General features: G+C 35.8%; 5 protein-coding genes across 8 annotated transcripts; 2 read left to right on the top strand and 3 right to left on the bottom strand.

Annotated features, from left to right (window-relative positions):
• The first annotated feature begins 23,155 nt into the window (after positions 1-23,155).
• Positions 23,156-27,180, top strand: LOC104234115 (cold-regulated 413 inner membrane protein 1, chloroplastic-like). The gene is made up of 6 exons (XM_009787615.2): positions 23,156-23,561; positions 23,669-23,782; positions 25,842-25,937; positions 26,033-26,097; positions 26,594-26,663; positions 26,743-27,180. The coding sequence occupies exons 1-6, from the start codon at positions 23,398-23,400 to the stop codon at positions 26,906-26,908; spliced, it is 675 nt and encodes a 224-aa protein (XP_009785917.1). The 5' UTR covers positions 23,156-23,397; the 3' UTR covers positions 26,909-27,180.
• Positions 27,181-27,848: 668 nt separating this feature from the next.
• Positions 27,849-30,648, bottom strand: LOC104234100 (PLASMODESMATA CALLOSE-BINDING PROTEIN 1). Of its 2 annotated transcripts, XM_009787607.2 has the most exons (4): positions 30,480-30,648; positions 28,578-29,189; positions 28,376-28,466; positions 27,849-28,287 (listed from the first exon to the last, which is right to left on the bottom strand). In XM_009787607.2, exons 1-4 carry the CDS (start codon positions 30,523-30,525, stop codon positions 28,107-28,109), a joined length of 930 nt encoding a protein of 309 aa, XP_009785909.1. In that variant the 5' UTR covers positions 30,526-30,648; the 3' UTR covers positions 27,849-28,106. The 2 variants fall into 2 exon arrangements, with proteins under 2 accessions (XP_009785909.1, XP_009785902.1); XM_009787600.2 differs by lacking the exon at positions 30,480-30,648 and having other exon boundaries at positions 28,578-29,345.
• Positions 30,649-32,525: 1,877 nt separating this feature from the next.
• On the bottom strand, positions 32,526-40,183 carry LOC104234123 (carboxyl-terminal-processing peptidase 1, chloroplastic). Of its 2 annotated transcripts, XM_009787624.2 has the most exons (13): positions 39,755-40,181; positions 39,544-39,663; positions 38,751-38,888; positions 37,340-37,444; positions 37,088-37,256; positions 36,289-36,365; positions 36,170-36,214; positions 35,956-36,039; positions 35,112-35,150; positions 34,969-35,031; positions 33,186-33,315; positions 33,063-33,119; positions 32,526-32,981 (listed from the first exon to the last, which is right to left on the bottom strand). In XM_009787624.2, the coding sequence occupies exons 1-12, from the start codon at positions 40,130-40,132 to the stop codon at positions 33,064-33,066; spliced, it is 1,404 nt and encodes a 467-aa protein (XP_009785926.1). In that variant the 5' UTR covers positions 40,133-40,181; the 3' UTR covers positions 32,526-32,981; position 33,063. The 2 variants fall into 2 exon arrangements, with proteins under 2 accessions (XP_009785926.1, XP_009785931.1); XM_009787629.2 differs by lacking the exons at positions 32,526-32,981; positions 33,063-33,119; positions 33,186-33,315 and adding an exon at positions 35,722-35,847 and having other exon boundaries at positions 34,963-35,031; positions 39,755-40,183.
• A 4,374-nt stretch (positions 40,184-44,557) lies between these two features.
• Positions 44,558-53,419, top strand: LOC104234138 (uncharacterized). The gene is made up of 10 exons (XM_009787655.2): positions 44,558-44,953; positions 45,885-45,928; positions 46,274-46,373; positions 46,486-46,600; positions 46,929-47,551; positions 48,535-48,817; positions 49,463-49,736; positions 51,065-51,226; positions 52,177-52,638; positions 52,845-53,419. The coding sequence occupies exons 1-10, from the start codon at positions 44,779-44,781 to the stop codon at positions 53,130-53,132; spliced, it is 2,526 nt and encodes an 841-aa protein (XP_009785957.1). The 5' UTR covers positions 44,558-44,778; the 3' UTR covers positions 53,133-53,419.
• Positions 53,420-54,623: 1,204 nt separating this feature from the next.
• Positions 54,624-58,098, bottom strand: LOC104234157 (coatomer subunit zeta-2-like). Of its 2 annotated transcripts, XM_070167883.1 has the most exons (7): positions 57,918-58,040; positions 56,632-57,076; positions 56,382-56,541; positions 55,669-55,816; positions 55,496-55,573; positions 55,056-55,140; positions 54,624-54,936 (listed from the first exon to the last, which is right to left on the bottom strand). In XM_070167883.1, exons 2-7 carry the CDS (start codon positions 56,725-56,727, stop codon positions 54,877-54,879), a joined length of 627 nt encoding a protein of 208 aa, XP_070023984.1. In that variant the 5' UTR covers positions 56,728-57,076; positions 57,918-58,040; the 3' UTR covers positions 54,624-54,876. The 2 variants fall into 2 exon arrangements, with proteins under 2 accessions (XP_070023984.1, XP_009785984.1); XM_009787682.2 differs by lacking the exon at positions 56,632-57,076 and having other exon boundaries at positions 57,918-58,098.
• Between the last annotated feature and the right edge of the window lie 12,722 nt (positions 58,099-70,820).

The raw sequence follows: 70,820 nt of genomic DNA on the forward strand, positions 1-70,820 counted from the left end.
AGACTTTACCTCCCCAACAGTTTGTTCTTGAAAAGGATTTTCAGAGCTTACTACCAGTTGCCAAAATGGTGCAAAGCAAAATGCGAATAGGACAGGCCAAAGATAAGGCGATAAAGCGAAAAGAAGTTGGTCGCAAGACCAAATGATGAATGGGTCTAGATCCCAAGAGGACCAAATTTCCAGGAGAAGTTGGAGAAAAACAGAAAAGCAACAGTTAAAAGGTTATGGGGATCCCTAGCAGATTTGCGAGATACAGGAACAACTCCGACAGATTCTCGACCAAGTTCCGCATTGGTAGGACAACACAGAGCGGGGAAGGAAGAGAAAAGAAAAACCATCCCTAGCAGAAGTATCATCCTCAGCAAATAATATCATCCCCATCAAGTTTTATAGCAAAGCAGGGAAAGGAAAAAGGGAAAAACCATCCCCAGCAGAAGTGGCACGACTACTCACCACGTTTTAAACTAACAAATTTCTCTTTGATTTGAAACAGGGAAAGCAGATATTATTGACAGCGGGAAGACATGGACACAAAGAAGATTATCAAACTGGGGCAGAAAATTTTCTCTCATTGCGAAAATTTTCTTGAAGTCAGATACCCACTTGGGGAAGATGGAAGATAACACAAGTTTTGAAGGAAGTGGAATCCCCCGCAGTTTACGGGAAAAAGAGTACAAGTTTTAAAGAAAGCAATCTTGGAAGAAGCAAGATAACCCAAGTTTTAAGGGTAGTGGTCTTTGAGTCAGTATCATCCCCATCATTGCTAAAGGGAGGAAAGTAACTAGTCTTAAAGAAGGAAGATAATTCCCCAGCAGTGTTATTCCCGGCAGGTTTCAGAGAAATGAAAACACCAGTCGGAGGGAAGTAATTCCAGTGGAAGGAAAGCACCAGCTTTAAAGGAAGTAGTCTTTGAAGAAGGAAAATAACACAGTTGTGAATAAAATACCGGAGTTGTCCCCAACAGTTTTCGGAGGAATAAGACACCAATTTTGAGGGAAGCAGTTGAAAAAAGATGATTCAAGTTAAAGGAGTCAGGAGCCCGCCTGCAGAATGGAAGTTGTTATATTTCAAGTTTTGAAGTTGGGAGCCCGCCCATATAACAGAGGAATACATTTCAGTCTTTACATTTCAAGTTTTGAAGTTGGGAGCCCGCCCATATAACAGAGGAATACATTTCAGTCTTTACATTTCAAGTTTTGAAGTTGGGAGCCCGCCCATATAACAGAGGAATACATTTCAGTCTTTACATTTCAAGTTTTGAAGTTGGGAGCCCGCCCATATAACAGAGGAATACATTTCAGTCTTTACATTTCAAGTTTTGAAGTTGGGAGCCCGCCCATATAACAGAGGAATACATTTCAGTCTTTACATTTCAAGTTTTGAAGTTGGGAGCCCGCCCATATAACAGAAGAATACATTTCAGTTGTTATATTTCAAGTTTGGAAGTTGGGAGCCCGCCCATATAACAGAGGAATACATTTCAGTCTTTACATGTCAAGTTTTGAAGTTGGGAGCCCGCCCATATAACAGAGGAATACATTTCAGTCTTTACATTTCAAGTTTTGAAGTTGGGAGCCCGCCCATATAACAGAGGAATACATTTCAGTTGTTATATTTCAAGTCTGGAAGTTGGGAGCCCGCCCATATAACAGAGGAATACATTTCAGTCTTTACATTTCAAGTTTTGAAGTTGGGAGCCCGCCCATATAACAGAGGAATACATTTCAGTTGTTATATTCCAAGTCTTGAAGTTGGGAGCCCGCCCATACAACAGAGGAATACATTTCAGTCTTTACATTTCAAGTTTTGAAGTTAGGAGCCCACCCATATAACAGAGGAATACATTTCAGTCTTTACATTTCAAGTTTTGAAGTTGGGAGCCCGCCCATATAACAGAGGAATACATTTCAGTCTTTATATTTCAAGTTTTGAAGTTGAGAGCCCGCCCATATAATAGAGGAATACATTTTAGTCTTTACCTTTCAAGTTTTGAAGTTGGGAGCCCGCCCATATAACAGAGGAATACATTTCAGTTGTTATATTTCAAGTCTGGAAGTTGGGAGCCCGCCCATATAACAGAGGAATACATTTCAGTCTTTACATTTCAAGTTTTGAAGTTGGGAGCCCGCCCATATAACAGAGGAATACATTTCAGTCTTTACATTTCAAGTTTTGAAGTTGGGAGCCCGCCCATATAACAGAGGAATACATTTCAGTCTTTACATTTCAAGTTTTGAAGTTGGGAGCCCGCCCATATAACAGAGGAATACATTTCAGTCTTTACATTTCAAGTTTTGAAGTTGGGAGCCCGCCCATATAACAGAGGAATACATTTCAGTCTTTACATTTCAAGTTTTGAAGTTGGGAGCCCGCCCATATAACAGAGGAATACATTTCAGTCTTTACATTTCAAGTTTTGAAGTTGGGAGCCCACCCATATAACAGAGGAATACATTTCAGTCTTTACATTTCAAGTCCGGAGGTCGGGAGCCCGCCCATATAATAGAGGAATACATTTGAGTCTTTACATTTCAAGTTTTGAAGTTAGGAGCCCGCCCATATAACAGAGGAATACATTTCAGTCTTTATATTTCAAGTTTTGAAGTTGGGAGCCCGCCCATATAACAGAGGAATACATTTCAGTCTTTACATTTCAAGTTTTGAAGTTGGGAGCCCGCCCATATAACAGAGGAATACATTTCAGTCTTTACATTTCAAGTTTTGAAGTTGGGAGCCCGCCCATATAACAGAGGAATACATTTCAGTTGTTATATTTCAAGTCTGGAAGTTGGGAGCCCGCCCATATAACAGAGGAATACATTTCAGTCTTTACATTTCAAGTTTTGAAGTTGGGAGTCCGCCCATATAACAGAGGAATACATTTCAGTTGTTATATTCCAAGTCTGGAAGTTGGGAGCCCGCCCATATAACAGAGGAATACATTTCAGTCTTTACATTTCAAGTTTTGAAGTTGGGAGCCCGCCCATATAATAGAGGAATACATTTCAGTCTTTACATTTCAAGTTTTGAAGTTGAGAGCCCGCCCATATAATAGAGGAATACATTTTAGTCTTTACATTTCAAGTTTTGAAGTTGGGAGCCCGCCCATATAACAGAGGAATACATTTCAGTCTTTACATTTCAAGTTTTGAAGTTGGGAGCCCGCCCATATAACAGAGGAATACATTTCAGTCTTTACATTTCAAGTTTTGAAGTTGGGAGCCCGCCCATATAACAGAGGAATACATTTCAGTCTTTACATTTCAAGTTTTGAAGTTGGGAGCCCGCCCATATAACAGAGGAATACATTTCAGTCTTTACATTTCAAGTTTTGAAGTTGGGAGCCCGCCCATATAACAGAGGAATACATTTCAGTCTTTACATTTCAAGTTTTGAAGTTGGGAGCCCGCCCATATAACAGAGGAATACATTTCAGTCTTTACATTTCAAGTTTTGAAGTTGGGAGCCCGCCCATATAACAGAGGAATACATTTCAGTCTTTACATTTCAAGTTTTGAAGTTGGGAGCCCGCCCATATAACAGAGGAATACATTTCAGTCTTTACATTTCAAGTTTTGAAGTTGGGAGCCCGCCCATATAACAGAGGAATACATTTCAGTCTTTACATTTCAAGTTTTGAAGTTGGGAGCCCGCCCATATAACAGAGGAATACATTTCAGTCTTTACATTTCAAGTTTTGAAGTTGGGAGCCCGCCCATATAACAGAGGAATACATTTCAGTCTTTACATTTCAAGTTTTGAAGTTGGGAGCCCGCCCATATAACAGAGGAATACATTTCAGTCTTTACATTTCAAGTTTTGAAGTTGGGAGCCCGCCCATATAACAGAGGAATACATTTCAGTCTTTACATTTCAAGTTTTGAAGTTGGGAGCCCGCCCATATAACAGAGGAATACATTTCAGTCTTTACATTTCAAGTTTTGAAGTTGGGAGCCCGCCCATATAACAGAGGAATACATTTCAGTCTTTACATTTCAAGTTTTGAAGTTGGGAGCCCGCCCATATAACAGAGGAATACATTTCAGTCTTTACATTTCAAGTTTTGAAGTTGGGAGCCCGCCCATATAACAGAGGAATACATTTCAGCTTCATGGTAGTCCCAGCTACCAAAACTTTATGAACTACACGCGACCTGATTCCCTTATAACCAGGGATATGTAGGTTGTCCAAAACCAGGACTCGGTTGCGCCTTTCCTTTTTACTTTCTTCCTCTTTTGAATAATGATATGATCAAAAATTAGTCGCATTGTTCACTTTATCTTTGCCCGAAAGCTCTTCGTGTTTTCGAGCAAAGAGGGGCAGCTGTGAACACCTAATTTTTGACAACATTTAACTTTTTATCACTTCTTTTATGTAAATATTTTAGGGGGTTTTAACCTACTATTATTTTAGCTTTATTACACTTTTAATTATAGGATAAAAATACAAAAAAATAAAAATAAAGGTGAATTATCACTATTAATATTTTTATTATTATTATTTTTTGTTTTTTTATATAAAAAAAATCCGAAAATATAATTTTATTTTTTTTACAAAAAAATTCGTGAATGATTTAAAAAATAAGAAAAAGGGAAGTATTGAATAAAAAAAATATAAAAGTAAAAATAGGTGGAATTCTCTTTTAAAAAAAGTAAAAGAATGTAGAAAATTAAAAAAAAACGTTTTGTGGAAATTTTAAAAAATTAAAAAGTAAAAGAAGGTTGGAATTAAAAAATAAATATAAAGGTATCTGAAAATTTAAAAAATTTAAAGTAAATGAAAGTAGCATTTTTAAAAGAAAAAGGAAAAGAAAGTGGTTTGTTTTTTTGAAGAAAAGTTAAATAAAGTGAGATTCTCTTTTAAAAAAATAAAAAGTGGGATTTGAAATAAGATAAAAGTAATTAAAGTTGGAATTTTAAAAATAAAAGTAAATAAAGGTGAGATTTCTTTTTCTAAAAAATAAAAGCAATTTGTAAGTGGGATTTCTTTAGGAAGAAAATTTAGGAAGAATTAAGTTCAAAAAAGAGAAAAAAATAGATAGAGATAAGAAAAAAAGAGGGGGCGGAAAGAGCGGTATACACTTGATATACACACTGGATATACTGGATATACAGGGACAAAATTCTTTTTGGAGAGAGTAAAAAAAAAATAGAACCAAATTTTCTGAAATACTGAGAGCGGAAGAATACCAGAGAGAGTTCAAAGCTAGAAAAAGAAAACAAAGAGAGATTTCCGGACTATTTTTTCTTCTCCATTTTTACTAGTTTTCTTCGTGTTGCTGGGATTTCTGGATTGAGGTGTTGAAGCTACTGTGTTGGGCTTTCTGCTGCTATATTTTGCTGTGTTACTATTGTTGCTGACTGCTCCTTCATCTTCTTGTATTTCAATTATCCAGGTACATGTTCTACATCTCTCAAATTTAAAGGAAAGGAAGTAAAGATTTGTTGGAATGGATTTCTGAAAATAACTATTTCTTTGTGTTTAATTTGATGTATAAGCAGTAGTTCACTTGATATTTCATAGTATGTATTGGAATGATTTTGAAATGCATAAACTGGACTGATTGAATCTATTTCTACAAACATGGAACATCAATTGTAATTAATCTGAGTTGGTGATTACTAGTTATGAAATATACCGTATTATATTCTTTTGTTCAGTAGTCGTGAAACAGTTTCAAAAAGTTTATGTCACAAAACAGGTTCAAATAGTTTATGGAAATCAGCATGTTGGTTAAATAGGTCTAATTCTGAAATCGAGAGTTCACTTGAGTAAATAACATCATTTTAAGTAGCAATGTAAATAATGTTAGTAACTAATGTTAGTTCTCGAATGTTAGCGATTAATGTTAGCTTGATGTCAGTTTTAAGCATTGATGCATTTTTCAACAAAACCGTAAAAGAAAAAAAATGGTTTTGTATTCCACATAGATTAACTCCAATAATCCAATTCATATAATAAAGCTAAAGTTGAACTGGATCGAAATGGTAGCTGGTTTGTTAATATTTACAACGGTAGGCGGCGGATCTTAAGTTAGGTAGCGGGTTCAAACTAGAAGGTGTTTCCTTTTTGTTTGGACCCGGATTTGAATTTGAAGCCCGAACTATTAATGCTAATTGATTAGAATTTTTCTTTATTCTTAGAGACCAATAAATAGTAAATCATAGTCGCTTTAGGATATCCTTGAATAAAAAATGAGATGAGCCTCGCCGAATAAAAAATACAAAATTGCGGGGCCCTCAATAAATATTTGTTTTAAAATACTTAGACTTAGGGACGGGCCGTTTAGCCAATTTCACGGCCTTCCCCAAAAGATAACAACGCGCAAATCACTTCCGGCGCGCTTTAAATAATTTACTCTCTTAAACTCGGGTGCACATTTATGTGACCCAAATCCAAATCTCAACGAAGTCGAAATGTGTCGCTAATCACGGGTACATTGATTGTGACGTGGTTCAAGATGCATTTCCACGACGTTGCAAATTCCTTTTAAAAAATAATGAATGAGACGAGCCTCGACAAACAAAAATACACAAGCTGCGGGGCCCTCTATACGTGTTGGTAAAATTACTTAGACTTCGGGATGGACCGTTTAGCAAAATTTCACGGCCCTACCCAAAATAATGATACGCTAGTCGCTTTAGGCACGTATTTAATAATGTTATCTTCTTAAACTCGGGTGCATATTTATGTGACCCAAATTCAAATCTCAACAGAGTTGAAATGTGTCAATAGCCACGGGTGCATTGATGTGACGTGATGCGAGATGTATTTTCACGATGTTGCAATTCTCGGTAAAAATAATAATAATAATAAAAGTGGTACACAGTTAAAATTTGCACATAGATTCAACATGTATTAAAAATCAGATAAATAAGCCAAATATGATAGTTGAGCGACCGTGCTAGAACCACGGAACTCGGGAATGCCTAACACCTTCTCCCGGGTTAACAGAATTCCTTATCCAGATTTCTGATGCGCAGACTGTTAAATAGAGTCATTCTTTTCCTCGATTCGGGATTCAACCGGTGAGTTGGGACACCACAAATCTCCTAAGTGGCAACTCTGAATCTTTAAATAAAATCCCGTTTCGATTGTCCTTTAATTGGAAAAACTCCCTTTACGTCCCTTTCCTTTGCGGGCGCAAGCGAAAAAGGAGGTGTGACAGGTAGAATGACCAAGAGTCCCTCTCCACTCTAAACGACGCAAACCTGACAAGGCTAAGGTCACAATCTTGGCATGACAGTTCAAGATAGCGTGGTAAGGTGATAACTAGTCCATCCCTAATATGACATCGAAATCACCATGTCCAGAAGAAGCAAATCTACACGAGTCTCAAGACCCTCAATCACAACTATACACGGACGATGGATACGATCTACCACAACAGAATCACCCACCGATGTAGACACATATACAGGAGCACCCAAAGAACCACTAGACGTGACCAGATGCGGCGCAAAATAAAACTGAAGCTTCTCTACTAAAAACCAGAACAATACCTACACCTCCGCCTCTAATACATTTACCTCCACCTCTAGCATCTCTACCTCCACCTCTAGCATCTGAGTGGGCTGAACGAGTCCCTCAATGAACCTCCTCACTCTCTCTCACAATGGGAAGTATGATAAGAGCATGACGAGCCAAGTCGGTGAATCTGATCTCGTACTGAGTAACAGTTATAGAACCATGGTGGAGACGCTCGAACTGCCTCCGATAGGCCTCTCTCTGAGTGATGGGGAGAAACTCCTCCAGAAATAGCTGAGTAAACTGCTCCCAAGTCAAAGTTGGCGATCCGACTGGTCTAGCCAAATAGTAATCTCTCCACCAAGTCTTGGTGGATCTAGACAAGCGAAAAATAGCAAAATTGACCCCATTAGAATCAACTATCCCCATGTTCCTGAGAACCTCGTGACGGCTATCCAGAAAATCTTGGGGATCCTCAGAAGATGTACCGCTGAGAGTAGTAGTAAAGAGCTTGGTGAAACCTATCCAACCTCCACAAAGCCTCTGAAGACGTAGCTGATCTATCACCGGTCTGCTGTTGTTCGGCTGAAGAAGCGGTACATGACCTCTCTATTCGCGAAAGAACAAGAGTAGAGGTTTCAACTTAGCATTGAGAGATCAAAATCGGACGACATGAAAGAATAGATGTGAGGTTTTTTTCCTAACTCTGTATCCTCTAGGGATAAATACAGACGTCTCTGTACCGATCCCTCAGACTCTACTAAGCTTGTTTATGAACTGTGAGACCCATGTAACCTAGAGCTCTGATACCAACTTGTCACGACCCGGATTTCCCACCCTCGGGAGTCGTGATGACACCTACTAATGTGAGTTAGGCAAGCCAATTATTGAACCATCTACCTTTTTACCAATTTTATTCTCTTTAACCATTACGAAGAAATAATATTTAAACAACGGAATTTAACATAAGCGGAAGAAAACAATAAGCCATCTGAACATGAATATCTATTACAACTATTTGATGTCTCGACTACCCAAAACTAGTGTCACAGTTTCGCAGACGGTCTAAGAATACTACAAGTAAAGGTCTGAAAGAATTTAATATAACATTGTCTCTGGAAATACATGTAAGAAACAGGAAGGTAGATAGAAAGGAGACGCCAAGGCCTACGGACGCCTGCAGGGCTACCTCGGGTCGTTTGATGAACAAGAGTCAGCAATCTCACTGCGGTCCGAAGTCTACAACATTGGAGTCTGCACAAAAGAGTGCAAAATGTAGTATCAGCACAACCGACCCCATGTGCTGGTAAGTGCCTAGACTAACCTCGGCGAAGTGGTGACGAGGCTAGGACCAGACTACCAAATAAACCTGTGCAGTTATATAATATACAGTGGAAAGTAAAACAGGAATAAGCAAGTAAAGATAGGAGGGGAAAACATGTTGCGGGGGCATACCAGTATTAACAGTAAATCCAGAGTAACAGTCTAAGGGCATCTTAGAGCCCACAACAAAACAAAAGAAACTAATATCCAAACTAAGCACACTTATATCAATAATTGTTGCGGCGCGCAACCCGACCCCAATATATAACAACACTGTTGCGGCGTGCAACCCGATCCATATCATTTGTCATTGTTGCGGCGTGCAACCCGATCATTGTTGCGGCGTGCAACCCGATCCACCCATAACATTGTTGCGGCGTGCAACCCGATCCAATATAACATTGTTGCGGCGTGCAACCCGATCCAATATAACATTGTTGCGGCGTGCGACCCGATCCAATATAACGTTGTTGCGGCGTGCGACCCGATCCAATATAACATTATTGCGGCGTGCAACCCGATCCACATATAATATTGTTACGACATGCAACCTGATCCACATATAAATATTGTTGCGGCGTGCAACCCGATCCACATATAATATTGTTGCGGCGTGCAACCCGATCCAATATAACATTGTTGCGGCGTGCAACCCGATCTACATATAAAATTAACAACAATCATAACAAGAGTCCCGACGAGGGATCAATAAGGTCTACACTATCCGGCAAGGGATTCGACATCATAAGTAATTACATCCCGGCAAGGGAGAAACAACTATAACCAAACTTGTTACAACATCTAACTACCTTAGCTATAACCAAACTTGTTCCAACATCTAACTACCTCAGCTATAACCAAACTTGTTCCTCGAGAATAACCATAATCCTTACCCAACACAAAGAGTCATCAACCTAAGCATCTGTAATATCAATTAAGAACACAATGCAAGGGAACCACAACTCAACAATAGCCTGGCAAGGGGGCAACATAATGATCTCTTCTCTTTCTCACTTTTACTTCACAATTCACTTCACAACTCGAGCCAATGCTCTAGAGGTTCAATTATCACTTATACTTTCACAATTCGTTATACAACTGGAGTCAAGGCTCCTCAATGTTCATAGGTCACAATTCTTTCCACAACTTTACACAACAAATGGAAATCCTCACAAAGACATGAATAATACAACGAAGTCATGAAAATCACAATATAAGACTCACGATCATGTTCGACACCAACGTATAGATACTCGTCACCATGCCTATACGTCGTACTCAACAAGAAACAAATAGCAAATAGGACACAACTCCTAATCCCTCAAGCTAAGGTTAGACCAAGCACTTACCTCGAATTTCCACGACCAACTCAAGCCTCAAACACCGCCTTTCCTTTCGAATTCGGCTCCAAATTAATTCTATCTAGACATAATCGACTTAATAACATCAATAAACGCTAAATAGTCCAATTTCAATGCTTAATTATAGCTTTCTAATCATTCTTCCCAAAAAGTCAAAAATTGACCCCAGACCCGCTTGGTCAAAATACGAGGTTTGGACCAAAACCCGATCACACATTCACCCACGAGCCCGAATATATAATTTATTTTGAAATCCGACCCCAAAACGAGGTCAAATTCCCAAATAATCAAAAAGCCCTAACTCTACCCAAATCCCTAATTTTCTACCCTTAATCTCATGTTTTAGGCCTAGAAATCTAATGGGTGTTGATAAAAATGGAAGAAAACGAGCTTAGGATTACATACCTATGAAGTTATGGTGAAGTTCCTCTTCAAAAATTGCCCAAGAGGTGTGGAGAAGATGAGGTTTATGAAAAATGGTGGAAATCCTCTAATGTATTCTGTTTTTGGAACTTAAAATAACTGGGCGAATTTAGTCTTCGCATTCGCGATGAGCTAGGCCTGAGAGACCTTCGCGTTCGCATAAACGGGCTCGCGTTTGCGGAGCACTAACTCCTCGAGCCATCGCGTTCGCGGCCAGGAGGTCGTGTTCGCATAGGGTATAGTACCCCTCCCCCTGCCCGGGCTATAAGCCTTCGCGTTCACGATACCAGGCTCGGGTTAGCGAAGGGAAGACCCCCTAATGCTTCGCGTTCACAACCTGGGTTACGCGTTCGTGTAGAAGGAATTTTCCTTCAGCACAATTAACACATCGCGTTCGCGAGGGTCCTCCCGCAAACGCAAAGAAGAAAGTATCAGCACACCAGAAACTGGAAAAAAACCTGTAACTTTTGAGTTCCAAAAACCTTCTGAAATGCACCCGAGCCCTCAGGGCTCAAAACCAAACATACGTACTAACTCAATAACATCATATGAACTTATCTGTGCGATCAAATCGCCAAAATAACCTCAATAACAACGAATTAAACCTCAAAATCAATGAAATATTTCAAAACTTCTTAAAGCATCAAACTTTGCATTTACGGTCCGAATCACGTCAAACGGATTCCGCTTCTTACCAAACTTCACAGAGTTATCTTAAACCATATATAAAACCTGTACCGGGTGCCGGAACCAAAATACGGGCCCGATACCAACATGTTCTAATCAAAATTCATTTCAAAATCCTTTAAACAATTTTAGAAAATAATTTTCTTTAAAAAAATTTATTTCTCGGGCTTGGGACTTCGGAATTCGATTTCGGGCATACGCCCAAGTCCCATAATTTTTTATGGACCCTCCAGGACCGTCAAATCACGGGTACGGGTCTGTTTACCCAAAACGTTGACCGGAGTCAAATTAATTCATTTTACAGTCAAAACTTATCATTTTTCACAGATTTTCACATTTAGGCTTTCCGGCTACGCGCCCGGACTGCGCACACAAATCGAGGTGACACTAAATGAGGTTTTCAAGGCCTCGGAACACAGAATTTAATTTAAAAGCAAGTGATGACCCACAATTTTCGTAAGGAAAATATGAGGGAATAGTCTGCTATTTATAGCCAATATTGAAAAATAGCCATTGTTTTGCTGAAACATAGAAACTTCCAGCATAATATGCGAGATTATGGAGCTCCTACGTATAAACTTCCAGCATAGTATGTTTGAACTCTAGAACACGGAAAGTTCCAGCATAATATACGGGATTATTAAGCTCATGCACATAAACTTCCAAGATATTATGATGGAACTCCAATACATTATAAAATTTCACCATATTATGCTGGAAGGTCAATGTAAAAATTTCGAACTCTAGCATATTAAGCTGAAATATTTCCTGATTTTTAACAGTGTTTTAGTTCATATTTTATCTTTGCATGAAAAGTGGCTAAATTTTGATTACTTTTGAAACTGTGGCTATTTTTCAATTACTTGTTGTAAATCTGGTTATTTTTGAATTACACCCACTAAAAGGTTATCGGATATAAATTAGTTGGGCCTTCAGCAAGCTCTAAACTGGACCACTGGTTTAGGCCCAAATATTGAATGTGACATAAACAAACAGGAAAGGAAAGAAAATAACAAAGAGAGTAAATGACCTATTTGCCCTTGTAATTTTGGTAGGACTTTCTCCCTCTTGTAAGAGTAAAACTACTTTCCTCAATTTTTTGTTTTGTTTTGTTTTTAACCTTTTATGTTTCTTCCCAAAACGAAATGTAAAAGAAATTCAGAAAAGGTGATGGAAAGGATCAATCCAATGTATCTTATATTTCACACATTTAAATACTTTGCAACTACCTAAATATATCCGAGAAATTTGAATTAAAAGAGTGACTGAAATCATAGGTCACTTTAATCTGATCATGCTATTTAAATTGGCGAAATACATAAACCGCCCATTCAAGTTATTCTCAACGATCATCCAAACACCTCAATTGGCCCTTTTATCATTTAAACACTTCAAGTGGTTATTAACTATATCAAGTAAACACCTCATAATGACATGACAAGTTACGTGCATTTTAGTTAAAGTTGAGCGCGTGAGGCTTTTATCAGACTTGTTTTCTCTTATTTTTAGAATTAAGTTAAATTTTATACCTGGGTCCCACATCACATTATCATTTTTGCCCACACCTTTGAACAATCAAACCAGTGTTTTTGCACCCAAATTTCATATGAACCTTCCTCACCCCAATATCATTATCTCCACCACCTTAAACCATCACCTTCCACCATAAATTCACCACCTATATTTCAACCTGGATGTAAAAAAAACTATAAAAAAATATCGGAAGCTCGCATCGAGTTCAGCCATGGATAATCTCTAAAGGTCCAGCCGCCGATTTCAGCCGTCGATTTCAGCCATGGACCATCAAGGTTCATCCATGGATGATAAGCTTCAAGACTATTTGATTTGGTGCCACTCTTTTAGCCTTTAGATTTTTAAGTTGCTGCTTATCCTTAAAAACAGAGGAGAAAAGAGAAGAAGTGAGGCAGAACAGAAATCAAGTTGGATTTGCCAACCCATTTTCTTTTCTTTGTGGCTATTACTCTATTATATAAATAAATCGTTAATTATTGGAATAATTTATGTCCTACAATGGCATTGGCTCTATTAAATCAAGGATGAGAGATAGGAGGAGGAGGAAGAAGAAGAAGAAGAAGAAGAAGAAGAAGAAGAAGAAGAATAGGTTTGGGCGTGGGGAAAGGTGCTGGTGTGCTTAAAATTTTAAAATATGTTTTTCTTTCTTGTCTTTAATGTATTTATTTGTTAATAACAAATATCAATTTTTTTTAATTACAAATTGCATATGTCATTATTTAATGGTTCATTTGACACGTCATTGGCAAGTGTAATTCACGCATCTAGTATACTACACTCGGGTGTCTACTTGATACAGTTAATAGTCACTTAAAGTATTTAAATGATAAAAGGGCCAATTGAGGTGTCTGAATAATCGTTAAGGATAACTTGAAGCGGCGGTTTATCCATTTCGCCATTTAAATTTTACAAATATGATGAAATCCTCCTGTACCTTCATCCGTAAGGATTAGAATATCTCACATTAATGATATTTTGTCAAGAATAAAGAAAAGGAAAAGCAACTCAATAATTTGTCTTTCTTTTGTTATCTCAATAATCTCGCTATTTGATGAGTGGCTGCTATTTTCCATGTCGGATCTATCATGGGACCAAGAGCTCAACGCGTGACTGTTTTTCCCTTGCTAAAGTTACCGCGCACGTGCAACCATACATTAATGCATTTTTTAGTTTGTTAAAAAATACTTAATATTGGAGCAATACCTTTATACTTGAAATTTTTTATAGTTTAAATTTCTTTCATAAATAACATACTTTTATAGTCATAAAAATATATTAAAATATAAAATCACAATCTTTAAATCGCTTTAATATATATAAACAGTTCTTTTGTTTAATTTTATATTAAGTCAAACACCATTTATATATAATAAAATGAGATACAAAACCACATAGACAAGTGGCATAACCATAAATAGCCAAGTGACATTATTAAGATAAAATAAACTATATTTTTAATTAAAAAAAACCTTTTGAATTTTAAATTTTGAATGAATTGATTACTCTATTTAAATTAAGTAATATAGATATCTTATAATTAGCTATAATAAAAAAATTATTAAATAAAAAAAATCTATCCATTCAAATTGGAGAGTTGTTTCAAGTTGGAGTTTTAATTTATTTTAAAATAAAAATAAGAAAAAAGAAAATTGGTGTAGACAATTAAAATTTACTAAATTAAAATCCATAAGAAATTTGAATTTTATCATAAATTAAATATATATTAGTCCAAATAAATATCATGGGCTAATATAATTGGGTCAATTATTTAAATCTAATTAAATTATTTTAAATAAAGGTCCAATATACCATTGGGCTAGCCTATCATTTGGTCTTCTATCAAATGAACCGGCCTATAAGCCTCAAGCCCAATGATCCACTAGAGTTTTCTTGGAGATTACTCCACCCCACACCCATATAAAGGGGTCAAGGGAGAAGGCTAAGAGACAAGCAAGTAAGCAGAAGGAAAGGCTAAAGAAGCTCTAAAGAATAGCATCAAGGTCTCCATCCATATCTGCAATCATCGTCTGTGGTCAAATTCCAAAGGCGAACCCAAATCATAGGCGGGCGGCTTCAAATCTTCTGTTCATGATAACCCAACACCAAATCATGGTTCGTGACGACCTTCATATTTTTCGTGACGTACTACAAATCTGAAATCCGTCAAGTCCAAGATCAAGCTTTCAAGCTCTTAAACCATCATCTGTGAGGAGAAGAATCAGAGGAAAACATCTCTTTAGATTTAGAGATATTTTAGAGATTGTAACCCCATCAACTGAAATCGATTATAATATTTATCGATATATTTCTTGTCTTGATTATTATTGTTACAAATTTTGGCACGCCCGATGGGACCATCTCTACCTCTCATCTTTTCTCTTCAAAGTTCAAAGAACACCAAGATGGCTACAAGAAAATCAAACCGAGATCTGACTCCAAAAGCGGATTGGAAGTTACAATGGAGATTGTTGGCCAAATCAAAAGAAGCAAAGCCGAAATACAAGGACAACAAGTGCTTGAAGTTCCGTCTACAAATCATGTTTTCGGTTCATCTTCTCCAAAAGAAGTGAGATCCTCATCGTACATGCTAGAAGAAGGGAACAACATCGTTGAGGTGGTCGAACGAACTTTGGCGCGATTTAGCCTTTCAATAGAATTCCACCGCTATTCCCACAATCCCTTCATGCAGAAAGATGATGATGTCTTGAGCAGCGAATTTGCTCCAATATCTCCTCATGTCACTCCAAAATCTGCTTTCTATCCAAGTGATGATCTATATCATTCTTCATCCTTTGCGGCAGTCATGCAAATATTGATGATTGAAGCTTCTACCATAGAAGAACAACTTGCAAATTTGACAAAAGCTGTTGAAGGCGTGACAAAGTACATGAAAGATCAAGATGATAAACTTTCCAAGTTGATGAATAAGGTAGAGAGCATGACAGAGGAAGAATCAAGCCAAGCACCTATGAAGCTTCTAGAAATTCAAGAAAAAGGAGAGTCCTCCACAAAGCTAACAACAATGACCAAAGAGCTCCAAGTCTCTTCTGATGGGCAGATTCATGTTGACCAATTGAAGGACATCATCATAGGGACCATCAAGGATAAAATTAAGCCTTTGCCTAAATCTTTCCTTACATACGCAAAGTTGTACACCCAAAGGATTGATAACTTGAAGATGCCAAGTAGATATTAACCCCCTAAGCTTCAACGATTTGACGGTAAAGGGAATCCCAAGCAACATGTTGTACACTTCGTCGAGACATGCAATGATGTTGGAACTTATGATGATCAACTTGTCAAGCAGTTTGTTCGATCTCTCAAAGAAAATGCTTTCGATTGGTACACAAATCTTGAAGCTAGTTCATTGATAGTTGGGAGCAACTCGAGCAGAAATTCCTCAATCATTTCTATACCACGATGTGCATTGTGAGTATGGTTGAACTTACAAATGCTCGCTAATGGAATGAGGAGCCAGTTATTGAATTCATCAATCACTGGAGGAGTTTAAGCCTCAACTGCAAAGACCGTCTTAGCGAAACTTCTGACATCGAAATATGCATTCAAGGTATGCATTGGAGCCTTCGCTACATCTTGCAAGGAATCAAGCCTAAAACTTTTGAAGAGTTGGCCACCAGTGCACATGATATGGAATTGAGTATGGCTACAAGTGGAGACCAAAGGTTTCCTAGCTTTGATCCTCATGATGAAATAGAAGCAGACCATGTTGAGAATGGAGGCAAATATTCATCCGAAGATAAAACTGAAGAGTCCATGCATGTTACAACGCTCCTTGACGTATGAGCCTAAACTGAAAGTCTCAATGCTCATTGACGTATGAGCCTAAACTGAATGTCTCAACGCTCTTTTAACTTATGAGCCTAAACTGCAAGTCACCAAGCTCCTTGACTCATGAGCCTAAACTGCAAGCCTCAACGCTCCTTGACGTATGAGCCTAAACTGCAAGTCTCAATGCTCTTTGACGAGTCTAAACTGCAAGTTGCAAAATACTCCTCGACGCATGAGTCTAAACTGCATGTTGCACTGCTCTTTGATACACGGGCCTAAATTGTACGTCACAATGTTCCTCAAATTCGAACCAAATCTTCAAGATGTAAAGCTCTTCAAATTCGAGCAAAAGTATTCAAGTTGCAAAGCTCTTCAGATACGAGCTAAGACTTCAAGTCGCAAAGCTCCTCAAATTTGAGCAAGTCTTCAAGATGTAAAGATCTTCAAATTCGAGCAAAAGTCTTCGAGTTACAAAGCTCTTCAAATCGAGCAAAGACTTCAAGTTGCAAACTCTTCAAATTTGAGAAAGTCTTCATGATGTAAAGCTCTTCAAATTTGAGCAATGTCTTCAAGTTCCTATACTCCTTGTCCGCACGAGTATAAACTGCATACAAAAAAAAACTTATACTTTATATGAACTACGTAATGACTTGATCCTCTTTGCTGGGGTACGTAGGCAACTTAGAGTTCGCTCTAAGTTCAGTCACTTAAGCAACAAAAAAAATCAATTCTTTTTCACGATATCCAAAGAGGAACTAGCTCCATGTATGCACCATGCGCTTCTTTGGGCAAGTGAAGAAGAAGTTACTCCACATCAAAGCTTAAAGGATGATGCGCCATGTTTGCTTTCATTCAGCCGCATGGAAAAAAATGCTTCATGTGCTTCTTTCGATAAGGGTTGGAGGACGAGATGCTTTGCTAGCTCCATAACTCCAAATATGGAGCACTACATGTATCTTTTCATCAAGTCATGAGAAGGACGTTCTAGGCACTTGTTCACCAAGTTGCAAGAAGACGTGTTTTTATGCTAAAGCTTGGAGGTTATGACACTCCATAAACTTCACCAAGTTGCAATAAGGAGTCGTTCTATGCCAAAGATTGAAAGTTAGGACACTTCGCAAACTTCCTCACCAAATTGCAAGAAGATATGGTTCCGCACAAAAGCTTGAAGGTTAAGATACTCCATGCATTTCTCGACAAATTGCAAGAAAATGTGGTTCCATGCCAAAGATTTGCAGGATGACTGCTTCCCATACTTGCTCGCAAAGGATGAAAGAGTAGTACTCCAAGTGTCGATCTTGCTAAGCCGCAAAGGATGGGATGCGTCACATGCTTTCTCACCAAAGATGAAAATGAGTTTCTTCAAATGTCCCCTTCTCTAAGCCGCAAAAGTAGGAACACGCCATGAAATTCTCTCGCCAAGGCGTAATAAAGAGACGAATGGTTCGTTCCCAATCATGTGTACCTCTAGTGAATCTTCTTATGGATATCAAGATTGCTAATATTCTCTCAAAAAAAACTACAAAAGAGAAGGATTTTAGAGCTTCCCGGTGCCAATATGGCCGAATCTTTTGGTTCTGTTTCTTTGATCGGTGCCAACGACGCAGAGCTTAACAAGTACCGATATCAACGACATGATTCTTCAATACGGATGGTCATTATTGTGACGTGCACTTTTGTGCCGAATCTTGAAGGTAGGAATACTTCACAGATTGTTCCTTCAAAGCTTTTAAAAAAAGGAAGCTTCGTGAACTTCTTCACCAAGTTACAATTAAGAAGGGGTTATTCCATATAAAATCTTGAAGGATAGAACTCTCTGTGAACTTCTTCACCAAGTTGCAAGAAGGGGTTGTTCCGCCAAAGCTTGAAAGATAAGACACTCCATGAACTTCTTCACCAAGTTGGAAGAAGGATTTATCCCACGCCAAAGATTGAAGGTGAGGGACGCTCCATGGACTTTCTAGCCAAAGACTAAAAACATAAGTTCTTTATGTAATTTTGTCACCAAAGCCACAAGGATGAGGAGGCACCAACCTTTCTCTCGCCAAACCTGCAAAAAAAAGTATGTTGCTCGAATAATCCTGCCAATTTCGGCCTTTGATTCAAAGATTTATTGTGACTGGATCAAAAAGGGTGGAGCATCGAGCTTTATATATATATTGTATCTCTCAGAGTCTTCTTTTCAACGGCACAAGCGACTCGTGATTTGGATGCTCCTATCTCGAGATATGACGTTTTCACCGAGAGAGCACAAAGCTATTAGATCAGCAGGCCAGATGCATTGATCAATTTCAAAAAATTAATTCCATCCGATACAAAAAGTGTTTGGGGGTAAAATTTTGATATATTGTAGTCCTTTGAGTCTAAAATCAGTAAAATCAAGTGGCTTGCGATTTCGACGTTCCTATAGTAAGATACTAATTTTTTGGTGAAGGCGCATAAAGCTGAATGAGTCAGCTGGTCGGAACTCGTCTCCTAACTTCTGACAGTAACTGGGAAGATCTGTGGGCTGTCTGATTTTGATTTTTATATATATCCTAGTTCTAAAATTCTAGTTTTCAGAACCGTAATCCGCTCATGATTTTGATATTCCTACATCAAGATATGTATTTTTTGGTGAAGGTGCGCAAAGCTGTAAAGTTGAGCGCGGCAGCATCTGAAACGAGAATTCAAAAGAATACATGAGAAGCTACAGAAGGAATTCTGCCCCAAAATTTTGATACGTTGAATTATTTGAAGTGTAGTTTCAAAGGAATCAAACGACTTATATTTATGATTCTCCTACGACAAGATATGGTTGTTTTCTTCACATATGCGCAAAGATGGATACCCAGACAACTTCTACAGCGAAAGAAAAAAAGTTTTGAAGCCCTTGCTGCCAACAACACAAAGCTTTTGGTCCTGTTTAATTGTTCGGTGACAATGACACGAAGCTTCAAGCTATGTCCAAAGTTTAATGTCAAAATAGTTGCACAAGGTTTGCCAATTTGAACTTTCTTTATTAATGCTATCGGTTTCTTGGAGAAAAAACAACAACGTGAACAAGACCAAAAAAATGAAAAGGATGCAAGAGAAAAGGGATTACAAACACAAAGAGCTTTATGTATCTTCTGCAATGATATAAGAGCTGCAAGTTTGTATTCTTCATGTGTTTGAGATCCACCTCATGCCTTTTTTATAGAACTCATGAGGAGATGATGCCTTCCTTGGTGAAAAAGAATCTTCCTTTAAGAAAAAAAAAGAACAATTCCTAGTGGACTAATAACCAAGTCTTACATGGAAACTTTGAGACGGAATTTAAATGGGAGACGCATCGTGTGATGGAATCCTACATGGAACAGGTTTTGCTTAGTTAAATATGAACTTGATTATTAATTTTTAATTAAGTCCATACTTCATATAGAAGGCTGTCACATTCATTTCCTATTAAAGAAGGGGAAATCAAGTCTAGGAAACCCACCTTACTGTACTAAGTCATATTTCTTTTTGAGTTAAGTTCATTGAAACTATTCTCAAGGGAATGTAAAGAAGAAACGTTGATCCTTGATCATTCTCAAGTCCAGCTAAGAGAATGCACGTGGAATAAGTCTTAATATAGTATTTTCTAAGGGGATAAAATGAAAATGAAAAGGGGGTGTTATTGTTATTGGTACTTCAAGTCTCTTCCCTCATCTCAGCAAGCTTACACCCTGACAAGCCTTGAAGTAGGGGCATCTGTAGACAATTAAAATTTACTAAATTAAAATTCATAAGAAATTTGAATTTAATCATAAATTAAATATACATTAGTCCAAATAAATATCATGGGCTAATATAGTTGGGTCAATTATTTAAATACAATTAAATTATTTTAAATAAAGGTCCAATATACCATTGGGCTAGCCTGTCAGTTGGTCTTCTATCAAATGGACCGGCCCATAAGCCTCAAGCCCAATGATCCACTAGGGTTTTCTTGGAGATTACTCCACCCCACACATATATAAAGGGGTCAAGGGAGAAGGTTAAGAGACAAGCAAGTAAGCAGAAGGAAAGGCTAAAGAAGCTCTGAAGAATAGCATCAAGGTCTCCATCCATATCTGCAATCGTCGTCTGTGGTCAAATTCCAAAGGCGAACTCAAATCATAGGCGAGCGGCTTCAAATCTTCCATTGGTGATAACCCAATACCAAATCCTAGTTCGTGACGACCTTCAAATTGTTCGTGACGTATTAAAAATCAAAAATCCATCAAGTTCAAGATCAAGATCAAGCTTTCAAGCTCTTGAACCATCATCCATGAGGAGAAGAATCAGAGGAAAATATCTCTTTAGATTTAGAGATATTTTAGAGATTGTAACCCCATTACTTGAAATCGAATATAATATTTGTCGCTATATTTCTTGTCTTGATTATTATATTTCAGGAACAGAATTTAGTTGTTACAAATAACTATAACAAAAAAAAATGAAAATATAAATAATAAAAATACAAAACAACTACTCATTCAAACTGGGGAGTAGTTTCAAGTTGGAGTTTAAATTATTTTATAATAAAAAATAAAATAAAAAAAATAAAAATCTATCTTTTATTAAAAGTAGAAGAAAAAGCAATCTCATTAAACCAAGTGGCATAACCACAAAAAGCTAAGTGACATTGTTAAGACAAAATAAACTACTTTTTTAACTAAGAAATATTTAGAATTTTAAATTTTAAATTAATTGGTTACTTTATATGAGTCAATAAATATAAATATCTTATAATTATCTATAATAAAAACAAACAAAAAAACTACCCATTCAAATTATGGAGTATTTTCAAGTTGAAATTTTAAAATAAAAATAATAATAAAAAACAAAAAACTAACTACTTAGTAGTCTCAAAATATTAAGTCAATTGACAAGTTAATAAAAAGCCAAATTAGTAAATGTATAGTACTAAGGCCTCATTTGTTTGCACTTAATGAAGGTCTGAATCTTAATCATTCAAATCTCAGACATTAAGTGCGTTTGTTTTTAAAGTCTGAATCTTAATTATTCAGATCTTAATCATTAAGTGTGTTTATTTTTTTTTACTTCACAACCACTTAATGGGTCTGAATAGGTCTGTATGATTAAGATCTGTAACAGAGACTTAATTTCATTAAGATGCTATCACATATTCATTATTAACTGCCGTCACTGCCTAACATTATCAACTACCACCATACCGCCACTACCATCATACTCAACCACCATTCCCACCCCCACTACTACCACCACCTCCACCACCACCACGCCACCATCATCCTCAATCATAGCCGCCACCATTATCGACCATCACCACCCACTATCCCCATCACTCCAACCACCATCATTCTCACCCACAATCAACACTCATCCACCTCAACTACCACACTGACCACCCTATCACCATCAACAACCAAAGACGGCACTGCCCATTATTATAACCTACCACCACCCACCCACCACCTTCCTCAGTCACAACTATTATCATCACTCGCCATTATTAACTATCACCACCACCATCCTCATTCATAATCGCCACCACTATCAATCAATACTAGCTACTAGTATGACACACCATCATCAACTAACACTACCACCAACCACCGCCTCTAGTTGGCATTCACCTGTTAGTCATCACCACCAACAACTATCATGCATATTTTTAAAAACTATATACTTTATAGATGGAATATTAGATTATTTAGTATTTTATTTGAATTTTATGTATATTAATTTTCAAATAAAGATAAATTTTATACATTCAGATGTTAAAAATCAAACAGTCTTAATTATTTGGTATTCAGATTTTAATACACATCTTAATATATTCATATGTGTATTCAGATTCAAATGTCTTAATCTTAATACACATCTTGATATTCAGATGTGTATTCAGATTCAGACGTCTTAATCTTAAAAAAACAAATGAGGCCTAAGTATTTGCTAATTTGACAATAAGAATAAATAAGGAACAATAATTTATTTGTTACTATATGATGTGTACCCTTTGAGTTTGTATAGATTTTGTTATATTTCGGCGCACTGTGTTAAATAATAAAATATAAATAATAATTATTAAAATAATATGATATATTAGATCATAATTTTATAAGATTAATATTCTGTCAAATTACGCGCATCGCGCAAGTTCTAACACTAGTTATATAAAATAAATCTAGAGTAGTATTTGTTTGATAAGAACGACGTAAAGTTCAATTAAGTCAAAATCATATTGTTACTTTAAAATACAATGTTTGTTTTGATTGTTAATTAAATTTTATTGTATCGTATTGTTACATAACGACAATAACTGTTACTTTATGCAACGATGAATTTGGTGTGGTGGTGTCGTTTCCTTTTCTTCTTTCATCTTGCACTTTCTTGTTATTGAATAATTATATTTTATCCTTTATCTTATTTTTTATATATTAATTTTACTTTATATTTTATTTTTTCTTAGTAATATTACAAGTTTAGTAATAATTAAACAATACAATATAATAATATAATACAATACGATACATTATAAAACGACGTGTAATAACAGTCCAAAGAAGCATTTTAATCAACGGTGTTGGAATGGCATAAGCATAAAAAAATATCTCCCACAAAAATTGCCACTTTGCTGGGCAGAATAGCAAAGAACAATCTAAAACTCCAATAATTCAATAATCCAAACGAGGCACTTGTCAAGTATCACCATTTGTCCAACTAAGAAAGCTTCAATTTCTTGTACGTATAAATCACCATCTTTTTTATTCTCACTCCCCACTCCATTTTCCTTTAATCTCCACTTTGTTTCTCTTCATTCGCCGGCGAAAAGCAAAATAAAATGATGAGCCTTTCTCTTTCTCTTTCCCTCTCTACTCCTACACACTGTTTTGCTTCCTATAATAAGCAGCGTTATGCTTTGGGATCTCCTCAATGTCATCAAACGAGGATTTCTCATCACAAGTTGCAGCACCGCTCCAGTTTTCTTGGATATAACCCTCTCAGGTATGTTAATTGTCATTTATTTGAATGATTCAATATGAGAAATTCATTTCAAATTTTGGTCTATTTTCCCTCTTTAATCGTTTTGTTTAATTATCTTTCTTTCACAGAGTTTCAATTGATTTGAGTGGAGGGATGATGAGGAAGAGACGTGGAGGAGCTGTTTGTTATGTTGCAGCTCTTACTCCTACAAATCTACAGTGGGTCTGTGCTATCTCCTCTCTGTAAGTTTCCGTTACTTCATTATTATGCTTATTGGACTTGCTGCTAAGTTTGCTGTAAAATTGGAGCTTCTAAAGTTTTGATTTTTTTAGTTTTAATTTTGACCAAGTGAATTGGAAGTATGGGGAGACAAATTAAATATACTAAAAGACCCCAATCTCATAGTTGTAGGGAGCATATGAAGTCCATTAAAGCATTTACATTATTCAAGCTGTACACCAAACAGCTAGATTCAAAATGTGATTAGCTTCTCAAATTTCATTAGAGCATCTACAGTTCCTCTCCATCCATAAGGGCCAACATGATGCATTATGGGATTGTGTGACCAAGCTTTCTCAGAGAGTTCTGTGATCTTTTCCCTGTTCAACTATGATATGTATCTCTAAGGGATTCGGCATTACCACTGGAACCCAGGTAGAATTAGAAACATATTCTGTATGTCAGTAATCACGTCACAGTGTAAGAAAAAAGGAGATTCTGTCATACATATCCTTCTTTCACATTTTATCACCTACTGCACAAAACAGTCTCTTTCTCTCTTGCTCAGATCTTCATTTTGTGCTGTCCAATTAAAACAAGACACTCTTAGAGGAGCCTTAGTTTTTCAGATTAATCGACGAGGCCAAATCCAAGATTTGTTCCTCCGGTTTGAAACATATGATAATACCCATATCCAGTAAACCTCTTTTGCAGCTCACTAAATCTTCCTTTTCAATAATCCAGGTTTTCAATTCAGTTGTCAACAAGGAGGAAATCCTCTCCAATTTCCAGTCTTGACTCTCCTCTTGAAGTGATACTCCGCCTATTGTTTTCGCTACAATAGGCTATTGTACATTTAGGATGTGGCTGAAGCTGAATAACTTTTTAACTCCTCCTTACGAGGGATGTGACTAAACTAGTAATCCTGCCAAAATTTGATCTTCATACCATTTCCCAGTTCAACATATAGATGTTGCCTCTGGATTCTTCTCATGGGTTTCACATATGCACCAATGGTCATGTAAAACTTCTCTCTATATGATTGTAAGTCTATTTCATCTCCTTTTAACCCCTTCAATGATCACATGATGGCACATGCGGACCAATTCTGTACATGGCCAAACTCCAAGCCATCTCGTATAACTTTCTCGCAAGATTGGGTGTCATTCATAGAAAACCATATCCTTTTGTAAGGTTTTTTACTTTTTGGTATACTCCTTTTATACGGGTATGTTTTGCCTTTTTTTTAATGAAATTTATTACTTTATCAAAAAAAAAAAAAAAACTTTCTGGCATTTTATCCACCATGTGTGCAACTTAAACTTTCAAAGCTTCCAGGTTACTTGATGATTAAGGGTCATTTACATGCTTATGTTTGTACTTGATATTCCAAGGCTAAGGTGTATAAGGAAAACAGGCTGCTGGTAGCACCACTGGTTAGAAGCATCAACCAGGACAGAGCATTGGCCCTTGGCATTGGCACACTAGCTTTGTTTTCCAAGCGCACTTTCGTTAATGCTTGAATTAACCTGACACTGTGCATGATCAAAAAGATAAAAAGAGAGGGACATGTGCAGAAGTCTTTTGTATAGACTGTACACTTGTTCCCGCCATGTAACATTAGCTAATATCGTTTCCAGGGATTTATTTTTGCGTCTCTTTTTTCTAGAATCTGAGTGCATATTAATTTTCTTCGATTCAAGTCTGTATTCTTAGAAGATTCAAAGTTCATGCCCCTTGATTGATAAGTGTTGTTTGAAAGGAGTTAGCCTGTGTAAAAATTTAGATGCTTGCCAAACTTGTTCTTTTTGGCATAAAGAAAATTTTCCTTTTAGTTTATCTCACTTTTTGGACTCTCTAGATTCTGTTTTTGGGTAGTGATTGATGGAGTCCAGACTTCTGTAACATTTTCTGTACGTACTTGGTACTGTTTATCAATAAATAGTTTACCTTACCTATCAAAAAAAAAACTCTTATGTAATTTATGACGAAGAAACTACTTTTGTTTTCCAAGTAAACCTTGTGCTGCATGCTGCACCATAATTTGGATATTGCAATCTGACTGTCATTGTGATTTTCTAGCGTTCTCATGATTGCAAAGGGCACTGCTATTCACAAGTCCTTTCTTGTTCCTTTATTTGCTTTACAAGCTCCTACGACGGTTGTCTCATGGATCCAGTAAGTTTCTTTTAGCATCTGTGAACTAGGTCGTGCTTACTTCTTTAAGCTGGACGTTCTCGCATTACAGCAAACTTATGAAAAATGACTTTCAGGGGTGAATATGGTATTTGGTCTGCATTTTTGGCACTTATTGCTCGTCTCTTCTTCTCCTTTCCTGGTAGGTCTACTGGTTGGTGCCTTTATTATGCCTATGATTTAAATCTCAACTCTAGAAAATTGATTATCTTTGTTTTTTGCTTTATGTATTTTGTATGCTGTTGAATATCATTATCCAGCCAATATTCCCTCGTGAAGCAGGCTAGTAAATTGTACTCAGTGCTTTTCCTAGTCCTGTTTTAAGGTGAAGGTGTCAGCCATTTTTTTGGGGTAGAAACTAAGGGAATACTGCTGAACTTTTGCATGTTAACAACTCTTAGTGAATTTAACATGATAAGTCAAGGAACTGGATAAAGTTATAGTAGGAAGCAGAATCAGGATCATGTATTCATGCTGTTTAGCAGAAAAATGTTAACAGACATTGTGAATTGAGCCCGTTCTGTTTACCAAAGGTGATAAGTGGATTGTTGTGTTTGGATGCTGTATGTTTTAAGCTACGATCAATCACACAGATGATTTTCTTCGAAATATCTGACTTTGATCTTGACCATTTGTAGGTGAACTGGAATTGCCATTTGTAGCATTGTTGATGGTAATTGTGGCTCCTTATCAAGTTGCAAACCTAAGGTTAGTATATCTTCCTCAATAAATAAATGTTCCTTGTTCTGATGGACTAGAGTTATATCTGGTTCATATTGCTTGGCAGGGGAACAAAGGAAGGTGTTATTCTTTCCTTGGCAATAGCAGCTTATCTGGGTTTCCAGCATTTCACACGTGCTGGCAGCTTGCAGAAGGCATTTGATCAAGGTTCAATAATTGCCACCCTAGCCATCATTTGTATTGTTGCTATGCCATGCTTGCTCTTGATTTGACTTGAAACTACAGTGATTGCTCAACTGAGTCCCATAAATTATTTGAGTCATTTGAGGGATCAAGATCACACTAATTAGTATCTTTCTTTAAGTCCCTCTTATGTTAACTTCAAGCTGTATATCTAGTCAAGTATGTGGGACAATTAGGTTAAATGTATTCATGCAGGAATAAGTTAAATGCTCACTGTGAACAAGCTTTCATTTGTATCCTATTAAATTCTGTACTTCGGGTAACATTTTGGATACTTATCGACGAAACAAAATGCTTCTTATTTTGGGTTTTACCATTGACCTAGAAAAAAGAAAAAATGTGTCTTCTTTGGGCTCACATTGCATGGAATGAGTTTGCGAATTCCAATGGTTCCTCCAAGGGACAAAGAACCCTCCTTTCAGATTCTACCCAAAATGTAAAAGCTAAAGTTGTAAAGAGGGACTGACTGCTTCTTGTATAAGCATAGTGTCGGCACCACTGTCATGCAGGTCAGACTTGGACATACATTTTAAACGTTGCAGGGCATGCTTTCTCCGTTGAGGTCTTCCCATTTTAACAAATTGTTGATTTCTAACACGAGTTAACATTCCTCTGAAGTAGTCCAAAATATTCTAACTCAATTTTTTATGTCTCTAATGTAGCTGTATAAGGAGAGGCATCTATATTGCCCCATTTGTTTCTGATAATGTATTTAAAATAAGTAGTAACTGGTGCGAGGAAGAAAAAAGCAAAAAAGAAGGAAGAGATCAGATTTTCAATTGATTCTTCAAAATTTAGTTGTGCTTTTGCAATTTGGTGGTGTGCTGCTGTGTTCTCTGTATATGAGGAGTAGCACATCATATGCCGTTATTTGGATGACAAATGTTGGATCTTATTAGTCTCCTGTCAATGGGTCGGTTCCCGAATTTTGTACATAACTCTTCATTGAAATGATCCTAAAACGAGATATCGTGTCTAAAATATTTATTAACTGCAGAAATATTTTAATAGAGAATTGGCTACATTAAGATGTTGTTCTTCACTAAGCACTGGCTTCCTACTTGGACTAAAAGCCATAAATGGATGAATTATAGCAAGTTTAATGTTGTTGAAGGCCATGAGGATTTTCACATCTCATGATGATTCGGCCTCTTTAGAATCAATGGAAGTATGGAGACAACCAGTGTCTTCCTGCAGCCCCAGTGAACAATGTCTTGCCCAATCTGTTCAGAAATGAGTTATTGTAATTGCCACCATGAAAGAAGCCATGGAGAAGAGTAACTGGATGTTGCTTGATAAGTTATCTGCTCCATTGGGAGTACCTGTTGGCTCTAAACCATAATCTGTTGGTTCTGAACCAGAACCATTCTGTCCAACTGGGGTGTATGGATTTACCGGCGTCATTGTGCTGCAATTCCAAGGAAACATGCAAACATCTTTACTTTTCTTGCTTAGGAGATAATTTAAAATCTCAAATAATTTCAGATAGTTTATACCTGGGACTTGGAGGTGGCAGGGTAGGAGGTGGCTGTGCAGGGGGTGTAGTAGGGGTTGTTTTTGATGATGCATAGTGACAGCTCCCAGAGCCTGCAGCAATGAAAGGAAAAATTAGAAGCTTTGCCAACTTTTTTTGGATTAGCAGATTGAAAAGTTACTTATATGTGACGTTTAGTAGGTTAGGTGTAGTCTTCCACTTACTTGGGTCAGTATTAGTAAGTTGTGCTGTTCCCCCAAAGTCACAGCTTGTGGGAACTGGATTCTTTTGGTAGTAGTCATTGAAAGCATAGGAAGCATGGTCTTTAAGTGTGTTTGGCTCATAGCAGCTTGCACCAGACTGAATAGTTGCACAATCTGCACCTCCAAAGCCACAAGCATAGTCCAGTGCTACTTGCAAAGCAGTTGGTGAAGCACTGGGGCTGGCTATACACCAAGATCCAGTAGATGGCCCCGGATTGTTGGTCGGGTTTGGGTTTGGATTTGGATTTGGATTCGTATTCGGAGTTGGATTTGGGTTAGGATTCATGGGCGGGTTTGGGTTTGGATTTGTGTTTGGGCTAGGGTTAGGATTCGTGAATGGGCCAGGGTTCGTGAATGGGTCTGTGGTAGATGGCGGGGGGATATCCATCGTGGGGGGGTTCGGATTAGGATTCGGGTTTGGATTTGTTGTACCGGGGGTTGTTGGATTAATAATGGGAACATCTTGCTGGGCAGAGAACATGGAAGGTGAAATGGTAATGTCCTCTTCTTGGAATGCTAGTTTTTTGCTTTTTCTGATGGCTTTAGTGGAAGGTTTGTCCGCAAAGCTTGTACCTGAAGTAATTAATACCAAATAGGTGTCAGTTTGTTTTGTCTTTCGTTTTTTCTTTAGATTCTGCATGTTGAAAGAATGAGTAGTACATCACAAGGTTGTTTGATTCCAGATTACATTCTTGAACCAAAGAATTTGTGTTATTAGCAGTTGTTATATTATGTTCTTAGGTACATCTTCAGAAACATGGAGTTTCATAAGAACCTACTTTTTGTGTTTTCCCATCAAAAAGACAATTTTGTTATCTAAGAATGAAATTAAAATTTCTTTGATTTAAGTGCTTTTTTTTTTCTAGGACAAAGGCAAACTCTTTTGACTAAGCTTTTCTGTTTAGAATTTGTCGTTAAAGATTCAAAACTTACAGGTGATGAAATTCGCAAATTGTCATTTAAGTAGCCTATATTTGTGCCAAAACTTGACTCATGAAAATTTTACAATGACTTGTATGTCCAAAATCCGGATTGATTAAATCATAATGCTTCAAATGGATTCATACAAACAGTTTGCTGTAAAGGTGAAAACTTAGAACAGTATATGCATGCAAAAGAATATGTTGATGGTATGCCAATGAATTTCAGATCAATGAAGTCAAATGAGCGGTACAAAATTGTACAATTCAATCAAATAAATTGATATTCCTCTCTTCCCGGCATAATCTCACGCAGTGGGAAAAACTACCTGATTAAGAGTAATTCACTATCAGATGCATAAAAAACTAGCAAGTACTATGAACAAATAAAAAAGAAAATTCAGTATAACATGAAACTTAGTAGGCGTTTGGACATAAAAATTACTAGTATTTGGAGTTAAGTTGAAAAATTATATTTGAAATTTAAATTATGTTTGGACATGCATTTCATTTGAAAAATATTGTAGTTTTGTGAGTAGGGGGGAAAATTCCGAATTTTTTTGAAAAACTCATTTTCGAAGAATCTCCAAAATCTTACAATATTTCATGGACAAACACGTTTTTGAAATAAATTTTCAGGAAAAAGAAAAAATCTATAGAGAAACGGGACCTTAATTTTTGGAATGGAAAAACCGAAAATTAGCTTCGGCAATTCATGATTGCAATTTTTTTTGTATATAGAAATATCTATAGTCCAAATTGTTAACCGAAGACTACAATATAAAAGGATCAAAAGACAACAAGTAGTAGAAGAATCACCTAAAATTTACTACTATCATTTAAAATTATATACCCTGCCAAATTATTTGGTATTGAGGTGTAGTTATTATTGTCGTATATTTCAAAACATGATAAAATAAACGGAAAAGATATTGATATTTACCTGAAAAAATAAGAAGACAAAAGAGAAAGCAGCAAGAAACTCTCATAGCTACTTCTTCAATAGATTTTCTATACTTGTTCTTCCTTCTTGTTTTCTATTGGGATGAGAATAATATAAGTAGTTTCTCAAAGAAGAGAAGTGCTAGAAACATAAGCTGTAAAGAGGAAGCAATCTTTCGTTGTTGCATGGAATGTATATATATAGTATAAGGTATGAAAAAGTTAAGGAGGGAACAGAATCCTAGCTTTCTTGCATTAGAGTACAGGTTTTTAAGTTTTTCATTGAGAGGAATATAACAAGACTTGAGAAAGGAGGCATTCGGTAGCTAGAAACTGCAAGCAATTGGAGGTGCCTAAATAGCAAAAGGTTGTCCCATTAAGGCAAAAGCCAACAAAGATAATCTTGTTTTGGATACAAATCTCAATTTGAAAACCATATAGTAATTATTGCGGTAGCAATTATATATAGAGGTGGATTCAGAATTTTAACGTGACGGGGACTTCATATTTTCCTCAATCAGTGCCCCTAAAGGCTTTTAGCATCCATGGTGCCAAGTTATTTGAAATCTCATTTTTAAGGTATATACATATACACATACAAGATTTCTGCCAATGTTTATGGGTCCGGTAATTCCTCAATACTACACATAGCTCCGCTTCTGATTGTATAGCTTAATAATTACACATCATAGTAATTTTAAAGACGTGTATACCTTAGTTATAGTTTAATTCTTAATATCATATTTGGTTATGCAAGTGATAATAATATAGTTAAGTTTTTAAAATTTTAGAAAATAAATATTAATAATCCTATAGCATTTCTATGCGAACTTTTTTCAGATGTTCTATAAAAGTGAATTCCTCAGTTCGAAATTTCAAATTTTTTGTTTCTCTCAGATATTCTTTGTTTATACTATGATTTAAATTAAGGTGGGTTGAGTTTGTGAGAATTTTCGTCCCTATTTTCTGCCCAACTTTTCCACTGTTACTAACGACTACCTCAAGAGGTAAAGCAAGAAGGAGAAGGAAAAATGGCAGATTTTTGTTATTACTACTTGCTTTACATTTTATGCTAAAAGTTCTGGGATATCTTGTCAAATTTCCCTTTGCAAATTCGACAATCTTATGAAGTGTATAGATTCAAACTGTCTAAAGAAAAGCCTATAGAAATCCCTGTGAAACAATATTACCTTTCTACCTTTTATAGTACTTAAGTGAAAACATTCTTATAATAATAATTACATTTTGATACCATACTTCATATTAGCAGCCTAATCAAGATTCCTAACACATAATAGAATCATATTTACACTTTACATAATCAAAATATTGTTGTCCACATGGCCAAAGAAAAAAGAAATACCAGAAAGGAAAAATTAAGGTAACTTCTCGACTTTATCTTTTCTGGCCCCTGCTCCTTTTCTCAGGTGTTACAAATCTTTTGGAATTTAATCATTACTTTGCTCCAAAGTATCCTTGGCCTGGAGATTCACTATTTCCGACTACAATGTAAAATAGATATAAAATCAAGGATTTAAATACACTGATAATATACAATACATGTTCAATTAACCGGCTATATGGCTATAGCAGATTACTATAAACATCTCAGGCAATGAAGTTATTTGTGGTATCACCATTTTACCAATAATCTGACCATTTTCTTTGCCATTACTCTCCACTCTCCCCTAAATGCAAGTAGTAGTCAATTCCAGAGACTAAAGATGGAGGAATCTAACACTTTATAATGCTTCATTATTTCTGCTGCAAACTTCATTTTTTGCATCTCTCCTCAATGAGTAGTAATATGTACGCCTCATTTGGTAACATGTAAGACATAGTTGTATTTTTTTATTCCAAAAACATTTACCATTTATTCAAAAAGTTCATCATAGAATCTCTCAATCCACTTTGTTACCAACTGGTGTAACACTAGTTTCATTGTTAAGACAGATAAGTGAAAAACTTTAACCCCCTTTAAGTGTCCAACTCCACCTAGGGGCATCGATGTCCTCAGTCATTCATTTAGTTCAATATGAGGCACACATTCCTTCACAAGATTTTGATTTACTCAAAAATATATATATACAATATTGCATTGTTGTACATCAGGCAAAATGCTAGTTATCTATGTACACACCTTGTGCTACTAGCATTCACTGGCTCCTGCCATCAGTAAGATTAAATACAATAACACACCTCAGCTGGTTCTTGCTGCTAATTTCATCATCCAGTGGCCGGTTCTGCACTTGATCTGATTAAAGTTGCTGATATTGATTTGATGTGTGCTTCAATATTAATGCCCAAAAATAGGAGAGTTTGCAATATGTATCCAATCTTGGTTTTTTCCTGGTGGTGCCCAGGCAAAGGGGGAAGCTAAACGGCTGTGAAGGTGAACATCTGTTAAACGCATATCAACCAAGTGTTGCACAATCATAGGACTAGCCCAAGTTCATCCATCATGGTGAGGAATCAGAATGGCACAGAAAGGAAAACGAGCAAGCTGTATGTAAACGGAAGTGCAATTATAAGAGACCATAAGCTAATAAAGAAACAAGAAGAAGAAGAAAATACGAAACTTTACCTTATCCTCCTTGTGGCTTATGACACTTTGACAGACGATTGGTGACTTCACTCCAAGCTGCAAATATTATATAGTTTTAGGTTCAGAGAAACAATATGCTGTTAACACATGTAAATATCTTACCAGGAAAATTCCTGAAATCTGGGTCAACTCCATTTCCATTAATATCCAAGTTATTTGGTGTGACATACTTCCCGATTGTTACAACCACACCCGAGCCATCAGGCAGCTCGAACACAGACTGAATCAGCCCCTGCAATGATGCGAAGAATACAGTGATGTTGTAACTCAGAAAGAAGAACCAGAAAATCTACCCTCCCATACACCAGAACTTTGTAGCTATGGTAAAAATATATAGTTGGGTTTCAAGCTACTTCAACCTCACAGTGAAAGGCCATATACAGTGCCAACTGCACAGATCTCCTCCCAACAACTAAAATGACAAAAAGCAAATATACTTAATTCACGGTCTGAGAAATTAACTGATTACAGAGCAATATCCTTAAAATAGTCCCCTTGGGATCTGGTTACCCAAATAATGGTTTTTCTCCGTACAGTTCCTTCCCCTGACTTACTTAGGCCGCTAAATGAGCTTGTGTAATTGTATTCATCTCAGCACAACTCTTCTCCAGACAGTTGCAGCAATTTCCAGGAGCACGTCTTCCCAAATAGAGTACTGTTAAAGGAACTGCAACACAAACGCCTCAGATAGGGAACAGGAAGGAGCTGAGATCCCCGACTCAGCCACTCTCTGTTCTTAAGTAAGTGTTCCCCTCTTCAAATCAAATGAATATGTTAATTACCACCAATGCTAGTTGTTTTTCCTTTGGCTGCTAATATGCGCCAATGTGGAGGTCTATTAGTCCTGGCAACAACAAATAGTGGCACCAGACTAGCTAAGGATTCAATTAGACCCCCTTTACATAAGCAGGACTATAGAACGGGGAAACCATAAAGAAGATAGATTTTTAAGGTTGATAGTTAATGGAAAAGGCTTCAACTGGTAGACATAATTGGTTCTATCAGATGATTCAGAAAGCATTGATTATTATTCAATTGAAATGAATGATTTGATATTCTAATCTGTATAATGACTGAAATGTCAACGATCATATAATGTGAAAAGAGACAACTTCATTAGGGCTGTAGTTCACTCATTCTAGATGAAGAACCTTTTATCTTCATCTTAGTCAGGTAAAAAATCATAACCAACGAGAGTATGCCACAGTTGACGATGAATTGTAGAGGTCGCAGAGTGGGTATGTGGGTCTTAAATGGATTGCACTAAAGGTCCTCAGAGCCCCATGCACATTAGTTATCCAACTATAATTTTGGCCTCAGGCCTATATATGTTAGCCTCATCCCCTTTCACAAATTCCCCAAGTCCGATGCGTATTAGATTTATTTCCATCGTGCTTATTTTTCCAATGATAGATAATTCATGAAAGAGGAGACAAATCATGTCATGACGAGAATAAGATGCTGCAGACAGGGTAATCATGAGTCCATATCAAGCTTTTCTACTTGTTTGAGAACTGACGAATGGGATGACCAAAATGCAAGAGGGGAAATTAGGGTAAGAAAGGAGTGATGGTAAAGGTTCAGATTCAGTCAGGTCATCATACATGAGTATACACTGCACAGCATTTTGATCTTGGAAAGTTAATATACAAGAAATTCCTAAGTTATGCCTAATCATGTATCTGATTGGAAACACTTTCTTGGGGAAACAAAGAAGTCTTGTTTAGTTAATAAATGTAGCGTACCGTTGACAGAAGTTACTTTACAATTTATAAAGATGTACTTATACCATCTAGTATGCCCATAAAGAAGTTCAAATATTGAAGAGAGAGACTACGTCAATATGGATTCACGGAAGGCAAAGACAATAACTATAAATTCAGACCTTCCCATATGTCTTGTCTCCCACGAGAACAGCTCTACAGTTATCTTGAAGTGCAGTTGCAACCTGAAGAGAAATTCAGAAATTAGAACACAAATATTTCAAAATTCAAGAACTGGTGCAACAATATAGTGTGAGTAGCTCACAATTTCACTGGCACTTGCAGTTTTTTTGTTAACCAATACCTGCATTGGAAGTCACTAAGACCATCAGAGTGGTAAAGACAAATAGTAACATTTGCGAACTAGACAGAGAAAAGGCAATATTCCTAAATTTGCAACATTACCCACAGCCACTCCACGATTCTATAGTCAAGAAACCAGAAGCCATAAGCTTAAAATCAAATTGTTAGATCTGTATCAGTTGTGTATTTCATTTATCCACTTCTTTTAGCAACTTCAGCAAATTTAAGGAATCTAATCTAAGTTTGTGCAATGCAGCCACTTATGATTTCATATAATCAGGAAAACATTAGTACAAATCACCAAACTGTTACATATGAATAGCTGCTTTTCATTTATCCACTGCTCTTACCAACTTCACCAAATTTAAGGCATCAAATGTTAAATTTTGAGACAGCTTAAAGCAAAGACCCAAGCTAATGCTGAGGCATGAGATATAAGAGGATTAGAAGTCGATATCTAACACTTCTTTAGACTTATATGGTAAAACTGCAAACTTTGAATATTTAAGTGGTCAATTTACTTTAAAGAAAATTAGAAACAAACTTCTACTTGCATCTACAATCCACTTTACCTTAAAAGCTCAAAGGTTTTCGTGCAAAGTCTGCTTCATATTTGACAGTGAATGGTAGGTTCCAAGTTTCTCATTCAGGACAATACTAATGCAATTGTTCATTTCAAAAATAACAAAGAGAAAAACCTGCAATTTAAGAAAGTTTTGAAGGATTCTTCTATTTTACAGATGATGTCATTGATGTGGCTCTTATATAATGAAAATTGCAAATTTCATTCATGAAGAGTATCTTACAATTACTGGAGCTGTAATAAGAGGTGGAGCTTCTGCAACAATATTCCTTCTATACTGTGGATCCCTTCCAACAGTGGAAATCACCTGCAAATACATATATATCGTAGAATAAAAGCTTCTTACTGAACGGTAAGTATTTAAAGCTGATAATTCAAGCATATCCATATCGCACAACAGCTAATGTTCCATATAGAAGACGAGAACTATGGTGTACCGTGTCTCCTTCATTAAGAAAAAGTTTCGCAATTTCAATGCCAGCCTGAAAGGAGAAACGTTGCCACTTTATATGCAAATAAACTCATAGACCAAATCAAACAAGGGGTAAAGGAAAACCTGCACTAGTCCACCTAGGTTATCTCTGAGATCAAGAACAAAAGATGAGGCACCCATGCCTTCAAGTCGCTTAATTGCTGCAGAAAAAGATGCTTTTTTTCAATTGCTGAAACTGAAAGAGTTCAGACCATGTCTCAGGTGTGAGATATCCAGAATGGACAAAACTTTTCTGGATAATACTTTCAATTCTTAACAAGTTAGGCCATACAGTCTAAATGCCAACAACACAAACTTTATTCCAGAATACAATAGCACACAATCTCCTGTCATTTCATCAGCTATTCAGGTCTTGACGAATCAAGGATTTATGATTCTAACATGTAATGCAGTTCAAACAAAGATGCCCAATGATTGGAAGATGCTGAAAGCTCCACAATGCAATTATAGTCATCACAGAGTTCTTTCAACTTGTTCTTCAAGACATGCAAAACCCTCTTACTGAGATATGTATGTATTAAATTTTGTGCTTAAACTTGACTTCTGCTTTACTAGCTTTCAGCTTATCTGACAGAGCCATTAGGTACATAAAACCCTCTAGTGAAACAAAGCTGGACTTCATTTCATATTTATATCCTCCATTTTAATGTTTACTTCTGGCATCAGCATCTTCGCATCTGCCATCCCCCGTTATTCAAGTGATAGTTGTCCACTTACTGTTACACTCTTAACAAGAAAGTTTTGGTAAAAAGCAGAAAACCTTTAATTTCTTACATGAAGTTCTTTAGTAGCGCTTAAACTAGTAACATTCTCTTTCAGTTATTGTGCTCAACAGAGGGTTGCATATAGAACAGATATTTACCAGTAACCAAATCTTTTCTGGCCAATGCATTGAACTCCTTTAGGCGCACATAACCAACAGAAACAGAACCACTTTCAATCTGCTCCAGACGATAAAAAACCGGCGTCTTAGCAATGGACTGCCTCTCCACATCAATGGATTGAACAGGTCCACAATTCCCATGCTTGACCTGCAATTATATCATGAGAACCAGCATGAAGATATCATCGAACAGTAGACCTATTGAGGTCCGGCAATGTATGGAAACACAACCATGATGTTCACAAATGTCCCACTTGGACCTAGTAACAGCGAAGATGCTTCAAAGGCAGATTTATCCCGCATATTCACCCCATTCACTGACACTAGTTCATCTCCCTGCCACGAGGTCACATGAAAGATACACGTTAACTTTTGTCAACTGAATGGTAAATCAAACTAGAGAAGGGAAAATTGTAGAGAGAATGTAACGAAGTAGGGATACATTCAATGACTAAATCAAATGGAATAAACAAAATAAATTACAGAGGGATGAGTCTGATTCTGATTCTAGCTAGAGTCTCATACATGGGCATTATCTTTCTTATAAACATGAAAGACAAAATCAAACTCATTAGACCTGTAACTAACTCTTAATATGTGCAAAATCGATACGAATAACCGTAGAGCTTCCAACCAACTCTTCAGTAGGTGAGATATAGTATTTTTATAGGCCAAATAGAACACTTCTTATTAACTCTTTGAAAGACCATTGCGAAGGGAAAGGTCCACTAGATTAGGGAACTTCCATCTCTTTGCATGCTAGCTTTTTTAGAACATTAACGATTTAAAGAACTAAAAGAGATTATCAACAGCATGAAAGAATTCATTGAGCACTGCAATAGCAGAGCAGGAGATTTTCCTTCCTCGCAAGGGCCAAATTCACTATTCCTCATCTGCCATGGTTTAGTCGATAGCAAAAGATAATCTGGTGATTAAGAAGGGATAATACAAAGAGGAGGTGCTGCCCTCAACCCCCAAGATCATATGAAAAGGATACATAAGAAAGTTTCTTTTCTCACAAAAAAAGATAAAGATACATGAGAAAGCATAAGGATATATAACAAAGTATTAAACTTCACAAATCTCAAGCAAATAATTGAAAACAAATGACATTAAAGCCTGATAGCCATCAGAAGCTCGAAAAAGGCACCTTACCCACGACAACCTCCGGATAGGTATAGGTCTAGTAAATTTCTAGAATTATGTGCTAATTTTTTATTTTTTATTTTATTTTTTGCAAGGTAAAACTTAGTATTATGTGCTATTGACTATACCTATTGCAGCCAGAATAGCACATCTTCACGCACTTAAAAATCACGAGGCATCATGCAGTACAAGACACCAAATAAACTAACAAGCAAGGCCCCAAGCACATGTTGTGAGAAGGACTGAAGACCTTGAAGGAAAGCATATTGAATCAGAGGCTACTAGTTTGGCAGTTCAAAGCTTCTCTCTCCTTATTCAATTGTTTTAATAAATAAACTATGAAAAATTCGTTGCAGTGAGTGGCATCATCAAGTAATCATGACTATAATTCAGAGAGATTTAGCATTTCATCAACTACTTGTCCAATGGGGGGAAAAAGAACATCAGCGCAAAAGTTGCAAATGCTTTTGTAGTAAACAGACCGTATACGACATACCTGTCGTACACCAGCGCTATGGGCAGGGCCATCCAATAGGAGCCCTAAAACCTTCAGTTTTGAACCTCCATTGCCATCGGGAACATCCCTGAGGTTAACTCCAATCCCAGTCATATCATATCTAGCCATCTTGGAGAACTTTCAATGACAAGCAGTACATGTCATGGAACAAGGACACTGAAAGGTTTGTGAGTAAAAGGTTTTATTTGAATAAGGAAAATGCAAGGCAGATTTAGAAAGAAGGAATGGAGAGAAATCATCTATCTCATGATTTACCATACGATAACCATGCTTGACTGAGAAGATGATTGAAAGCCGAAAAATACTAAAAATCGTCTCTAACATACGGTTTCCTCCAATAAAATGGAAGGACGACATAAGGAAGGAAAACTAACAAAATGAACTATGCGTACACAATCAGGACAATTATACTAACATATATTGGTATCACAAAAAAAAAAAACGTGGACAGAATGTAAAGGAACTTAAAATAGTTTGATGCCCTAATGCTAACAATGAAGTGTCAAACCTCTTCCAAACTTCACTGATAAATACCTTTCAACCTCTAAACGGAAGTATATATCCAGTGTACTTAAAGCTTTGTAATAGCGAACTCGGAAATATGATTTCTGTGCCATATAACTATCCAAACCAAAAAAGTTATTGTATTCCCATGTGTTAGTCTTCCATCCTTCCACAACAAATTGAATGCCAGTTTTAACATACAGGTCAAAAAGTCGATCATCAACTAACACAGATGCAAATATAGGTGTAAAGAGGACTTGTTATATACCTCTTCAGGAGAAAGAAAACGTGTATAGGGGTCACCCAAGCTAGCCAACATCCGCTTGATAATATCATGAGCTTTTGACCTTGTCTGAATTGATGAACTTAAGATGTCATCTTTCTTTTTCTGGAAGTAACAAAATATTTAGTCATGGATTGATATGCAAGAGAAACCCTTTATCTCAAAAGGATAGATAGAGAGAAAAAAGTATACTTACAAGCCAAGATTCAGGAGACCAAGAACGAGGGCTGGTGTTAAGAAAGCTGTCGTTCACAATCTGCCAAGCCTCTTCCACAATCCTTTCATTGCTCACCACTTTTGATACTTCAGTAGTGTACACCTCCTCCACCTCGTTCTCGGGGCAATTTACTGAGTTAGAAGATTCAAGTACTGAAGGAGATTCCAAGGCAAAGATGGAATTAGGAGCAGAAACAAGAAGCCCCAAAGATAGAACTAATGAGATCCCAGTTGATAGAGCTTGTTGAAGGGGTTTCTGTGCATAGTTGACAGAAGCTTTTTTGGGAAGAATTGAGGTTTTGCGCGGTGCAGAGGAGGTTAACAGTGGTGGAGGTAAGGGGCTGTGGAGGAGCCTCATCTTCAGACTGAAGAAGTGATCTTTTCTTTACACGAACTATCGCAGTTTTGACACTTCTTGTAATAGTACACTTATTAACCAACTTGGGGCGTTGTTACAGTTACGTTTACTATGAATACCACCCTTAAATCTTAAGTAATAGTCTTTAGTCTATATCTAACCTTTAAGGGTTCGTTTGGTTGGAATACATCTAACGCCGGTATAAGTTATGTTGGGATAAGTTATGCTGGGATTAGTTATGTTGGAATTATTGTTTATTCACTGTTTGGTATGTTGTATTAAGAATGACAATTACATAATTTCTAAGAAAGTATAAGTTATACCGGTGCTAATTACCTCATACTCTATAAGATATAAGTTATCCTGGTGTTAAAATTAACATCGGGATAACTTATATCTGGTTTGCTAACCAAACAGAATATTAAGGTGGTATTAAATTTTAAATCACCCTTATACCTTCTTATACCTTATAACAAAAGATCCCTAAAAGTTATCCGGTATTAACTAATAATGCAAATCAAACATAAACATAAGATAAGGTTAATCCCAAACTTTATCCCGAAATTATTATCCTTATCGGATACTTAGAGAGGGAGCTCCTGTGAAGAGTTAGGGGTCGTTTGGTAGGAGATATTAGAAAAAATAATGCAAGCATTAGCTCTATGCATTACTAATATCTTGTTTAGTACCTTTTTCAACTTGTATTAGTTATACATCATACCTGGCACTATCCTATGCATAAGTAATATATAGAAAACCATGACATTAGTAATACCAAGGCTTTAATGCATGCATTAGCATGGTTAAAGGCAAAATTGTCCTTAAAGTCCCTTAAAGCTAAAGAATATGGAGGACATTTTTGTAAGCAACTATTTTTAAAAAAAATTATGCAATGCATTATAATTTTAATACACTACACCAAACAATAGATAAGAAATAATATTTGCATAACTAATATTTGCTTTACTAATACATGCATTACTACATGCATTACTAATACACATTATTCCGCAATATTCTTATACACCCTACCAAACGACCTCTTAAAGACTATGGAGAGTACGTTGTATTTGATAATTTGATGGTCACTAAACGAATCTTAAAGTTCTATTCCAAATTTAAGGACGGCTATTAAACTATAGTTTAGTGACTTGTGATGCCCAAGAAACAATAAAACACACTATAACCCATGCATAATTTATGTTTTAAAAGGTTGAATTGGGACTCGTCCAGGTCTCGTCCTGGGGCAGAGCACTCGTAAAACGTCCCTGGGCTTATATCTGGGGTTTAGTTCCGTGAAACTTATGTCTTGATCTTCGGGGCTTACGCCTCGGACATGCCCAACGCCAGTGTACTGGGTTCGCCTAATAGAACTTTATGCAATTGAGCGTAACTAATCTTGTAAATGCTCAAGTTTTCTTAATAAACCATTGACTATTCAAAATTACTTTTTTCTTAATTATACATCATTAAGTTGAGAGTATTTTATATCATAATTAAAATAAAAATAATTGCACGTTATCCACAAAAACTGCCATGATAGTAAATTTTAAATAAATCTTTCATTTAAAAAGTTTTTATTTATTAAATTTTATTATGTCTTTATTATATATATATATAATAGTCCATATTTTTTCTCTTATAATTATTTTCCTAAATATTTTTTCACGTTTACGAGATACAATACTTATTAATTTAATATATCAGTATCAACTAATAACTATTTACAAATAATTAGTTATCATAGTATAGTATGGTGAATTATGTGTCACTTTATTAACTTGTTGAAACTTAAAAATAAATGATGCTAGAGAATCATATTTTTAAATTGAGAATCATGTTTTATATAAATTTTCTTTCAAATAGAAAGAATATTAAATAAAAGGAGTATTTTAAAAAAAAATATCAAATTATAATATCGAAATTCTTTCAATATCCATTACTCCTTAAGAGATACATATAAAATTTCGCATCCAATACATTACTTTTGATGTTTGAGTTGTAACGACATTGCAGCTAATTTGCATATTATGATATATGTCATACTTTTTGTACTATTCATAGTTGAATTATAATTTATAAATATTATAAATAGATTGTTTATTATAATTTTGCGATTTTAATATAATTATTTTTTATTTTATACTATCTTAAAATTCTTGAAATTAGTAAAATTAAAGATCCGTGGGACTTACGCCCCATGTCTCATGGCTTACGCCTCGCCTCGTAGAGATAAAACGCCCCGCCTTTTAAAATATTGTGCATAATATGTGTACAACTATATCTAATCAGTATGTAATTAATATAAGCCAACTAGAAATTAAGGGATTGTTAACCGACCATATTTATTGTTTGCCTTTTCTAGCCGATGTATATATATATATTAGACATTGATTATACATAGTTATACACATAGTATACATGAATTTTATATATATTATACATTCGCCGGCTATTTTTAATTTAAAAGATTAGGTGAACGCTTATTTAGGTTAATTCTTCAGAAAAAATAAATAGTAAACTAGATTGACTATCCATGTAAAGATCTCAAACAAAAATCTTTGGGCGTCTTTACTCGATTTACAAGTTACACATTTGACCGGTTAGTCAAAAATAGTTACAACCACTAGTCAATATATATATATATATATATATATATATATATATATAAAATACATTAATTATGCATATTTATCCTTTAATATATAAAAAGCATAGTATCTTTTTTCACTAGAGCGGCTATACTGTAACATTGTGATAGGCCCATTGTAGATTTTAGACTCTGGTCAAATCTTAGAGCCCAAAACGGAAAGTTTTCTTACTAATGGCCCATTAAAGAAAAGCCTTTTTCCCAGCACGTCATCTGCTGTAAGGAAAGCTGCGTGCGAAGTTGGAAATTTGGACCAACCAATCAATGACTTTTATTATTAAAATTTTTTATGGATAAACATCTTTTGGTAATTGAATTCCGATACTTTCATCGTTGAGCGAGTGAACTACACACAATGTAATCGAACGTGCTCAAAACTCATAACTGGGCCCACTTCCAATAATCTTTCTATCACTTGCTCCTCCGGCGCGTGATGTCTCTTTTGCAGGAATCGGAATTTAGTTAAATATCCATTACGCGGCTATATTGTTGCACCTGTAATCTATGAAGTTATTCATAAATTTTCATGTAAATTGTAGTTCTCACCAAATTATTTTCTTCTTTTTTAGTTTTTGAGTATTTCCTTTCCTAGAAATATTTAAAGAAAAAGATTCTGTATTTGTCCTACTTTAGGTATTAATTAGTAATAATTTGATCTAATATATATTTAAAGTAAGCGCCGCAAAATATCGTTTTGCTAGTAAATATTAAAAGACGTGAAAAAATCTTCGTATAAATTATGAAATAATCTAAAAGCATTTAAGTTGGGAACGAATGAATACTCATTTATTTCTTGTTTCTTTTCGAATTTATGAATGTTTAATTATTTTGTTTTCTATTTTTCATTAAAAGAATCCACAAAAAATTGCACAAAAAAATTCATAAGGCCAACACAAAAAGAGTAAAATTTTGAGGAATCTTTTGTAGTGCATTGGTTGGCTATCTAAAATTTCACTTTACATGTGAGGGTTAATTATACAGCATGTAATACCCTTCTCCTTTTTTTTTCTTCTTCTAAAAGAGTAAATTTTAAACTATACTATTAAGATGAGACAAGAGAGCTTGTAATTTCTTTTCACATTATACTAATTATAAAAGGGCACAAATTTTTATTTTAAATTTTGTGGCCTTCTTGTACATAATAGATTTTGCACGATAATAAGATGATTTCACAATTTTAAAAATTATATTTAATTAGTTGTTCATATTTACTCAAATGTAATAAAAGCTCACATATTCAATATAACTTGATTAATTATATATTCATCCCTACATCGTAAAAAGTATAAGAAATAGAAAAGACGGACTATGTTTTAACATAAGAGGCTTTATGAATTTCAATTTCAAGCCTAGTCCTTTCCCTCAAACAAAACTTTGTACTTGAATCATGTAAAAAAATAAAAATACTACGCACTAGTAAAAAAAATTCTCCAAAAAAGTTAAAAAAAGAAATCCTCCCACTCAGTACAAAGTCAAACAAGAATATTTTTCTGAAGCAGTTATAAAAGTACTGATTATTCTATCGTAGTAAAACTTCCAAAACCACAATCTCGAAAACAAACAAAAAAAGAAAAAGAGGAAAGGAAGCAAAAATTAGAAGAAGCATAGACAGATACAAAAAAGAGATAACTTTTATTTATTAGGGCAGGGAGAAAAGAAAGAAAAAGGTAAAGAGAGGGTTTTCCCAAAAAAAAAAAAAAAGAAGAAGAGGATTTTAGGAAAAACACATTTATTTACAACTATATTAGTATTAAAGGAGTAAGAAGCCCACAATAGAGAAATCCCAAACCCACAGAGAGAAGAGAGAAAGCAGCAAAAACCCCTTCACTGTGTGTGTGCGTGTTTTTTCGAAGATACATATCTCTATAGTCTATACACAAAGTGAGAGAGACCCAAAAACCTAACTTTAATAGATCTGAAAGAGGAATATACAGTGGGTGTTTGTTGTTTTCTTCTCTCTTTTTTCACAGAAAAAGAGTTGTAACTCTTAGAAAAGATGAGTAGCAGAGGAGGCAATGGTGGAGTTGGGGTACAAGCGATACCAGCAGGGTCAAGGAAGGTGGTACAAAGCTTAAAGGAGATAGTTAACTGTCCTGAGCCTGAGATCTATGCTATGCTCAAAGAATGTAATATGGACCCTAATGAAGCCGTCAATAGGCTTCTTACTCAAGGTCTTTACCGTAAACCCTAAAAAGATCTTTCTTTTCTTATTTAAAAGAAGAATCTTTTTCTGGGTGTTGTTAGTTTTAGATATTATTGCTGGGGTTTTAGGGTTTTTGTGTTTCTCAAAAGTTTGGGAAGATTTTGGATTTCTTAATTTTGTGATAAGGTTACTTCCTTTATTGGTAAGACCTAAGATAATAGGTTTTTTTTTCCCGCTGATGTTTTGTTTCTTTACTTTTTTGCTGATACTGGGTGTTAGAAATTGTGAGTTTTTTAGGAGTAGGAACAAGAAAAGAATAATTGGCTTTTGTGTTTGTGTGTGTTTTTTTTGGCCTTTCATGCTGTTCTGAGCATTATTCTCTTAATTTGTGATGCTTTGTTTAAGAAAGAAGAATGACACAGTGGGATTGTGTGCGTGGAGCATCTGTAGCTGCAGTGTATGATTTATACGTTTCATCATGTAGAACACCCTTTTCTTAAGTGCAAGATTTGAATTTTATGCTATATACCTGGTAGTTGGTTCCATATTTGTTAATAGCTATATTAACCGGCTGAGCATGCCACTTGCGATTCAGGTAGTTATATGCGCAAAGCAATCAGATGGAGAGGTGATTTTCATTGACGCTGATTTTAAAATATAAAGGAAAGAGAAAAATACAGTATTAGGGGCTTTTAAAACTGCCTGCTTTACTTTGAATTGCTTCTGGTTTCTCTCTTAAAGCCCCAAGAACTTATTACTTTTTGTGCATCACTTTTAGAACATTGGTTACTGCAGTTGAAATTCCTTATTCAGACTTCAGAGTTTGATATATTTTGCAGAGTCCCAATAAATCATGTTTGCCTTCCTTTATGCTGTTTATGCTTTAATTTTTACTTTAGGTGACCATAGTTTGTTATTAATTTTGATCACCTTCTAATTGGAGTTCGTTGACTGCCCAGATACTTTTCATGAGGTGAAGAGCAAACGTGAAAAGAGAAAAGAGGTTCGTAAACTTTATTGAAGCAGGAATTCTAGAGACAATTGGTTATGGAGCTGATTTAACATTTGTCCTTGATATCTGCATGTTCCTCTTATGATTTTTATATGATACGAGTGAAGGGGAAGTAGTCTACTCAGATCTCTTACTACCCTGGTTTGATAATTAACTTCTGAGCTCTCTTTTTTGTTTTGTTGTCTTGAGTGGTGCATGACACTTTCCTCTTGATATGTTTTATGTCTATCTGATGGGTTGCATGCTCTAGCAGAATATTATAAGGTGCTATTACATTGCTTTCTTAAATGGGTTGTTGATTTCTTTATACTTCACTTATATTCATCTTTGGTTCAGAGTAAGGATACGACTGAATCTAGGCCGCGTGGTTCAGTTAACAATTCAGGCCGTGGAAGCAGGGGTGGTGCAGAACGGTATGTTGGGCGTGGTGGGTCAGGTATATGCATGATAATGCACAATCTTTTCAAACAGAATTAGGTCTGACTTTCTCATAGTTTGTCATGTTATCTCGTGAGGGTATAATTTTGTTTCTGACCTCCTTTTTCCAGAGCCTACCAAGCCTACTCCTGGATACAAAAAGGAGAATGGATCTTATACAAGTAATCTGGCCTCTACTCCTGGAGTTTCCGGAAGTAATATAAGCAGGAGGGCTGCTACCATCAGGTTAGTAGTTTCGAGGTCTTAAATGGTTCAGTTTCTTTCAAAAGGACATCAGTTGTTTTTTAGATGCTCGTGTTGGTTCCAGTATGGTATTCCTTAACCCACAGTATGTTTCTTTCTGTTGAAGTGTCTTTGGCATTAATTTAACTACTTAATAGCTACGATCAGTAATCACCGCATTGACTTAATGAAGTTGCAAATTCTTTTCATTCACTTCAATAACCGTGCAATGTACAAATGCATGTGACTAAGCACACTTTCAGCGTTCTTTTAAGAGATGCATAATGCTGCTTTGAATTTTCTTTGAATGCTTTTCCAATACGTGTTACAGTGATGCTGCTGCAAATGAAACTAAAAGGCCAGCATCAGCAGCAGTTGATGGTGTTTCATCAGTCTCACAGCATTCTTCTGGATATCAGCATACTTGGGGCGGGGTGCCAGGTCAAGTTTCCATGGCTGATATTGTGAAGATGGGTAAGCCGCAGAGCAAAGTGCCGAGTATACCTAATGTATCTCATCGCAATGTCAATGCCAACCAAAACCATATTCAAGGGATCCCTTCTGGTGCATCACATCAAAATATTCAGTTTTCTGACGATCATACATCCAATGTTTCTGATGTATATCGAGAGTCTGGGGATTATCGAGTGCAACATCATTCAACCGATGAGGAATGGCCTCTAATCGAGCAGCCATCAGTTGCTAGCCAGCCCTCTATCTCAGAGCCTCCTGCAGATTCTGAGCTGCATCCTGATCCAGCTAACATATCATATGACAGAATTAATCATCAAACTGAGATTGATGAGGTACAGGGGACTGATGACAGCACTGCTGAAAATCTTGGTAGTCCTCCAAGCAGAAATTTGCAGGAGGAGAATACTGGAGGTGCATCTATTTATGAGAATGACCTCTACAGATTTCAGAACCAGAATCATACTTTTGACCATCAAGATGGTTAGTATATCATAGTTTTGAGTTGGTATTGTGATATGCCTTTCATTGTTGAAAATATGTATTATTTGTTGTCAAATAGCTTATGTAATAGCTCGTCTGACATAGTATTGCTTATTGTTTGTTTTTCATTATTCTCTCTGAGGTTTCCGGGCTTGGCAGGTCTTTAGTCCAGTAAACTAAAGATTCTCTCTGTTCCCCCTTTGACATTAGTATAATGTTATCGTTGTGTGTTCTTAGAGCAACTACACCGGACCTTCCTTTTTTAGGAATACAGTCCCGGTGTTTGATCTCATCCTATCAATTTAGCTTGAATAAGCTGGATTTGTTTGACATATCACCTTATGAGGGAAGTGTAGCATAAAGAACCTGTTTGGTTTAAACAATATACTTTTTCTCCCAGCTTTTTGTTTCTTTTAGATCTTAAATAGGAATTTAAAATATCACTTTTTTCTTGCAGTAAGTGCATTTTGGTATTAGTAATGTATTATAACCGTGATGTCCTACATTATCTCTTTGATTTACTGGGGCATCTGATACATGTATAAAGGACAAAAGGCTGAAGTGCCAATCATTTGCTGTTCATAGGTTGCCCCATGCAGAGTTGAATTTATCCCGTACAGTTGAAGCTTGGTGTTATTTTGATAAGTAATTTGATGTTTGGGGTTTATCCTTAAAAATTCAAAGATGCCTTAAAATTCATACTTTTCAGCTGGCCCTATATTTGAAATGGAAGAAAAGTCTAACTAATCTCAAGCCACCTAGAAACTTCTCTTTTTGGGGGGAGGGAGCAGCATACATGGAGATGCTTGCTAGGAGGCATGTACACCTGCTTTCCATGTCACTATTAGTTTCAACGTAAAGTGAAAAGCAGTGTGGTTTATCTGTGAAATCAAATTGTTTGTTCCATCATATGAAATTCTGCTACATAGAATCTATTGAAATGTCTATTTTTTGTTTAATAATTCTCTGCCATCTGCTTGCAGCTGAAGACGTTAACGTCTCTGTTTCATCAGTTGCTGCAAACTTGCAACAGTTAAATGTACATGATGATCGAGGGTTGTCACCTGAGGGAGATGGTCCTTCTGTTGTAATCCCAGACCATCTTCAAGTTCAAACTGCAGACTGCTCACACCTGAGCTTTGGTAGCTTTGGTGCTGGTATTGGTGGATCCTTTTCTGGGCCTTTGGCATCTGCTCCAGTGAAAACTAGCTTGGAAGATGCACCTAAGGATGTGGAGGGTTCATCAGTTGGGCACTTGGGATCCAGGTATACCTCCTTCTTAACTGTGGGTTTTCTTTAATTCATTGATGCACCGCCAAATCTCTGCTGGTCGCTTCTTCCACTTAGATGATGTGGAAAGTTTCAGTCATTTGTTTTGCCTCATAGGTTAATTTTGCCTCTTCCACTTACATGATGTGGATATACGGTTAATTTTGCTTCTGATTTACTAAATTCAACTTCATATATCCTTGCACTTTCTCTTAGTATTTTTGTAGTTGGCTTTTTTTAAATGTTCATCATATTAGTCAGTCAAATCAATCATTACTATTCTCCAAACCCACGTAGGTGAGGTTAGCTGCATCTGTATGGATCCTCTATACCAGCTTCTTCTATTCAGACTCATTTCATTCCAGTCAAATAATTTATCATTTAGGACAATGGGTGCAGTTTTCTCTGCGCTCTCCAACCAAAAATTTATCATTTAAGACAAATTAGGGTTCCTTAAAGCTAGCCCAACAGTGCATTTTTAAACTTTTGTATAAACATCTTCATATCGTTCAAGTATAAAATATCAATCTTACAAGATAGCATAAATATCTTATTATTGAGGTATTTATAAATTAATCTCCCATGCAAAGCATGGGAGCTGAAAGTATTCCTCTTAATTGTTGGTGTATCTTTATATTGCAGAGCTCCCGAATACTATGGTGATGAGTCTCTTGGACATGCATCTGAGAGTAACTTGTACCATAGAACTAATGCAAGTTCTGGAAATTATGATTCACCTTCTGCTTCACAACCAGAGCAGTTGAAAACAGAATTAAGTGAACATGGAAATCAATACTCGTATCCCTCCTCTGCTGGTGGCTACACATATGAAACTGCACAACAATTGACTGCAGCATTTAGTCAGCCACAGACAAGTTCCCAGATGCAAAATCTTGCTTCTTTCTCTAATGTAATGGTAAGAGCTTCCTCTGTCAAGGATATAAATAATTTCTCTGCTCTTCATTGGATGTTTGCCTGCATATAATTTTGCGTTTTGAAGTTTGAAGCTAATTGTACTGAAAGTTTATCGGGTGAATTATAATGCTCAAGAAAAGTACATTATTCTAGTAGTTTTTTTGGGGCAGGGGTGTGTATTATAGTTGAACTTGTCATAAGTCAGCCCCTGAGGGGAACATACACAATAAATAATTGGCTCTGTATGTTTTACTTTTGACTTTCACTTTTAATTGGGTTGCATAGAGTTTGCTTACTATTGGCTCGCTATTCTGTTAGGTTTAAAATGACATATGGAATGACATGGTAGAGTTGCGGGGTTGGTAGCTTTATTCCATTATCTTAGCAGGGAGGGGGGTTTCTAAATGTGGAGTGTAGTTTGGGTTCACACTATACATTGCGCATGGATAGATGTTTGCCTAATAGTGTACTGAAAGATGTGAATGCATTCGTATCTTTTGTAAGTCTCTTGTTTTTTATCGGTGCAATGAGAGGTGGGGGTTGGTGTAGAAGTTTGTGACATGTTCTTGAGATGATTATTCTCGAAAATTTACATCTGCAAAGAATCATGATCTATTCACAATCTAGTAATGATTTGACCATTTTTATTCTCTCGAGTCTTATAGTTACTCTTTTGAAAGTTAATTTTTGGTGGATATCATAAGTACAGCATGATTATTTGTGAACTTGTTATTATTCACTATATGGGCACTGGTCTGTGGTTACATATTATAACTTTTGAATAGCTCTTGCACAATCGAAGCAAATCTGTTGTTAGTTATAGACAATAGTTTTATCGAACTTTACTTGAGACAATCAAATTAACTAAATTGAGTAATCGCTGAGGTCTGTTAGAGTGAAAGATGACCGTGGATAGTCTTTTTCTTGTAACTCTTTTGGACTGCCCTTTTCTTGTGGTCCTTTAATCTTTTCCTAGAATATTTTGAGGAAAAAGCTATTGCTGGAGTTTCCTTCTGTATAATCTGTATTTGAAGTTGATAAATATAAAATAATAGTGGCAAACGTGTGAAGAATCTAATTCTGCGGCACTATTGTGGGGGCACTTAGTATAAGTGGTAATTTACTATTTTTCCTAATGTATCTATGCTCTTTCAGGAATTGTTTTCAGTTTTACAAACTCTAGAAAGATAAAACCTATAATGCCTGCTTTTCCCATGTGAGGAGGGGGCGGTAGGTCAATGGAGTACAAGAGAATCAAAAGAGGAACATTTAAGTTTCCACCAGAATTTTCTACGGCGAGGTACTCATTTTGCTATTTTGTTTGAGCAGGCCTTCACAAATTCATTGCCAAGTACCTTGTTGGCTGCTAATGTTCATGCTGGTCGTGAATCTGATCCTTCATACTCACCATTTTCTGCAACACAAGCAATGCCCACAAAATATGGCAACTCTGTTTCTTCAATTGGAGGTTCAACAATTTCCATGCCTGAGGTAATGCTATCTTGATGAAGTCAATTCATTTTTCAAAGTGAATTTCTTTTTCTTCATGTGCACTTGGTGTATTGCTCATCACTTGTTGCTTGTCAAAATTTTCATGTACCGTAAAACGCAAAATATGTTATTTTCTTACCCTTTTTAGAAGTAGTTTTAATGGTTTTTATAGTTTGTTTGTGCATAATGAGAATGTTGTACATAATGGATCTAATTGCATCTAACACTGGTGGGATCTCTTAACAATTGAGGATGAAATTTCAAAGATAGCTTCTGCCTTCTGCTGCTTGAAACTAAAATTTGAAGGTCATCTCTCTGAAGTCTTAATGTCCATCCAATGTTTTAGGGCAGACAGCTTTTGATGTTTTGTTAAACTCATGTTGTGTGGGTTGGTGTTTTTACTCTGTATACAAAAAAATGTATACAAAGAGAATAGTTACTCGTCATGGATCTTCAAAATATCTCAAAGGCTAATTTGTTTATTTGTGTGGTACAGTTCAGAGGGTCTAGCTCATTAAGAGAAAAGAAAATGACCCTTTGATTTAGGAAAAGGTGGCCGAGGTTGTGTATAATATTCTTATGATAATGTTACCTTTTGGTGTTCCTGGTCAAAAGAACTGTTAACTTTTGATTTTCTCATTTAGGATTTTCTTTTGGGTTGTTGCAAAAGAAAAGAAAGGGCAATAAGTTAATAATAATCTGAAATTTAAAAGATTCACAAAAGAAGTTGTGAAATGTGATTCCTTTAAATGACGTATAGAAACAATCCATTCCTCTAAGAGGAATGGGTTGAATTTTAATTGGCAATGCATATGAAAAGGTGGTGTAACCATATGGATAGAGATTTTCTATCTTATGTCTTCTTCCTTTCTAGAATAATAAGTTTACAGATATCTTCCTTATCTTATGTCATGGCGTACATCATTGATATTGTTTCTGTTGACTTGCAGTCTTTGAGGACTGTTGGTTTTCAATCAGCACAACCTACACAGCAGACACTTTCTGGAACTAGTGTCACCACCGGACCTGCTGTGCCACAACATCTTGCTGTACATCCATACTCCCAACCAACACTTCCTCTGGGACCGTTTGCTAACATGATTAGTTATCCCTTTATGCCTCAGAGCTATACGTATATGCCATCTGCATTCCAGCAACCATTTGCTGGTAACAGTACTTATCATCAGTCGCTAGCGGCAGTGCTCCCCCAATATAAGAACAGTGTTTCCGTCAGCAGCTTACCTCAGTCGGCCAGTGTTGCTTCTGGATATGGTGGTTTTGGAAATACAACAACTATCCCTGGTAACTTCCCGATGAACCCGCCTGCTGCTCCCTCTGGTACTAACTTGAGTTACGATGATATGTTGAGCTCTCAGTACAAGGATACTAATCATTTGATGTCTCTTCAACAGGTAAGCAATTCACTTGCTATAAACGCTGTTCGATTATTTAAAGTCAATAGGACAAATTGCTGTCGACTCGCTTTCTCTAATATAATAGGTTTTGATGTTTTTCTCATTTGGACTAATAGTTTTGATATCAACTGCTTTTGTCGATCACCGTTCTTCCTTTCCATGATTTGAAGCTCATGTATATGCTCACTCTCCCTGCCTTTCAGGGTGAGAACTCAGCTATGTGGCTTCATGGACCTGGCTCAAGAACAATGTCAGCTGTTCCTGCCAACACATACTATGGTTTCCAAGGTCAAAACCAGCAAAGTGGTGGATTTAGGCAAGCTCAACAGCCAATGCAGAATCATGGATCCTTGGGCTACCCAAATTTCTACCATTCTCAGGCTGGGATCTCATTAGAACATCAACAGCAAAATCCAAGGGATGGGTCGTTGGGTGCCTCTCAAGGCCAGCCTAAGCAGTCTCAACAGCAGCTATGGCAGAACAGCTACTAATAATCTCTTGATGCCTCCTGCTTTTTCGGAGTCTTGTAGTGAGTTTGACAGTGGCCTTTCCAGGGTGTTGCTTTGGAAATGGCTTAAATTCACATGTCCCGAGGGGAATCGACTTGCTGCTGCCCTGTGCCTCGAGGTTGTACTTCACGTATTTGTCATCAGTCAAATGTAACGTAGGAATGTGAGCTAACGTCGTGCTAGTGGACTTTTCTTGTTTTGTTAACTCTTTGTTTCACAATTAACCCCTTCTTTATCTATAGTGATAAGTGATGTTCTGTTTCCACTAAGCAATGTGTTGCAATCCTTCTTAGTTTCCTAACCAGTTTAGCCCTGCTTGCTGCACAAGTGATTTGCATGTGGTATTTTTATTATCAGGTTTTACTTATTTCTTACTTCCATTGAGCCTAAAATTCCTGGCACAGTAGGGTGGAATGTACAAAGATCTCCCTTTATTTGAAAATATTGTTGATGTCCTTGGTAGTATTTTAGAGAAAACAAGTTTTGTGGTTCAGTCCTGTACGACTCACCTAAAAAATGCTCTTTGATTATGTGAGCTATTTTATATGATGTTTGCAGGGGTAATTGACGAATGTGGTATAGAGGAAAAGCTTTAATCTCATCTATCCTATTTGGTATCGAATGTGGTCAAGTTTCACTTGAGAAATTAGACATGCAGGTTAACTTACTTCATGCTTTGATTCTATAGCAAAACCGAGTGGCTTATTTCATGAATAATTGTGGACTCATTTCTTTTGGAACTAAGCCTATAAGGTGAAAGGAACTACATCTAATGGTATTGACTGTTGAGGTTACTAATCGTTTATAAAGAAATGATACATCTAATTGGAGCATTTGGTAATTTATGCTTAAGTTTTAGTTTAGAGTACGAAACCTGGCAAGCTCGATTTGGATCATTACCATTGGATCATAGCGAGCTTTATACGCATTAATTAATTTACATCTTTTGCTTTTTAGTTGCACAATGAATTGTGACTAATTTGTCCTAGTAAAACATCATTATTATTTCGATTCAGCTACTATTTTAAGTTATGAAAGTTTATCATTTTCTTCTTACATTGACATGTAGTGACTCCATTATGGCATCAACATTGCCATAATTTGTCAAAACCTGTGGAACTGACCAACATCACAATAATAAGATAATTGCAAGCTTGGAAGATGACAACTTTGAGTAAATTATAGGGAACAATAAATAGGCGATGCACCATCTCTTTTGGTACATATATTTCCTTGGCTTAATTGATTCCATTAAACCCAAACTCAACGGAAGACCATAAGCTCGGGGCTCGATGAAACCGAAAGTTTCAGCTTGTTGAAAGGTAGTAGGATTCGATCTAGTGGGATCGATTGACTGTCACACAAGCCCATCGGAGTTGATGTGTTATAACATGATTTTTCACGTGACAGAAAAGATGACCCAAAATAATTAACTACATTAAAGGCACATAATACGGGACCAAGAAAAGGAAATCAGGAAAAGACACTATGTGAGGCCACAATCCATATTGCAACTGAGTTCTTCCCCCCTCTCTACACAAGAATCAAGTTTGCATTATATCTTAACGTGTTCAACTAAGTCCAAACATGTAGAAACAAGAGACTGGGCATAAGTTAGAACTATAAGAGCTAAAACAATGCAACTTGATGCTCATCAATTAGTTCATTCAGGAGGAAATCAATACTCGTGAGGCCTTGGTTTCTCTTTTTTTGTTGACCCAACAAATCATTTGAGAAGAGATCTTGCTAAATGCTCTCGTGCAGTTGCCAATGCTTGACTTATTGTCTGTAGAAAACAGAAAGAACACATAGTGAAAAGATGAGTTAATTGCACGGGGATGCTAATTAATGAAACAAATATCGATCAGTTTGAAGGAACACATCAGGAAATAGAGCAATATTTACCTGCTCTGACAAAGGTGCCCCAGAATCCGCGCTATTGCTTGCCACTTTCCCGGCAATAACATTTGCATCCGTTTCAAGAACAATTCTACAAGAGATAAGAAAGTAAAATGGAGGATATTCAAAATATAAGTTAATCAGAAGTAATTCAAATTCTTCATCAGCTTAGTTTCCTGTAACTGAAATTGAGAGCAAGATTGAATGTTCGACTCTTTTCCATTTTCCTACTTCAATTCTCAAGGTCAACACTCTAAAAAGTACTACACAGGGCATGTAGAAAAGAAATAACTACAATTCTATATAACTACAAAGAAAAGAAAATAAACGATTCTGACTTGTAGTATTTGTATGGAATGAGTAAAAGTTGCAAAGCAAGTTAAGACAAAGATTTTAATTACTTAAAACTTGAAATAAATAAACTAAACATGGTACAATACTCTTACCCGCCGTCAACAATTTCATCAAGACACAAAAGAATAAGGTCCAAATTTTCAAGTGCCTCCTTCTTCTCTACGTTGCCCCTAAAACAAAAGGCATTTGCAGCAAGATAAGTACATGAAGACGAACATATTAAGGGATGCATATCGGAAAGGAAAACGTTGCTCTCGTATACAACCTAAGAAGAATACCAACAGCATCAGAGAATCCCTGGAGCACACTGGCAAGGATTATTTCATTTTCATTGTCACTCCCAGTAACAAAGAAATGAAGATCTTGGGAAAACTTGTAAACAACAATATAATTATCAAACATTGTTATCTCCGCTGCAGAAGAAGTAAGACGAGTGGTCAGACAGATCAAGGTTCTCTTTCTTTCCCATCACAAGGGCATTCTTTAGTAACTAGCAGAAAGACAATTCTCAATATATATAGAGTAATTACTGAGCAAGACTTCAAATTCATATGGCCTGGAGACAACCAACTCCTAGAAGAGGACATGCAAGCAAACAAAAGAAAACCAACTCTTGTAAGATTATAATGGTCAACTTACCACTACTAAAAGAGTTCCTATTTGATAAATTAACAAAACTTCTAATAGCTTGTCTTTGTTTTTGGCACTTGATTTAAGACTACCACAATAGTTCTATAATAATATTCTATGTTTGCAGAGACTGGTAATATCTACTGCATAAGATAGTCCCACAGACAACTCGTGCAGAATGGAACCTAAACAACAGGCAGGATGACTTTTGCTTCCTTTGAATGTTGACAGGGAGACTGAAATGTGCAGCCAGTAATACTTGAAAACATGAAACAAAATAAAGGAGATAATTTTGAAAGAGCACGACCAAAACAAATAAATAAATCAACATTAAAAGAGAGATCATACCTTCTGCCCTGGCATTAGTCTTTTGTGTCTTGGCAAACACAGCCTTCTCAAAAGCTTCCCTTGCAACATTTGTTGGCCAATCATCCGAGTAGTACTTTACAGCAACACGCTTTCCTTCGGAATCTAGAAGCAGAATGTTCTTAACTGCAGGGCAAGTCTCCTACAAAGAGGATGTGAAGGATATTAAAGCAGGATCTTTTGTCTAGATATCCAGATATGAAAAGAATAAGGGATGAATTTCTTTTCATACTTTGTAGAAAAATAGGTTAATGCCATATCTGACAGAGATGGAAGTCATGCATAAACTGCTTCTGGTTCTATCTATCAGAGTTTCAAGTTTAACCATCGTTCCAAAAATTCCAAGATACTCACTTTTGCATATTTCTCCTTTCACTTTTTCTATCCAAGCACGTGTAACATAAAATCATATTCCAAACCGAAGCATAACTGTAGCACAAATAAAGCTGTCTTCCCTTTTTCATGGCCTCCTGCACAGCTATAGATGTCAACCAGAAACTACTTTCTCTCCGATTATATCCAATTCAACATCAACTCATCAACTCTCCAAGTCATGTGGAAAAACTAAAATATCCAAACACCTAAATCAGATTTCCGCTCAGTGGCTTTTACCTTTATTCTCTTGATGGAAAATCCTCACTATTTGATAAAATAACTTTGCCTCACATCATATGCCCCTGTTATAAAGCACGATATTTCCTCCTTCATGAGCAAGACTTTCCATTCTAAAGAGATGAATGCAGCATCCCATTTCAAGAAACATGAATCTAAGATTTAACCCAGATTAGCCTTAAATGTGTGGGTTGGTGTCAGAGGTGGATCCAAGATTTGAACTTTATAGGTTCAGGATGCCACTGAACCCTCTGATCATTCGAGTTACTGGGTTCAAAATTTAATATTTGTAACTATTTGGTTAGATTTCTGAATACATATACACGGTATGAGCTAAAGCTATTGGGTCCGGCTGAATCCATAGCTTATTACGATACATACGTTCCCAGTTGGTGTCCAACTTAAATTTTGGTGTTCTTCCTATTAGGGTGTTGCAAAAGAATTAACTGGTGGGATATATAGTGTAAATAATCCTACTAGTTCATAACAAAAAAGTTTTTTCTTCCTTCTGTTAATTCTTACGTTTTTTTTCTTCCTTTTGTTAATTCTTTTCATTTTTTCCATTGTTGGAGACTTAAAAATGCTAGATCTGATAGATATACCTTCCCAATTTTACCTCCATATAACAAACGCGGAAAACGGATCAATAATCAAAGAGATCAAAAGAAAAACACTTTAAGCCAACTGTTCCAGTTCTACTAAAATTAAAACCCCAAATGCACAAAATTCATTTTCTACCAGCGCTGACCGCTAAATTCAACCATACAACACATAAGATAAGTGATCAACGAGAATGCGCTTGTTTTGGGCAAAAAAGATAAAAACATATTAAAAAAAAGATTGGATCTTTTTCCATTTGGAAAAATAATAGCAAAAGGGTTTGAGAGAAAGAGAGAAAAAGCTGACCATTGTGAGTGGGAATTGAGGAGAAAGAGCTCAGAATTGACGTTGAAGAAGGCTGATCGCTCGACCTACGAAAACACCGTAGAGAAAGGAGGGAGGGAACCTATTTGCTGGGGCGTGATACTCGCTTCTTACCTTTTTTTATTTATTTACTTTTTATATGTATGATTTTCAATAAGGGGTTAGAAGTTGTGAAAGTTGTTTGCTTGTTTTTGAAGTTTCCTGAAAGGAAAAAGGTTTTTATTTTTTATTTTCTATTTTCTATTTTATGGTTCTTTTGGGGTATTCATGCAGTTAAAAAATATTTGAATCAAATTAAACTAATACTATATAAATTTTGTTTCGGACTGGCGGTTTGGTTCAATTTATGCAGTTATTTTCTATTTCTACGAATGTAGTAAAGAATGCAAATAAAATGATATTTGTTCTGAAATAAAAGTAATTTAGTAAATAATAGAGATAGAAAGAAGGAGGAGTTTTTCCTTTTCAATTGTGTATATTTATCCATCTATTACAAAACTTTTATATAGACATGAAAAGTAAAGAATCACTCTTACAAAATAGTGGGAGGAACGACCACTAAATATGGGAGGATTGACCACTAAAATGGTGGGGGCATAATTGTTTGCCCCAAAAACGTAATCTTGGTTCAAATAATTAATTTTAATTAAACATAGGTTAATCTTAGTTAAGAATAATTTCTTCAAATTTCGATATCAAAAAAGGCCGCCGAAAAGCGTTTTTGGAGACAATAATGATACTATGTAATAATTGTTACCGTTTTACTATAAAAAACGGTAACAATACGTATGATATACAATAAATGACAACATAATGTCACTCATGTAATTAAGAGTAATAATTTAATTTGCAAAAGGTGGAACAAAAAACCTTCCGCCTTATAATGATTGAACGATAGATCCTTAAACAATTGGGAATTCCATAGATCCGAGAAGAATCTTAGTGAAAAGTAATGTCATGTATTGAAGAATGAATCTTTTTCCAAGTGTTGTTCCTACATAATAAGTTTCACGTGCCTCTCTTCTCTTTCTTTTTTCTATTTATATGGGATCCCTTCCCAAGAACCCTAATAGTACAAATGTAAGGAATAATCACTAGAATATTTCTTTCCAGATTTTATTTTTTTGAAAACTAGCCGTTACAAATCTATCGCCGATATTCGACCACGACCCTCGTGAATAACATTAACAGCGGCTCTCCTCAGCTTCTCGACCATGATCCTCACTGATGATTTGACCGCGACTCTTTTCGACTCCTCGACTTTGATCATCATCAGTGTCTTGACCGCGACTCTTTTAGATCCCTCGGCCACGACTAGTATGGCTTCTTGGATCATCTCGACTGATGATTTGAGGATCCTTCTCGTAGTGCCATTTTGACATGAATATTCTAAAGGCAGATTTTGACCATACAATAATCACTATACATTAAATGATGGGGCTCAGTATAGACATCCATAACTATTATCTTCAATACTCCTCCTTGGATGTCCGTGTTAAATATAAAATTTCAAGTGAAATAAAAAAAACACGTAGTCATTTGTTATATGCATTGTGTTTGCCTCATTAAAAACCTTACCATAAAAATTCAGTGGGACAAAACCTTGGTTAAGGAAAAAAGAGTGCAGCGCATAGTTACTCCCCTGATATAAATATTACTTAATGTCTCGAAGACTACGCATTCTAATATTGTATATCATCTTTTCAAATGTTGAGGTTGGTAATGTCTTAGTGAACAGATCAGCCAAATTATCACTTGAACGAACTTGTTGAACATTTATTTCACCATTCTTTTGAAGATCTTGAGTGAAAAAGAATTTCAGTGAAATGTGTTTTGTCCTATCTCCTTTGGTATCCTCTCTTCAGTTGAGCTATGCATGCAACATTATATTTATACAATATTTTTGGAATATTCCCTTTCTGAATATATGCTTAATACTATTTCAGTGTCTTTGTGTTTGGGAAGAACTAAATCTTGCTAACAAGCTTACCAAGAAAGCTATATCTGGTTGAAAATTATTGGCAAGATATATTAATGCCCTAATTGTACTAAGATATGGTACTTTACACTAAGAAGATCTTCATTATTTTCATGAGGTCGGAATGGATCTTTATTTATATCGAGTGATGTCACAACCATCAAGATACTTAATGGATGTGTTTTATCCATATAGAATCGCTTTGAAATCCTTTTAGTATATGCTGATTGATGGACAAAAATTTCATCTTTCATATACTCAATTTGTAGACCAAAATAAAAATTTGTCTTTCCAAGATCTTTCATTTCAAATTCTTTCTTTAAATAGTCTACTGCTTTAGGAAGCTCCCCAGGAGTTCTAATGATATTTAAATCATCAACATACATTGCGATTATAAAAAACTCAAATCCAGACCTTTTTAAAAATATATAAGGACAAATTGAATCATTCTTGTACCATTCTTTCAACATGTACTCACTCAAGCAATTATACCACATGCGCCCTGGTTCTTTCGTATAAAGATTTCTGAAGCTTTATTGAACAAGTTTCTCGAAGACCTTTATATGCTTCAGGCACTTTAAATCCTTCTGGAATTTTCATAATAATTTCATTGTCTAATAAGCTATATAAATAAGATGTGACAACATCCATTAGACGAATATCAATTTTTTCATGCATTACCTGATTTATAAGATACTTGAATGCGATAACATCCACCACAGGAGAATATGTCTTCATATAATCAATATCTGGTCTTTGTGAAAATCCTTGTGCCACAAGTCGTACTTTATATCTAACGACCTTATTTTTATCATTTCGTTTTCGCACAAAAATTCATTTGTACCCTACTGGCTTCATTCCTTCAAGTGTTCGAACTATAAGTCCGAAGACTTTACGTTTTTCAAGTGAAGTCAATTTTTATTTTGGCTAATCATTTCTTCGTCTATATTCATCGACAGATTTTAGTTCAATATCTTCATCTTGTTGCATAATTTCAACAACAACATTATAAGCAAAAACGTTATCGATAACAATATTATTTCGGTTCCATCTTTTTTCCGTCGAGACATAACATATTGAGATCTTTCGATTCTCATCATTTTCAAGTACCTGAACCTCCCTTGAGGTCTTATCATTTGTTATGCCTCTGTGCTCTTCTTGAGCCACTACCCCCGTATTATGATCACTTTGATAATTTACTCCTTTTTTCCCCGGAGATTTTCATCTTTAGAACCGATTGGTCTACCACGTTTCAAGCGTGGTTTCAACTCATTTTCTTTAATTGATTGGCCTACCGGGATATCAACTTGAATTGGAGCATTAGCAGCAGGAGTATGTGACTTAGTCACCATTGGTAGGTCAGTGAATGCATCTGGCAATTGATTTGCAATATTTTGCAAATGAATTATCTGTTGAACCTCTTGTTCAAATCGATTTGTTCGAGGATCTAAATGAGATAGTGATAATGCATTCCAATCTATCTCCTTTCTCAGCTACTTATTTTCTCCCCTAATATTGGGTATACTGATTCATCAAAATGACAATAAAAAAATCTTATCATAAATAAATCTTCAGTCATAGGCTCCAAATATTTTATAATAGGAGGAGATTCATGCCCAACATATATCCCAACCTTCTTTGGAGACCCATTTTTATGCGTTGTGGTGGAGCATTTGGAATATATACCCCACAACCAAAGATTCTAGGATGGAAAATATTTGGCTCCTGACCAAAAGCCAATTGCAATGGGGAGACATTATGATAACTTGCGGGCCTTATTCGCACAAGTGTTGCTGCATGCAAAATAGCATGACCCCATACTGAAATGGAAAGTTTTATTCTTATAAGCATTGGTCTAAAAATTAATTGGAGGCATTTGATCAATGATTCCGCTATACCATTTTGCGTATGAACATGAGCAACCGGATGCTCAATTGTTATCCCAGATGATATACAATTATTAGTAAAGGCCTAAGATGTTAACTTAATGTGAGCACGTGATTTTCGCCCTATATGAGAATCACTCCCAAAAATTCAAAATAAAATAATTTTCCTTTGTGTGCAATGTTTGTATTTTTGTGGTATTTTTGTATAATTATTTGTATTTTTGTCTGTGCATGTTTATTTGTTTAAATTAATAAAAATATAAAATATGTCGCATTTTCATTTAGTATTTATTTAAGTTTGTTTTACAAAAATGAGAAAATCATAAAAAAAATAATGTACGTTGCATTTTTAGCATTTAACGTCTAAATTGTGCGATTTTATCGTTAATTGCTATTTAAATGTGCGATAATAGTTATTTGGAATTAATTAGTATTTTTGATAAGATAATTTAGTTTATAATTTAATTTAGAATTTTAGTTTTATTAACTAGGAAGTAAAAAAAAAAAATCGGAATTAGGCCTCTTCTTCAATTTTGAACCACAGGCCCAAATATACCCAACCTTTCCCTACGACCCGGTCTATTTCAAATCGGGTCGACCCAGTCCATAACCCCAAAGACCCAACACCCCTATTTCCCTATCTTTCATTTCAAAAACAAAACCCTAAAAAATTTCACTGTTGAAAAATCCCATCCGCCCCCTCTCTTACCTTCTTCTTCTTCAAACCTCCAAGTCCTCTCCCATGGCTGCCTTTCCCCTCGCCCAACGACCACCCCCTCCAGCCCTTCCCCTCACCCCGTCACACTCACACACACACGTCCACATACACACACATGCACAACACACACACATCAAACATACGAAGCAAACGACCACCCTCGAAGCTCGGCCATGGACGACGCGAAACAGCTCCCATGGCTGCCCCATCTTCATCTTCTTCGTCTTTACCTTCTTTGTCGTCATCGTCGCCGGAAAAGCCTTCGTCGAAACCCAGCTCCACCTCGTCGCCCGCTGCTGCTTCTCCTCCTTCACCGCTGCGTTGCGTCTTCTTCTTCGTCGCTACTGCTGCTCCATTGTGCTGCTGCTGCGTCTTCTTCTCCAGCTTCGCGCGGCCATGGCTGCTTTGTTGCTGCTGCTCGATGTTTCTTCTTCTCCAGCTTCGCGCGACCATGGCTGCTTTGTTGCTGCTGCTTCAGTTCTCGTCGTCGCCAAACACCCCTCCATCAAGCTTCGTCTATTGTTTAAGTTTCCGGGCAGATTCGAGTGATTTTGGTGCAATAATTGTCTCCGGACAGATTTGTTTTCATTCAAGTTCTTCATCGTTTCGATCCGGTTAGTGGGTTTGAGTTTCATTTTGTCCCTATTTTATTTTGATATTCTCGAATCTAAAATCGGTAAATGTTTGATTCTTGTTTTGTTCGTGTTCATCGTTTAATTAATTAGTTTTTCAGTTTGTTCATGTGTTTTATTTATTAAAAGAAATTGTTAGTTTAATTTTAATGTTATTAGATTCAAATTGAAATTTAATTAATTAGTTTTTCAGTTTGTTCATGTGTTTTTATTTATTAAAAGAAATTGTTAGTTTAATTTTAATGTTATTAGATTCAAATTGAAATTTAATTAATTATTTCTTCAGTTTGTTTCATGTATTTTTATGTATTTTTTTAGAAATTTTTAATGTTGTTAGATTCAAGTTGAAATTCAATTAATTATTTCTTCTTCGGTTGTTTTTATTCGTTTAAAAGAATTTAGTTGTAATATAGAAATATGTCAGTTTAATCGCTTGAATCATCCATGTTTGTTGTTTAATATAGATTTAATTCATGTTCTGTCATGACCCAATTTTCTAACCCGGTCGTGATGACGCCTCTCGTGAAGACAAGGCCAGCCAACTAACCCAAATCGTATCTTTAACAATTATTAAATATAAATGAATAAATAAATACAGCTTAATGACAATAATAACCAGTGTTTAAAGCCCAACATAACCCGACCGGGGTGTCACAAGTCACGAGCATCTAAAGAAATCCTGAACTTAACTACAGGGCCAATAATATACAAAATTAAATTCTGAAATTCTAAAGACAATGTCCGGTGCCGCGAACGCTGGCGGTAACCTTACTCAGCTACAATAGTAATACCTTCAATGAGCTAATATCCCGCTACCGGGTGATCAATACCTACAGTTGCATGCGAGGTGTAGGGAGTAAAGTGAGTACTCCGACCTAGTGAGTAATAAAAGTAACTACAGTCCGAAGATAAGAAAATCCAGTAAATACACAAAGTAAGCTAAAATCCAAATATATAGCAATATATGGAACTGAGCAGCTGTCACACCCCAACCTTGGGAGGTGTGGCTGGCACCCGATGCCCGAAGGCCCGAGCGAACCAACCATGAGATATGATCCGAAATATAATAACCTGCAGGCAGAAGAGCCCAACACGACATATATATATATATATATATATATATATATATATATATATATATATATATATAAACTAGGCCAACAAGGCTGTAACAACAGTATAACAGCTATCCAGAAGGCCGATAGGGCGATACGAAAAATATATATATACAATGACCGCTAGTCTGCAAGCCTCTAAGAGTGTAAGACAATCTCAACAGGGCGGGACAAAGCCCCCGACATGCCCAAAACCACACATATACATCTGTAATAGTACCTATGGACTCAAAGTCAGCAACTCCGAAGAAGTGGAGTGCGAAACCCAACGCTGATCCTGGGGGTCCTACTGAGGAGGCACGCCACTCTATCTATTCGAACCTGTGGGCATGAACACAGCGCAGAAAAATGCATCAGTACGAAATATGTACTGAATATGTAGGGCGACAAGTGTAACATGAAAAATGTAATTAACAAGAGAAGAGACATAGAGATAATTTGAATTCTGAAACTAGCCTCGGTAGGAAACTAAAATTCAACATGGATATAAATGTATGCTCGTGACACCGTCGTTCACTATCGCTACTTATAATATATCACATTATATAATAATAAATCCCTCTGTGGGGCTATAATATCCATAACATACCCGGCCATAATAAAGGCTCGGTAGAATCGTACCCGGCCACGTGAAGCTCGGTAATCCCAACTGATCAGTGGTTACACAATATGTGTCATACCCGGCCGTCTATAATGCGGCTCGGTAATGAAAGTAAATACATACATATACTAAATCATAAATTATATAGGTGCAATGCGAAACCAACCTTAAAAGACGTATTCTAAGAAGAGTCGAAGTGGCCTATCATCATTATTCCCCGACTATCATGGTTGTGGCTAAAAATATTTAATTTTCAACTACGAGCCAACAAGTACTAAGAACATGAGAGTTGTGTATTATGAGTACCTTTGAAGTAAATGTTACTTATTCATGATTTATATGAACGTCGAAAGGAGAACGAGTAAAAAGGCTCTAGTTCTTTTTAAGCAAGGAACAAGGAAATCCGAGAATTCATAGATATCCTCTAGAGTAAGAAATCTATGAGAAAAGATCAGGTCTAAGCATCTTTATAAGTTGAAGGTGAAATAACTCGAATCCGACGAGACAATTCGATAAACGTTTATTCGAATTCTAGTCATGCCGAAAAGTATAGCGAAAGCCCTACATACCTTGTCGATGGAGTTATATACTGTTTCCAAGACCTCAAAAGCCTTAGGAATGATTTCCTACATAATACAAACCATTCAAAATCAAATTCAAGCTCATAGCTTAAATAATTCTTCATTTAGACATTTACGCGAACAACTTGTGGCCATGAATTTGTAGACTCTTTTGTAGATTAATTTCCCCCCAACACACCACCAAATTTTTCTTTACTACATCTCCTCATTGACATGAGGGGCAGCTGTAAGCACGTGATTTTTGCCCTATATGAGAATTACTCCCAAAAAATTCAAAAATAAAATGATTTTTCTTTGGTGTACAATTTTGTGATATTTTGAAGAATTATTTGTATTTGTCTGTGCGTGTTTATTCGCTAAATTAATAAAAAATACAAAAATATGTCGCATTTTGCATGTAGGATTTAATTCTACAATTGTTAGTAATTAAAATTGTTTTACAAAAATTAAAAATTACAAAAATAGGCATCGTTTGCATTTTTAGCATTTAATGTCCAAATATACAATTTTATGCTTAATTAATACTTAATTGTGCGTTAATTGTTATTGGGAGTTAATTTGCGCCTTTATAACTTAATTTAGTTCTTAATAATAGTTTAAGTATTTTTATAATTTAGTTTTAGAAAAATAAAAGAAGAAAAGAGAGCGAAAATATAAAGAAAGTCGGAATTGGGCCTCTTCTTCAATTTCAAGCTATAGGCCCAAAAAATGGCCCAATCTTCCCTACGACCCAGTCCATTTCGAACTGGGTCGACCCAGTCCATTAACCCAACACCCCTTTTTCATTTTTGTCCACCACAAAACAAAACAAAAAAAAAAAAAAGTGAATTATCACTATTAATAGTTTTATTTTTTGTTTTTTTATATATATAAAAAAATCCGAAAATATTTTATTTTATTTATTATTTTTATTTTAATTAAAAAATATATATATATAGTAATTTCGGAAATGATTTTAAAAAAATAAAAAAATAAAAAAATAAAAAAATGTAAAAGAATGTAGAAAATTTAAAAAAAGTAAAAAGTTTTAAAAAATTTAAAAGTAAAATAAGGTTGGAATTAAAAAATAAATATAAAGGTATCTGAAAATTTAAAAAATTTAAAGTAATTGAAAGTAGCATTTTTAAAAGAAAAAGAAAAGATAGTGGTTTGTTTTTTAAAGAAAAGTTAAATAAAGTGAGATTCTCTTTTAAAAAAATAAAAAGTGGGATTTTAAATAAGATAAAGTAATTAAAGTTGGAATTTTAAAAATAAAAGTAAATAAAGGTGGGATTTCTTTTTCTAAAAAAATAAAAGCAATTTGTAAGTGGGATTTCTTTTAATTAAAAAAATAATAAAATAATAAAAAACAAATCTGAAAATTTCGAAAATTTTGCTATAAATAGAAGAGAAAATTTAGGAAGAAGGGTGGAAAAAAAGAGAGGAAAAACTAGATAGAGAGAAGAAAAAAAGAGGGGGCGGAGTGAGAAGTATACACCCGATATACATTCTGTATACACTGAATATACAGGGGCAGAATTCATTTTGGAGAGTTTTGAAGTTGAAAAAAAATAGTTACTGCTTCATTGCCTCGCTTAAGATCTGAAATAGTCAGAACCTTCCTGCCTTTTACTTCTTCACTATACTTGGAGTCGTTTATAGTCTCCTGGGTTTTCTGCTATTCCTACTGTACTGGTTTGCGATGTTGCTGAATCTGTTGTTGCTGTGTTATTACTGCTGCTGACTTCTCCTTCTTTTGTTCTTGTACTGCTGTTTCCAGGTACACATTTGTACAATCTCGGCTTGAAGCAAAAAATGAAATATTAATCAGGCTTTGTTCCTGTTGAATTCCTCCTGTTTAGATTTGTGGTTGAATATAATTTTTCTTTCTTCGTATAAAGATGTAGTTGAATGATTAATGAATAATGAGGTTGCATATGTATACTTTCTTCATCTAATAATGTTAGTTTAAATTACGGAGAATAATTAATCTGTTTTGATATTATGGTCAATCTCATGTTCTAGTATTATTGAATAACAGAATATAAAATGAAAGCAGTTTTTCTTTGTACAAACTCGATCGCAATTTTCCATTCGCATTAGCCGTAAACTAATAACTAATAAGTTACGTTTTTCAGCATGTAAATAATTAAGAGATTTTCTTTTAGTTTAGAGACGAACTTAATAGAAAATATAGTCATTGTAGGTTTATCCTGTAAAAATAAAAATGAGACGAGCCTCGCCAAATAAAACGTATAGATTGCGGGGCCCTCACAAAATGTATGGTTTAATTAGAATTCGGAAGGACCGTTTAGCGAATTTCACGGTCTTCCCCAAAATAATAACGCGATAGTCTCTTTAGGCGCGTGTTTAATATTTTACTTTCTTAAGCCTGGGTGTGCATTTCATGTGACCCGAATCCAAATCCCAAAACATCAAATAAAACGTGTTCCGGATTGTGGGTGCATTTCATGTAACGCAGTCCAAAGACGTGTTTTAAGCGATGTTCATATTTCTTTTAAAAACAATAATAATAAAGCGGTTAAAAGATAAAATTTGCACATAAGTTCATATTTGTATAAAATCAGACAATCAAGCCGAATATAACAGTTGAGCGACCGTGCTAGAACCACGGAACTCGGGAATGCCTAACACCTTCTCCCGGGTTAACAGAATTCCTTATCCGGATTTCTGGTACGCAGACTGTAATATGGAGTCATTCTTTTCCTCGATTCGGGATTAAAATTGGTGACTTGGGACACCCTAAATCTCCCAAGTGGCGACTCTGAAATAAATAAACCAATCCCGTCTCGATTGTCCTTTAATTGGAAAAACTCCCTTGCACCCTCGCGGGTGCGGAAAAAGGAGGTGTGACAGCTCTGGCGACTCTGCTGGGGAAGAAACCCAGAACCACTGGTTCAGGGTTCAAGAATTCGAGCTTAAAATAATTGTTATAGTTGGCTTTATTTATTATCTGATTTTTTTTACATGATATATGCCCAATGTGCTAAATGACACTTTTACCGCTTTAATATTATTTGAATTATGAATATATACAACTGCTACGAAACCCCCTTCTTTCTGAGTCTTCTAAATTTATGGTGCACACGTGCGCGTGGCCCACCTTTCTGTTAAAGTCATACCAAATAAGACGAAGTTGGGACAAGTAACTAGGCCGGGTAGACTTTCGTGCTCCCGGTACGTTGCCCCCGCTTCGGCTCAAACTGTCCGTTTGGGTAAGCCAGGGCTAGATCAATATGCCTCAGGTTTTTTCACTTAGAATAACTCAGCTTCATGCCGGATCCCTAGTAGGAGCGATTGTTTGCATCACGTGCATTTGACTTTGGAGACTCAACACAGGGGTTGGGTCTGTCTAGGACAGGTGTACCAAAAAAAATGACCATCCTGATGCATCTTACTTGCTGCTACTTGCGCATTTATTTGATCCGGATTTGTGTGTTGACTGACTTTTGAATATCATGAATAATATTTTAAAATTGAAAAAAAGAAAATAGCGGTTAGGGAATTGACTGTTTATTTTTGAAAAAAAAAACCAATGCCCAAATAACTGTCAAAACTCTGCCGAAATTTTGAGAAAATGAAAAAAAAAAATGTTTTATTAGTTTGTTTTATTAAAAGCAAAAGCAAAATAGAAAATGAAAAAAAAAAGTGTCTTATTTTTAAAAATGATTTTTTTTATTTTATTTGCTTATGAAAATGCAAAAAAAAAAAAAAAAAGGTCTTTCATTATTTGTCGCAAATATATATATATATATATAAATCCGAAAAGTTTTTTTTATTTCCAAAAGATATATATATCTTTATTTGTTGCAAAGAGTATTTGTCTTGCCAAGAAAATTCAAAATAAAATTCCAAAAAAATATGTCTTGAAAAAAAAAATCCGAAAATATTTTGATTCCTCTTTCAAAATTGAAAAGAAAATTCAAAATTCAAAAATATTTTTTAGAAGCATTTCTTTTATCAAAAGTAAAATTCCAAAAATATTTTTTTTCTTTAGAATAAAAAAAAGACAAATGGAATTCGAAAAAAAAACTTCCTTTTACTTTTGAAATTTTCAAAGTTCAAATCAAAAGAAAAGGAATTTTTACGAGTTTTTCTTTCAAAAAGAAATCAATCAAAAAAAAATATTTATACTTCCTTTGAGCAGTTCTTTCACAGTTCCAATAAAAAAAATATTAGTTCATTTACTTATTCACGAGGCCCGAACTACGCGGGTTTGATTCTCACCGGATGTGAGATACGTAGGCAACCCTCATCGGGTCCAACCCCACCTTTTTGCTAAAATAGCCAAAAACCAATAAATAAATAAAAACGTGTCAAAATTTTAATTTTGTCATAAATAAGTCGGGTGGTGTCCAACCCCCCCTTTTTGCTAAAAATAGCAACAAAAAAAATATATGACAAATTTTAAAGAGTCATAAATAAGTCAGGGTGGTGCTGTTTTTGTCAAAAATAGCCGAATGTTCTCGAAAGGGACGCCGGAAGGCTGACTTCGCATAAACAGCCATTTTTGGGGTCATGGGTAGGATTTTGGTCCAGTCGACCCACACGGCCTTAAAAATCTTCGTCCTCGAGGCGCTGAAGGGCCATGTTTGCAACACACGATTTTATTGTAATTTGAAAAAAACAAAACAAAGAGTCAGCGGTCAGGTGAATACCGTTTGGATTTTTGGTCAAAATAAGTCGAGCCAGCTTCGACCGCGTCTTAAACCGTTCTTGCCGAAATAGCCTTAGAGTATCTTTCAGTTGTCGAAAGGCTATTTTCGTAAAAGAATGAGCAAGTTTGTAAAGTGTCATAAAATAATCCTCTCCGGCCTCAAAATTCGGAAGGGCCACATTTGCAAAAATAATCGTTCGGTTGCATTTGTCAAACGGAGAAAGGAAGCTTGCCGTTTGTTTTGGAGTTTGTAAAACTTTTGATTATAATATGTGGGTCGTTTGATTTTCAAGTTTGTAGGTCATTTTTAAACCTTTGAAACTCAATATGAAAATTGAAAAAATGATTAGTATTGCTTATCTTTTATTGGTCCGAACTACGCAAGGTCTGATTCATGCGGGGTCATGATACGTAGGCAATCTCCATAAGATTCGACCACAAAAAAAAATGAAAAAAAAATCGAAAAAAAAGAAAAAATGAAATGAAAAAAAAAATCGAAAAAAAAGAAAGAAAGAAAATGAAAAAAAAGATGTTATTAATTATGGGGACCGACGGAGTCCATTCTAACCTGTTTTGAATCGCAAAGAAAGAAGGTGGTTGGTTTGTGGTAAGCCGGAAATACAAGACCCAGAAGCACACTTTGCGGGGATCAGGCCAGATAGCAGAAGCACTCGAATCCTATTGGGACTTGTTGACTAAGGTTGACGATATCGAAGT

The sequence above is a fragment of the Nicotiana sylvestris genome, chromosome 2, assembly GCF_000393655.2.
Source record: "Nicotiana sylvestris chromosome 2, ASM39365v2, whole genome shotgun sequence".
Lineage (NCBI taxonomy): Eukaryota > Viridiplantae > Streptophyta > Magnoliopsida > Solanales > Solanaceae > Nicotiana > Nicotiana sylvestris.

What these genes read in the sequence shown, in the direction of transcription:
- LOC104234100 (XM_009787600.2), bottom strand. Translation starts at nt 29,256, where the DNA reads ATGCAGAATCTAAAGAAAAAACGAAAGACAAAACAAACTGACACCTAT. An exon ending in ACTTACTAATACTGACCCAA is followed by an intron (nt 28,467 to 28,577) that starts GTAAGTGGAAGA and finishes TCATTGCTGCAG; the next exon opens with GCTCTGGGAGCTGTCACTAT. An exon ending in CTGCCACCTCCAAGTCCCAG is followed by an intron (nt 28,288 to 28,375) that starts GTATAAACTATC and finishes TTGGAATTGCAG; the next exon opens with CACAATGACGCCGGTAAATC.
- LOC104234157 (XM_070167883.1), bottom strand. Translation starts at nt 56,727, where the DNA reads ATGGTTAAACTTGAAACTCTGATAGATAGAACCAGAAGCAGTTTATGC. An exon ending in GATGAAATTGTTGACGGCGG is followed by an intron (nt 55,141 to 55,495) that starts GTAAGAGTATTG and finishes TATCTCTTGTAG; the next exon opens with AATTGTTCTTGAAACGGATG. An exon ending in GGGCACCTTTGTCAGAGCAG is followed by an intron (nt 54,937 to 55,055) that starts GTAAATATTGCT and finishes TGTTTTCTACAG; the next exon opens with ACAATAAGTCAAGCATTGGC.
- LOC104234138 (XM_009787655.2), top strand. Translation starts at nt 44,779, where the DNA reads ATGAGTAGCAGAGGAGGCAATGGTGGAGTTGGGGTACAAGCGATACCA. An exon ending in AACGTGAAAAGAGAAAAGAG is followed by an intron (nt 45,929 to 46,273) that starts GTTCGTAAACTT and finishes TCTTTGGTTCAG; the next exon opens with AGTAAGGATACGACTGAATC. An exon ending in TGTTGGGCGTGGTGGGTCAG is followed by an intron (nt 46,374 to 46,485) that starts GTATATGCATGA and finishes TCCTTTTTCCAG; the next exon opens with AGCCTACCAAGCCTACTCCT.
- LOC104234123 (XM_009787624.2), bottom strand. Translation starts at nt 40,132, where the DNA reads ATGAGGCTCCTCCACAGCCCCTTACCTCCACCACTGTTAACCTCCTCT. An exon ending in GGACATTTGTGAACATCATG is followed by an intron (nt 37,257 to 37,339) that starts GTTGTGTTTCCA and finishes ATATAATTGCAG; the next exon opens with GTCAAGCATGGGAATTGTGG. An exon ending in ACCTAGGTGGACTAGTGCAG is followed by an intron (nt 36,215 to 36,288) that starts GTTTTCCTTTAC and finishes TTCTCCTTTCAG; the next exon opens with GCTGGCATTGAAATTGCGAA.
- LOC104234115 (XM_009787615.2), top strand. Translation starts at nt 23,398, where the DNA reads ATGATGAGCCTTTCTCTTTCTCTTTCCCTCTCTACTCCTACACACTGT. An exon ending in GTCTGTGCTATCTCCTCTCT is followed by an intron (nt 23,783 to 25,841) that starts GTAAGTTTCCGT and finishes GTGATTTTCTAG; the next exon opens with CGTTCTCATGATTGCAAAGG. An exon ending in ACGGTTGTCTCATGGATCCA is followed by an intron (nt 25,938 to 26,032) that starts GTAAGTTTCTTT and finishes AATGACTTTCAG; the next exon opens with GGGTGAATATGGTATTTGGT.